The 72,089-nt window shown below is 44.5% G+C and overlaps 1 protein-coding gene across 1 annotated transcript; it reads left to right on the top strand.

Annotated features, from left to right (window-relative positions):
* Positions 1 to 44,982: 44,982 nt before the first annotated feature.
* On the top strand, positions 44,983 to 70,349 carry PXDC1 (PX domain containing 1). The gene is made up of 5 exons (XM_066376920.1): positions 44,983 to 45,748; positions 58,164 to 58,255; positions 59,036 to 59,153; positions 66,788 to 66,899; positions 69,151 to 70,349. The coding sequence occupies exons 1-5, from the start codon at positions 45,493 to 45,495 to the stop codon at positions 69,266 to 69,268; spliced, it is 696 nt and encodes a 231-aa protein (XP_066233017.1). The 5' UTR covers positions 44,983 to 45,492; the 3' UTR covers positions 69,269 to 70,349.
* Positions 70,350 to 72,089: the final 1,740 nt, after the last annotated feature.

The raw sequence follows: 72,089 nt of genomic DNA, 5'->3' as shown, positions 1-72,089 counted from the left end.
GCCTAAATTTCTTGCCCAGATTGTCTGGTCCTACTTTCAGGGCCTATATGGATTTATTGCCCAGGGTCTGTTCTATTGGGGTGATCTGTCCTAGGGGCAAAGGTGGGCAGCTGATGGGGTATGTATGGAGCTTGGAGGCCTCTCATGTGTTGTGGAGAAAAGAGAAAGAGGTAGGATGAGAGCCTAGAGCAAGCTTGTTAGCACGGCTATGTATACATGTTATTAACCTCCAAATGCTCAGAAATTTTTAATTGGAGCCTGTTCTTCAGGTCATCATGAAGGTATATTTGCAAAAGCAAGAGGATAAGAACATATTTTGTTTAACAGTTTGATGACTAACTTTGAAGTATTTAAACCTAAGGTATGTGGGCTTCTGTGCTTTTGCCTGAGGCCCCCTCAAGTGTCACAGGCAGAACTGACAACTACAGTTGTTTAAATTTTCATCACACCAACCACTCTGCCAAAGATTTTGGATTCCATCATGTTGGACACTAAAGTCCCTTATTTCCAGAGATGCACCAGTATATAGCTTCATTATGAGTATGAATGCTTTAAGGGAAGTTTGAACCAACCCTTAAAGGAACAACAGCCGGCAGCACAGCCAGGCCACTGGACACAGTGTGGCTCACGGCAAAAGCTTGTTCAGAGTCAGTGCAGCCCTGGGACATGGCTGTCTATCTTGACCCGGCAGAAGCAGGAGTTAGCAGATCCCTCTTCAGTGCTCCTCCCTTCATGAGGCTCAGCTACTCCCTTAGTCTCAGCTTCTCTCTTTGTGTCTTAGACATAAACAATTCCACTTCTAGGAACTCATGCTAAAAAAAAACAAAAACAAGCAAGGTGAAACTAACTGTGAGCCCAGGGTGGTGGCAGTGGTGACATTTGCTTTCTCACTGATGTCTTCCTAACTCAGGGGTCGGGAGCCTTTTTGGTTGAGAGAGCCATGAACGCCACATATTTTAAAATGTAATTCTATGAGAGCCATACGACGACCTGTGTACATTACACATTATCCAATAAAACTTTGGTGTTGTCCCAGAGGACAGCTGTGATTGGCTCCAGCCACCCACAACCATGAACATGAGCGGTAGGAAATGAATGGATTGTAATACATGAAAATGTTTTATATTTTTAATGTTATTATTTTTTTAATTAAAGATTTGTCTGCGAGCCAGATGCAGCCATCAAAAGAGCCACATCTGGCTCGTGAGGCATAGGTTCCCGACCCCTGTCCTAACTCTTTCATGGTGCCTGGCTCGGAGTGAGTGCTCAGTGCATAGTCACTGCATATGTGAAGAAATGGCCAAGAATTTGTAAAGAAAAATGCTCACCGAGACATTATGTGCAATAGTGAAAATATTAGAAACAATCTATAGTGTGTCCGTAAAGTCATGGTGCACTTTTGACCCGTCACAGGAAAGCAACAAAAGACAACAGAAATGTGAAACCTGCACCCAATAAAAGGAAAACTCTCCCAGTTACATACCTATTCAGTAGAGTTCGATGTGGGCTCACGCACAAATTTTTTAGGGCTTCTTAGGTAGTTATTCCATATAGCAGCGGTTCTCAACCTGTGGGTCGTGACCCCGGCAGGGGTCAAATGACCAAAACACAGGGGTCGCCTAAAGCCATTGGAAAATACATATTTCTGATGGCTTTAGCCGCTGAGAAGCCACGCTACCGTCTGCAGCAGCGCTATTCAGCTTGAACGCATGCTGTTATGGACGTGTGTTCCAAACTGAATGCCTGCGGTCATGCGCAGACGTGATTGCATCATCTGTCAGGGGCCTAAGGGGTGGGGGAAGCGGGGAACGCTCCACAGTCCATAGCAGCACGGCTGCTCATCCATAGCAGCGCATTACGTGTGTCCGGCGCTTGCTGACGTCATCAGTGGGCAGGTGCAGCAAGCGCCAGGGGACAGAAGCCTAGGAGGTGTAGAGGCAAGAGGTGGAGAGCCAAGAGAGCCTGTGAGACAGCCTGCTGGTGTAAAAAAGGTTAATAATGTAAAAACAGTACACACACAATACTGTGTAAGTGTAAGGTGCTTTGTGTGTAATCACTACACAGTACACAAAGCAGCTTACACTTACACAAAGCACCATACACTTACACAGTGTGAACTACTTCGGTCTTACACTATAAGAGACCACTATAAGATGTAGTTCACACTGTTCCCCAATGTATAATTAGCTCCCAAATCTCCCACTATTTTCCCATATTCTGAATGAGGAAACTGCTGAAATCAGCGGTTTCCGGCATTGAATCCGCCTCCTATTGATTTCATTGGAAGTGCGGTGGATTTTGTGGAAGAGAGCTCCCGAGAATCTCGGGTTACCACACAATCTGCCGCAGCCTCCTTTTGATTTCAATAAGGGGCAGAGAAATGACAGTTTCCGACACATTTCTTCCTCTCCTATTCAAGTCAATGGGAGGCCGCAGCAGATTCCGCTCAAATATAGAGCATGTTGCTTAATTTTTTTCATGCTAGAACTTTTCCTAGAGCAGAAAAATTCCAAAGGTGGAATCCACCACCCCCAATAGACTGAAATAGGCCTCACACTGAGGAATCTGCTGTGCGGATTCTGCAGTGTAAAAGATCTGCCTCCTATAGAAGTCTGGCTCAATGTCATGTTCCTCAAAGAAAGCAGATAATGTAGGAAACACATAAATTTTATTTTTATCCAATTTATTTTTCCAAAGCTGAAGTTTCATTTGGAATGATTAATTTTTTCGGACAAATCGAGGCACGTTGCATTTGGTTCTTGCAGTGATAAATTTAAGTCATTCAAGATGACAAAGATGTCCACTAAGTAAGCTATTTTCTGCAGCTCAGTTTTATCGCTAAAAAGTGCTTCGAATTGCGGTCTTGCTTTCTGATTAAAAAATGTTTTCAGTTCATCATGAAGCTCAAAGACATGTTTTAAAACTTTTCCTCTTGACAACCATCTGACTTCAGTGTGAAATAACAGAACATTGTTTGGCACATCTAGCTCGTTGCACAGTTGCCAAAACAGCCGACTGTTTAAGGTGCTCGACTTCTGTGAAAGAACATTTGCACATGCTTGCAGACGAAATTTCATCATACTTTCCTAATCTACCTGTCACCCCATTTGCACTTGCCAGAAGTCCATTCACAGTGAAAGTTGAAGATGTTCCGGAGAAAGCACAAGAAGAGTTCATTGACCTAATTAACAATGATGCAGCGAGAACAGATTTCTCTACGATGCCACTGACAAAATTCTGGATTAAGTGTTTACAGTTATATCCTATTCTGTCTGAGACTGTGCTGCGCCTTCTTCTTCCTTTTCCAACAACATATCTTTGCAAAAGAGGGTTTTCCAGCTTGCTGGTAATCAAGTCTAAATACCAAAGTAGACTTGTTATGGAAAATGATCTTTGCTGTGCCCTTGCAAAGACTGCCCCAAGAATTTCTGAATTGGTAAGCAAGAAGCAAGCACAACCATCTCACTGAATTTGGCAGCATACTGTTGCAAAATATTGCACTGTTGTTTACTGTTACATTACTGTTGTTATATTTAAACCCATGCTATGCCATGGTGAAATGTTATTTATTTGGAATTGTTATTATATTTAAACCCATGCTATGCCATGGTGAAATGTTATTTATTGGAATTAGTAATAAATATTTCTCAATATATAATTAAATATTGTTTTGTGATTAATCACTATGTTTAAGTTATGTTTGATTTGTAGCAATGAGAATACATAATGCATATCAGGTATTTACATTCCGAATCATAACTGTAGCAAAATTACAGTTATGAAGTAGCCACCAAAATTATTTTTTGGTTTGGGGTCACCGCAACATGAGGAACTGTATGGCGGGGTCACGGCATTAGAAATGTTGAGAACCACTGCCATATAGCCTCTACAGACTCGTCACTGACTGATGGCCTACCAGAACGGGGTTTCTCCACCAAACTGCTGGTTTCCTTCAACTGCTTATCTCACCGAGTAATGTTATTCCTATGTGGTGGTGCTTCGTTATAAACGTGCAAATATTCATGTTGCACTTTAGTCACAGATTCAAATTTAGCGAGCCACAGAACACACTGAACTTTCTTCTGTACTGTCCACATCTCGACTGGCATGGCCATGGGCTGCTCCGCTGTATACATGGTGTTACGTCATCATCCTACAGAAACTGGGAGGTTTTCCTTTTATTTGGTGCAGATTTCACATTTCTATCATCTTTTGTTGCTTTCCTGTGACCGGTCAAAAGTGCATCATGACTTTATGGACACACTGTATATGTCTAAAATTAGAAAAATGTTCAAATAAAATATTGAACATCAATACTATAGAATATTAAGCAGTCATTTTAAAATTATGTTATTAAATAAATTCTAGTGGCATGGTAAAATTCTCACAATAGAACCTTAAGTGAAAAAGCAGTATATAAAATTATATACAGAATATAAAATAGATACTTAATTGTGAAGAAACACCCACATATCGGTTACATCAAGGTGTTAACAGGTTGGTATAGTTGTGGAATTCTGAGCAATTTTTATTTTCAAATTCATCCTTTTGTTATTTTCCAAATTCTCTACAATATGTATATATGCATATATTACTAAAAGTAATGTTTAAGATGGAAAACTCATTAACAGAGTTAATCATGAGGCAAAGTGCCAAAGAAAAATCTTACATGAATCATAGGTTACTCTCACTAACTTATGAAGAACTCACACATGTGAAAAAGCAAAAGATGAACAGTCCCATAGAAAAATGAGTAAAATATATTGTGGTGGAGATTAGCTTTCCAGCATAATTCACTCTTCCCCGCCAACTCTGGCTTTATGCTGGGCAGGCTTCCCAGACTCATTGCATCTCCCAGCATTCCTTGCAGATAGTCATGGTCTTGTAAGGTCCCTTACTGCTGCTGCTCAGCATCATGAGAGTACCCTATGCATATCGCTAGCCCAGGAAAAGATCATAATTCAAAGTACGGTTTCTACTGAATTCATATTGTTTTCACATCATCTTAAAGTTGAAAAATCAAAAGTCAGAAAACATCTGTGTATTTATACACAGAACACTCCCACTTCTGATTGTGTGTGTGGGGTGGGGATTCCCCACACCAAACAGTGTCCTGTGACACCAGTTGAGTATCCTACAATTTGACTCAGGTCTGACATTATCTACTTGGATGTAGCATCAGATCCCACCGTTAAAGGTTCAGTCCTATGCGACAGCCCCTCACCCCACTTCAGATGCCATTCGCAAGCTTTTGACTGACATGCTAAATTTTGGAGGTCCCAATGACACCCTCCAGCTCAAGATGCCAATCACAAGTTCAGGTTGTTACCTGTACTTATGACCAACTGGCCATAAATCATAGCAGGGGTAGCTAACTTTTTTATACCTACCGCCCACTTTTGTATCTCTGTTAGTAGTAAAATTTTCTAACCACCCACCAGTTCCACAGTAATGGTGATTTATAAAGTAGGGAAGTAACTTTACTTTATAAAATTTATAAAGCAGAGTTACATCAAGTTAAAGCATATAATAATAATTACTTACCAAGTACTTTATGTCAGATTTTCTCTAAGTTTGGCAGAATAAGTCTTTATAAAACAACTTAATATAGTTAAATCTATCTTTTTATTTATACTTTGGATGCTCTGCTACCACCCACCATGAAAGCTGGAACACCCACTAGTGGGCAGTAGGGACCAGGTTGATCACCACTGAATCATAGGTTCTATGACTTCCTCCTTGGATTTAATTAATTTGTTAGAGCAGCTCACAGAACTCAGGGAAATACTTAAGCTTACCCATTTATTAAAGGATATGATCGAGGCTACAGGTGAACATCCAGAGGGAAGAGCTGCATAAGGCAAGGGGGGTGGGGAGGGGTGCGAAGCTTTCTTGACTTGTCCAGGTGCACCTCTCTCCCAACACCTCCACATCTCTCCAACTCAGAAGCTCTCTGAACCCTGTACATTTGGGCTTTCATGGAGGCTTCATCACATAGGCCTGCTCGATTATAAGCTCCATCTTTAGCCCTTGTCTCTTCTCAAGAGAATGGTTGGGAGCTGAAAATTTCAAGCTTCTAACCATGGCTTGATCTGTCCAGTAACCAGCCCTCATCTAGGAACCCATTAGAGTTTTCTCACTAAAACAATAGACACCACTATCACCCAGAAAACTACAAGGGTTTCAGGCGCCTTGTGTCAGGAACTGGGGTCAAAGACCAAATATCAGAACAAAAGCTGCTCCTGGTGCTCCTACCACCCTGGACCTTATGAGGATTTCAGCAGCAGGAGGCAGAAACCAATATATGTTTTCTATCATTTCACACAGTATATTATTCTCCCCACTTTAGAGGTGAGAAAACTGAAGCTAGAGCATTTACCCTGTGGTAGATATGTATGTATAGAAATGGCCTGAGAAGTTATACACTAAAATATTATAGAGGTTATTTCTGAATGTTTGGGTTATAAATACTATATGTATATATGTTTTTATAACAAACATATACTACTTTATAATTTTTAAATAAAAAAGAAAACTTTAAAATGACTAATTAATTAGAATTTTTTTCACATCTTAAGACACGAGACAAATAACTTTCAGAGGAGTATATAAATTATTTTTCCTTTTTCTCAGTACAGTCTGTTTACATACACACGTGTGCACATGCACACATACACAATAGTTTTCACTACCAATATTGTAAACCAAATCAGAAAGCTTTAGGAGTTCAGAAGCACTAGTAATTGCTGGAACTTCAGAATCCATCCAGACCCTCCTGTGAGGCCCTCTGATTCACCATCATCTTATAATGAGCATGGCCTACTGACCTGGGTCATCAAGTTTGGAATAGACATGCAAGTATTAGAATGTTATAAACTAGGGGTAGGCATGCTTTTTCTGTAAAGAGCCAGGTAGTAAGAATTTTAGGCTTTCAGGTCATACAGTCTATTATAACTACCCCACTGGAAGAGGCCTGTGCCCCAATAGTAAAACTCTATTTACTAAAATACGCACCTGGCCTGCAGGCCACGGCCGGCCAAGCCATGTGACAGCCCCTTGCCACTCCAAGTGTGGTCCCTGGTACAGCAGTATCGCATCACTTGAAAGTGTGTCAGAAATGCAGAATCTCAGGTCCCTTCCTAGACCTGCAGATTGGGGACATACACTGTAATAGGATGTCCTGGTGATTGCATCACATTCAAATGTGACAAGCTCTGGCGTAGAAGCTGATTCTCAAGCATGGCTGCTCACTATTATCACCTGGGGAGCTTTTTTTTTTTTTTTTTTTTTTTTTTTTAGTACTGATCCCAGAGGTTCTGGTTAATTTGGTATAGGACAGGGTCCAGGCATGGGGATACTTACTAGCTGTCAAGCAATTCTAATGTGAGGCCAGAATTGAGAATCTATACATGGTCTTCTGAGTATTCCTAATCATGGCTCAGTACAAAGATACAAAGAACACTACCCATCAGAAGACAAAACATTCAGCAGCCCAGGCTCAGACATTTCAAGAGAAATGCCTGTTTGTTTTCACCTTGGCAAGGAGGCGGCCTCCAACCCCAACCCTGGGGATGACACCTGTGTGGACCCCTACCAAAAAGGCAATCTGTCACCTGCTGATTCATGTCATCTCGGGTCAGTTCCCAGGTGGCTTTCTCAGATCTGACCACCGAGTATAGCAAGCCCTGGAAGTTGGGCCTAGCCACACACAGAGTGAGATTCCAAGCCATCCATGATTTTTCTTCAGAAAATGCGGACGTACTTACATATCATTAATCCAGAAGGCTTGGATGACTTTTGAAGTCCAGAAGAATCCCAGGATTAGAAAGTCTAACACTATTTACAAGAAGAACAAACATGAAGTTGTAGAATGGCAGAAGGAATCCTTTTGAAATTTCCTAGGGTTGGGGGTAGGGCAAGGGTGGGGAGGCATTGTAGTACATGCAGCTGCACTCAGATCTGTTGGGGGCAACCATCGTGAAAGTTTACAATATTAGAAAACAGAATGCTAATCCAATCTGAGGGCAGCAATGCTATGCAGTAGTGACATTCAGATCTGCTCCTATGAAACCTGAGAATGGATTCCTGGGAGGCTTAGGTAGGGTTGGAATCAGAAATCTCTGCTCCTTTCCTCAAACCCAATATCTGCATCCTGCTCCCCAAAAAGTACACTGAAAAGGTGAAAACTTAATGCATGTCCACCTCAGAGGGCAAGGGTTGCCAAGGAGGGTGGGAAGCAAGGTAGCTGGCAGGCACACGTCCTGGCATTTCTGATGGGGCAGCTGTACTCATGCTTTCTGCCCCAGAGACCTGCAGAGCCCGTGTGAGTGTGCAGGCAGCCAGTCCAGTGCAGGAGAACACTGCTCTTAGACAGGCAACAGAAGGAAAACATGAGGCTAGGAAACAGAAGACCTGGCCTGTCACCTATTTGTCTGATGATGGTGGGTAGCTCCCTTTATGGCCAGCTCCTCCCTCCCTCATTTGAAAATGGTCTGATGTCCAAGGCTTTCTGCAGCTTAGACTTGCCTTGGGACCCTGAAATCAGATAATTAAGTCTCTACTAGGCTTCCTCAATGACCCATATTTACTTTGGGAGCTGGCTTTGATCTTTTACATGTCCACAGAATGAATACTGTTAACCCTTGAAAACTGTGGGTTTGAACCACATGGGTCCATTTACATACAAATTTTAAAAAATAATTATATATGACTTATTTATTTATTGATTTTAGAGAGATAGATGAAGGGAATGAGGGGGAAAGAGAGAAAGCAAAAGAGAGAGAAAGAGAGCATTCACAGGTTGTTTCCTGTTTGTGACCAGGGATAGAACCCACAAACTTGGTGCATTGGGATGATGCTCCCACCAACTGTGCTACCTGGCCAGGGCTGTGTATAACTTTCTTAATAACATTTTCTTTTTTCTAGCTTACTTTATTGTAAGAATACAGAATGTAATACATATAACATACAAAATGTATATTTAATCAACAGTTTATGTTATCGGTAAAGCTTCTGGTCAACAGTAAGTTATTGGTAGTTAAGTTTTTGGGCAGTCAAATGTTATGCCTGGGAATTTCACTGCATAGGGGGTCAGTGTTCCTTAATCTCCACATCATTCAAGGGTCAATTGTACTTACAATTTGTTGTCAGTCTCACATTAGCCCACAATGAGGACTATGGGTGTTCTTATCTTGGGAGAATGATCTAGCCATTATTTTCCAAGTCTGGAAACAAGATGGGTTGGACAGGAAGTCTGTCCCTCCTCTGGAATCAATTAGCATGAGAAACCTAATCAGAGCAAAAAGAGTGAGAAAAATAGACTGTATTGTCCAAGTTGAGACAACAGGCATAAGCTGGAGCTATTCTGGACAAAGCAGATGCGTGGTCACTTCCTGCTACAGCGTTCCTCTCTGTCTTTTGGCAGGATAATGAGACTAGAGGCTGCCTTTGTCAGGTCAGGACAAAGTGTGCACAGCATCCGTAAGGTCTTCCGAATGTGTACATTTCTCGTACAGGCCACCATGGTCTGATGTTGACATGTCTGTTGTGTCATACAAAAATTACTCCACCTTGCTTCTGTATACTTGTTTATAAAGTTCACAGTGTCTTAGAGAGCGAGGCACCCAGGCACCCAGGATGTGGCTTACCACATGAGACACCCACCTCAGGCCTCTAGGGATGTACTGGCACCAATGTGGGTGTCCGCCAAGGCTGCTTAGATGTGTGGAAATGCCCTTTATTGGTGTGTACAAAATACAGTGGCCCAGGTTGCTTCACATCATGAAAAATGCTGAGTAAATGCCCTGAATGAATAATTTTTTATGGACTATGTGCTTTGCTGTAGGGAGACAACATATCTTTGCCTCAGGACAGGCTGGAAATGGGAACCCTTTGTCGGAAGGTAAATGCTTACTAGGTTGAAGAGCAGGGGGTACAACAAAATAATCATAGAAGACAGTTCATAAATAAAAATGGGGAGTTAAAGCATAAGTTTTATCTACTTATTTGCCTTATGACCTTGATTGCAATGTGAGATATCATTAGAACTCATTTTTTTATCTGTAAAGTTAGACAAATAATAGTATACGCATATGCATCTCCTTAAGAGAAAATAAGATAACACATATGGACTCGGTTAGCACACTGCAGGGACTTGATAGCTGTCAGCTATTATTACTCTATCATTTCATTACTTCCTCATGATAAATCCCTCCAAATGCATGTGACCTGCCTCATGCCTTCCAGGGATTGCAGTCTGTTCTCTAGGGACCCAGCTCTGGCATGCTGGGAGGACCAAGAACCACAGGAACCCTATCTGATGGGCTTCTTTGTCTGATCCTAGGTACTGAAGGCTGTAAGTACCTTCTAAGTTATGAAAAGATGTTCAGCTCCCTGTGTCTATCCTTCCCTTGAATGTCCTCAGATACCTCAAATCAATACATGCCAAGATGAAATCATCATTTTTTGTTCCCAACCTATTTCTCCATCAGAGAATGGCACCCCTGGCTTCCCATCACCCTGGCAGGAAACCTGAAGGGTGCGTCACCTCTTCCCTTGTCCTTGTCCTCACCAGAAGCCACCCAGTCATTAGGTGTCATCATGCAGCCCCTTTCTCTCTTCCTCCCACAGCCCCTGCCTATTTGGGGCCCTAGTAGCAAGTGATGTTGGTGCTTCAACACCAACTGTTAGTGCCAGAGTGGGAACGCCCAGCTGGCGTCCCTTGTCTGAAGTTGAGACTGAGTGTTGCCTATAACCCAGTTCCCCCTACAAAATGGGGCTGAAGCTCCTTCTATGGAACTTTTCCCATGATTATAACCTTGGGTGGCCTGGTTCCTTCCCTCACTCCCTCACCAGTGCCCCTGAGACCAGTTCCCTTGCTTATAAATCCTTGCCTCAGGGTTTGCTTCTGGGAACCCTGACATTAAGCAGTGCTCAGAACTGCTGATCTGGCCTACCTCAGCAGTCCCTCCACTGCTGTCCTGACTGCAAATATTTCTCTACTGCAATCCTTTTACTCACTGTCCACAGCAGTGAGATCAGATGCCTCCCTAACTCCACACAAGCCAAGATTCAAATCCTCTATAATGGCGCACGCTGAAGTATTCAGGGGTGAGGTCATAGCAGCTGTAATTTACACTCAATATACTAATAATTCTTGATCTAGGCATTCTTCATTTCACTCTTCTAACTCTCCTGTGTATTTGTAAATTAATAAAACGGAGTAGAGTTAAAAAGTCTCTACACCAACCATAAGGGAAACGCAAATCAAAACCACAATGATATCACCAAACTACCTCATACACGTTTGGATGGCCATAATAAAAAAGACAGAAAGTGATTAGTGCTGGCAAGGATTTGGAGAAATCAGAACACTGTGCACAGCTGGTGGGAATATAAAATGGTATAGCTGCTATAAACAATAGTCTGACGGTTCCTCAGAAAATTAAGCATAATAGAATTACCATATTACCATAGCAATTCCAGTTCTGGGTATATATCACAAAGAGTTGAAAGGAAAACCTTGAGTAGATAGTTGTACACCTGTGTTCATAGCAACATTATTCATAATAGCTAAAACATAGAAGCCACCCACATGTTCACTGAAGAATGAATAAACAAAATATGGTATAGACATACAATTGGATATGATTCAGCCTAAAAAGGAAGGGAGTTCTGACATGTGCTATAACTTGGATGACCCTTGAGGAGATTATTCTCAGTGAAATAAACCAGTCAAAAAAGAGCAAATAATGTATAATTCCACTGATATGTGGTACCTAGAGTAGTCATATTCATAAAGGCAGAAAGTAGGATGGTGGGTGCCAGGGACTGAGCAGAGGGACTGAGGAGTTAGTGTCTAACGGGGACAGAGTGTCAGTTTTACAAGATGGAAAGAGTTCTGGAGATGAATAGAGTGGTGGTTGCACAACAATGTGAATATATCTAATACTGCTGAACTCTGCATTTAAAATGGTTAAGATAATAAATTTTATCACAATAAAAATTTAGAAATATAGTTTATATTATGCTACACAAACCTTTCCTGAGTTGTCCCCAGTTCAACTCCTCAGTCTCATTCCCACTCTTTGCCACCCACCTCACATTTACAAGCCACTCCATAATGAGCCCCTTATCTTCCTTGATCCAGGATACCTCACCCTCTCTGAAGGACTCCCCATCTGCTGGTCTCACCCATTCTTCGAGGCCCATTAAAATATCTACTGAAGGAAACTTCTGATCCTGTCACCCACCCTTGGGCCTCCACTGTTGGGAACTGTGCAGTCTCTTTTCCTACCACACTGATGTCATTTCAGGGTGTGGCCTCAACCATGACTTTAGCCGATGATTGGCACTCATCACTTGTGCCTGCGGTATGAGTCAGAAGTGCCCCTTCCAGCTTTCTCATGTGTGCAGGTAAGGGCATGTTTACTTGTCCGTGCTTTTTCTATCCCTGTGCGGAGCTCCCAGATCATTTCACTTGCTCAGTAAACACCTTTTGAATGGAAGTGAGTTAGGGTAGCAAAGGGAATGGGAAGCCTGATTACAGTCAGGGCTGAAATTTCCCACCATGTTCCAGCAAGGCCATAAGGCCCCATAGCAATGTTTTCAGACTGGTAAGCAATTAGCCATGGGCCCTGCCCCTACTGCCCCTCCATGGCTTCCTTGTTTCTCTCCCATCACCCTTAGATCTGTTCTTGAGCTAAAAGCTAACCCCCTGCACAGCAGAAAGCCACCAGGACCCCATCAAACACTCAATCCCCATGACGCCCATGCTTTGCATGTTGTTATGTATTTTTGTGGTAAAAGTCCCACTGTGTTGAGAGTTTCAGGTAAGAGCTAACAGAAGCAGAGAAAACAATTACCCAGGAGATCCACAGGTCTAGAATGTGTGGGCTGGAGCTTCTCAGGGACCTCTTGCTGCCATTCAGCCCTGGGCTCCCAGCAGATGAGTTTCAGATGCTCAAGCACTGCTAGGTGAATGGTAAAACAGCTCTGGCAAGAAGCAAGAAGTGGACGGCAGCCTCCTGGGCACAAAAGTGCTCCTGGCTCTCTGAGAATGGGGAATGAATCACACATGGCTTTGAAAAGCTTTCTGCCTAATGCCCACCTAAGACAGCTCTGACAGGGGCCGTCTGGAGTCAGAGCAGCCAAGCCTGGGGAAGAGCTCACCAGCCTGGCCTCAGGGCAGACTGTTGTCCTATCTGAGCTGACCCAGTAGAGAGGCAGGCTTTATCAACCACGGCGTTTTCCACGTTACCAAAGCAGGCATCTTTTAACCAGCAGCACAGAAATAATGCATGCTTAGCATTTGACAGAGGAGATCATCATTGCAGATTACCCTCAGTTGCAGACACCTGAGTAACTTCAGGCTGGTTTGGACATGCAGGATTTGAAAGCAGAGAAAGATAAAGGTAGTTTACAGGATTAACAGGATTAGGACACGAATCAGTACAATTTGTCAGATATTGCCGTATTGTTTTTCATGTTGATTTTTTACAAACCAGAGGCAGTTGGGTGCTGGAACCATTGCTGGGGTGAAAGGAATGATGTCATAGCCAGTGATCAATGCTACAGCCCACAGGAGGCATTATGTTGATTACCCAAACTTCAACTCATTTAACAGGACAGAACTGCTGGTTTCAGAGCCATGAAATATTTGAGAGAGAAAGTATCCTTGGACGAATGGGAAATAAGACATGTGAACCGCCATGCACACGCACACACATGCATTTGCGCACACACACACAATGGGAGGTTCACGCCTTAATATTGCATTAAAATAACACATTAATGCAAAAGCGGTTTCAAAAATAGACATGGATTTTAGTTATGAGTAAGGGAATAAAAGTCAGAACAGCCTCAGTGAAGGCTGACCTGGATTAACTTAAACAAAAAACACTCTTCTGGTAAGCAAGGGGCTATATCCTCATCCCAATGCAGGCGGCCTCAGGTAAGATGAGCATACGTGTCAGCATGCATGTAGACCATCAGCCCTTGGTCATGCATGCAGTTACATATCCTTGCTGATTTCATTGCATTTCCTTTTCCTGGAAGGAATGGCAGGCTGCTGCATGAGAATCACATGTTAGTGCCAGGAGAGGCACAAACAGCAAACACAGCCTCCTTGATCAGCTTTCAGCAGTGCAGAGAGTCCATTGGGAGTCTGGAGAAACTTTCTCCCTGCTTTGCTGGCAACTGTCACTTATTGATCTATTTATTCGGAGGAGGAAAGAGCTGACAAACAGGCTCTCTCCTGAATTTTGTGCTGTTGAATAAAACAGCACATGGAGGGCCACTGAGAAGACAGGCCCAGAGCACTTGCTGCTATCACACTGACTTCCCTGCCAGCCCTTCAAGAGGCTTTAACCACCAGCTACTTCTGTGCCAGCAGCACCGCCCCAAGGAGGAGGGGCCCTGACAGCGCAAGTGTGATTCCCAGGTGGGGGGTGGTGTTGGGCTCAGGTTTTCAGGTGGCTGGCACAAATCCTGGAGAAACTCCTCCAAGGGGGTCCCGTAGTGAATGAGGCTGTTCCACGCTGAGCTCTACACTGTTTTCCAGGCACTTTGGCAACTCCATTTTCTCCTTAGAATTCCTTGGCCATTTCAGAGTCCTTCCTCACTGTAGTCCTTGTCTACATTCAAAAGACAGGAGGAGACAAAAGATGGCAGCGGAGTAGGTGGACGCACAGACGCCCAGCTCTCAACACCAAACTGGAATACAAATCAATTTAGGAAAAATCAACATGAAAAACCAACACTGAACTGCAAGAACAGCTCTCAAAAACCAAGAAGCAAAGAGGAAGACACAATAATCCTGGTAAGGAGTGCCTGAATCTCCTCTGCTTACAGGAACGGAAGGGGGGGGGGGTGAGGCTGAGAGCCCAGAGAGGATTTCACAGAGGAAAAAGAGCAGAAACTACTGCTCTCAGCCACTTACCTGGTGACCAGGGAGCAAGGTGGGTTGAAAAGACCAGCTTATCTCTCAAGTGGAAAGTGTTACATCCTAGCGAGAAAGACTACAGCAGACCCAAAGTGAATTTTATAAGTTTTATTGCAGACCTGCACAGGGACTGCAGGCAACCCATGCAAGGGAGCACTGCAGCCCCCCAAACCTGCGCAGGGATGCAGGTAACCCATGCCTCCAAAGAGACTGGAGCACTGCAGCCCCCCAAACCTGCGCAGGGACTGCAGGCAACCCACGCCTCCGAAGAGACTGGAGCACTGCAGCCCCCCAAACCTGCGCAGGGACTGCAGGCAACCCACGCCTCCGAAGAGACTGGAGCACTGCAGCCCCCCAAACCTGCACAGGGACTGCAGCCAACTAAACCTGCGCAGCCAACAAACTGCGCAGGGACTGCAGCCCCCCAAACCTGCACAGGGACTGCAGCCCCGAGCTTCTAAAATGGCTCCTTTTTATAGGGTGGCTATCTAGGATGAGCAAGCATCATACAGAAGCTGATGTGGCTGTTAGTCATTGGCTAGGGAGGTCGTGCGCAGTTACGGGGGGGGGGGTATTACTCAGTGGAGAATTTCAAACATAAACTTCTGATAAGGGTCTCTGACTCAATGCAGGATGTTGCTGAACTCTTTGTTCTCAGCATCACAGGGACCTTGTACACTCTTGGCAGCCCCAGCATGTCAGTACTCCTTGAATCTAACATTCCCCCATCTCTTTTGAACATAAATCAAATCCTTGATTCTTCATCAGTGGGGAGAATGGTATAAGGCTGGGGCTCATGAGAATTTTTTACTTTAGCTGTAGCTATAAGCTAATTAGGTCAGGGGTTCTCCCTAGTATGTGCTGGCACGCTGATAGTGTGCCCTTAGTACTACAAGCTTTACGGACTAATTTCTTTCTGCCTTGCATTTTTCTTCTCTGTACTAACTTCTTACAACTTGCACAAACCTTCTACAACTTACACAAACCTTCTGCAACTTACACAAACCTTCTGCAACTTACACAAACTTTCAACTTTTATGCACTTTCTTATCCAGGAATAACTGGCCTTCATAACAACTTACTTTTTCCTTTCCTTTTCAAAAGTACCTCTACACCTTATACCTTCTATTATCAAAAACATACAATTCCTTTCTAATTTATCAGAATTCTTAATTCCTAAAAACCTTAACCTTCAGCAAAGACTAAGTTAGTACTAAGTAATCCTCTTTTAAAGATTGCTTTTGGAGGTGTCCTTTTCATAAGCAGCCTATTGGACACATGACCAATATTCACAGATTATTCTATAGTGGTAGCTATGAGCACATATATAATTTTCATTTACCTTATAGCTTCTCTCTCAGCCAAGGGACTTACACCCCCTTTCTGTATGACTCATAGCAGTACATGCATCAAATCTTAAGATGACTTACTTGGCTTTCCTTTACCTTAGTTTCCCTCCCTCCCCAAAGTCTCCATGCATGGACCAGTTAACTTCTGGTTTGTGGCTGAAGCAGGGCATGCTGTCCTTCTCAAGGTCAGCTTACAAGGGTTGGCGAGGTCAGTCTTCGCTGTCCACAAAGGTGTCTCTGCTGGGACCACAACCTTCAGCCGGCTGTGGTGGACCCAGGCGGGTATGCCTTCTACCTTGGCAGTAGTGGGAGTTGTCAGAATCATGGTGTCTGGACCCGTCTACGTGGGAGTCAGTCCTTGGGTGATGTACTGCTAGAAGTGCCTCTTGGACAGTCTTTGAACATTTTTCTCAGTAACCTATAAAACCTTCAAGTACCTAGGGAAAGGGTGTTACATTTCCACACTTTGCAGTTAGAGTTTAAGTCCTAGTGACTACTGCTTCTAGCTGGAATTAGCAGCAGGTCCTAGCCTATAATAGGCATGGGGCATTGAGATAAAAGAAATAAAGGACGGGTTCGATTCCCGGCCAGGGCACACAGGAGAAGCGCCCATTTGCTTCTCCACCCCTCCGCCGCGCTTTCCTTTCTGTCTCTCTCTTCCCCTCCCGCAGCCGAGGCTCCATTGGAGCAAAGATGGCCCGGGCGCTGGGGATGGCTCCTTGGCCTCTGCCCCAGGCGCTAGAGTGGCTCTGGTCACAATATGGCGACGCCCAGGATGGGCAGAGCATCGCCCCCTGGTGGGCAGAGCGTCGCCCCCTGGTGGGCGTGCCGGGTGGATCCCGGTCGGGCGCATGCGGGAGTCTGTCTGACTGTCTCTCCCTGTTTCCAGCTTCAGAAAAATGAAAAAAAAAAAAGAAAAAAGAAATAAAGGAGACACTAAACATAAAGCAATAAAACCAGACTGTCAATACCCACAGTAGAGATCTTTGAGGGATAAATAAAACTTATATATCCAAGCAAGGCATAGTAGATGGCCCTTGTGTTATTAGCTTATCTGCTACTTGGAAGAAATACCTTAGGCTCCTGAACGATGTCCTTAGGCCTTCAGTGGCAATTCCCAGCATGCTGGGCAAGGTCAGGTCACAGGTAGCTGGAGCAGGGCTAGAAGAGACTGAACCCTCCCTCCATGGAGCAAGGGGGCAGCTTACCTTCTCATGTCCCTCTTTCCACAGCACAGACGTGTCCTTTGATGGGGCCAGGAAGCCTGGCAGGCTTCAGTTCAATGACCTTTCTTTCCACTCTGGAGCAAGGCCTTGATGAAAGCTATGAAGCAAGCCCCTTAGGGCGCTGGAGCCAAAAGTTGGTATTTCCTGACTTCTTTTGGCCCTTATTTGCCTTTTCTGTTACTTCCTTGGTCGTTATAGACCTTAAAAGCCATGCTCAGAAGATCTCACTGAGGGGCTTGACTAAGAGAGCAAAATTGGGAATACAACAACAGATAACCTCTAGCTTACTGCACTGTTATCTTTTGCCTGACTAAGCAGTGGCTCAGCCCTTGAGCTGGTGCCCAAGGGGGAGGGGCAAGTGCCTGAAACTGTGAGGGGAGCCTGCCACTTCTTCTGCAGCCAGCTGCAGCCTGGCTGCCTTTTCTTTCTCTACCTCTGCTGCTATACTGGGCTGCATACTCACCGTGCCACCTGCCTGCAGGTGGGTGCTGGTGATAGTACGCTAGACTCTCTATGTTTTCTATGGGTCTAGCAATCCTTGGTTTGGCCAGTCTGCTCTTAAGTTGGCCATTCCAGTAGCAGACAAACAAACCAAATATGCACACAAAACAAACAAAACTTCTAAACCAAAACCAAAGGGAGAAGGCAGCGTCCTGCGTTCCCCGACTGGGTGAGGAGAAATCAGGTGGCATCCCGCCTGCTCCACTACACCCTTTTCTAACCAGAGCTCTGTTTCCAAATTTTCAAAGAGGAAGCTTAACCAAAACCAAACAGTCTCAAGACTCCAAATGTTTCAAATCAACCAAATTCTGTTTCAAACAGCAACTGCCAGAGGCTGGCCAGCTACCAACGTCTGCTGCAGCCCACCCTGTGAGGAGGGGTCTTACACGGCCAATCTCGCTGGGGCCTCCATCTGTTATATCCCAGGAGACAGGCCACAGCAGACACAAAGTGACTTTTATAAGTTTTATTGCAGACCTGCACAGGGACTGCAGGCAACCCATGCAAGGGAGCACTGCAGCCCCCCAAACCTGCGCAGAGATGCAGGTAACCCACACAGGGGAACACTGCAGCCCCCCAAACCTGCTCAGGGACTGCAGGCAACCCACACCTCCGAAGAGACTGGAGCACTGCAGCCCCCCAAACCTGCGCAGGGACTGCAGGCAACCCACGCCTCCGAAGAGACTGGAGCACTGCAGCCAACTAAACCTGCGCAGCCAACAAACTGTGCAGGGACTGCAGCCCCCCAAACCTGCACAGGGACTGCAGCCCCGAGCTTCTAAAATGGCTCCTTTTTATAGGGTGGCTATCTAGGATGAGCAAGCATCATACAGAAGCTGATGTGGCTGTTAGTCATTGGCTAGGGAGGTCGTGCGCAGTTACGGGGGGGGGGGGGTATTACTCAGTGGAGAATTTCAAACATAAACTTCTGATAAGGGTCTCTGACTCAATGCAGGATGTTGCTGAACTCTTTGTTCTCAGCGTCACAGGGACCTTGTACACTCTTGGCAGCCCCAGCATGTCAGTACTCCTTGAATCTAACAGAAAGGACAGGGAGAGGGACAGACTGTGAGGGGCTAAGGTATGCAAGAAAAGAAATAAAAAAGCTGACTCATTCGTGCTGGAGGCAGCCATAGCTGGGGGAGGGACTGAACCCTTCACAAAACAGAGCTGAAGTGCTTCCGGATCAGAGATCTCCGGACATCTATCCAGCTCCAATCAGCACAACAAGCCACAGCTGAAAACAAGAAGTGGGGAGGAGGGGCAGTAACTCAGGTCTCCATGGAGATCTGAGATACACCTCCCCCTACTGAAGCTGTGAGAAAAAACTCTGCCCCCAGTGAGATTAGTTGGTGGAAGAGACCTTCAGCGTCTCAGGTTACACCCACAGCATTCCTGGTTACAGTTTCAAGGAAGCCCCCTGCTGAGATCAGTTAACAAGACTATCACCTGTTAAGAAAACAAACAAATCAAGACTTCAAAGCTGCCCAAATCCAAAAGTGGATTACAAATAATAGCTGATACCAACCCAATAAGACCTAGAAATAACACAACTGAAAATTGGAGGCAGACTAAAACACCATGATGAGAAGACAAAGGAGTGCAACCCAAATGAAACCACAAGAGACACCTTTGAGAGATGAGCTGAGTGATATGGAAATAATCAAACTTCTAGATGCGGAGTTCAAAATAATGATTGTAAGGATGCTTAGGGATCTTAGAACAACAATGGAGGGGCAGTTTGAAAACCTAAATAAAGAAATAGCAAGTATAAAAAAGAACCAGTCGGAGATGACAAATACAATATCAGAAATAAAGACCACAATGGAAGGAATTAAAAACAGGATAGATAGAGCAGAGGATCAAATCAGCGAGTTAGAGGACAACTGGAATGAAGGCATGAAAGCAGAGAAGAAAAGAGAAAAGAGACTCAAAAAGTCAGAGGAAACTCTTAGAGAGCTCTGTGAAAACATGAAGAGAAATAACATCCGTATCATAGGGGTTCCTGAAGAAGAAGAAAAGGAACAAAGAATAGAGATGTTGTTCAATCATATCATAGCTGAAAATTTCCCTAAATTAATGCAAGAAGTCTCACAAGTCCAAGAAGCACAGAGGACTCCATTAAAGAGAAACCCAAAGAAACCTACACCAAGACACATCATAATTAAAATACCAAAGCTAAGCGATAAAGAGAAAATATTAAAAGCTGCAAGAGAAAAAAAAGTTATCACCTATAAAGGAGCCCCCATAAGGATGATATCCGACTTCTCAACAGAAACACTTGAGGCCAGAAGGGAATGGCAAGAAATATTCAAAGTAATGCAGAACAAGAACCTACAACCAAGACTACTTTATCCAGCAAGGCTATCATTTAAAATCGAAGGAGAAATAAAAAGCTTCCCAGACAAAAAAACAACTCAAGGAATTCATTACAACCAAACCAATGCTGCAAGAAATGTTAAGGGGCCTGTTGTAAACAGATCAAAGTGGGAAAAGAATATAGCAAAAAAAGGAATACACCTCTAAAGAAGAAAATGGCAATAAACAACTACATATCAATAATAACCTTAAATGTAAATGGATTAAATGATCCAATCAAAAGACATAGGGTAGCTGCGTGGATAAGAAAACAGGACCCATACATATGTTGTCTACAAGAGACACACCTTAGAACAAAAGACACATATAGATTGAAGGTAAAAGGATGGAAAAAAACTTTTCATGCAAACGGAAATGAAAAAAAAGCTGGGGTAGCAATACTTATATCAGACAAATTGGACTTTAAAACAAAGGATATAGTAAGAGATAAAGAAGGCCACTACATAATGATAAAGGGAGTAATCCAACAGGAAGATATAACTATTATAAATATCTATGCACCTAATATAGGAGCACCCAAATATATAAAACAGACTTTGATGGATTTAAAGGGCGAGATCAACAGCAATACTATAATAGTAGGGGATTTCAATACTCCACTAACATCACTAGATAGATCCTCAAGAAAGAAAATTAACAAAGAAAGAGCAGACTTATTGGAAACACTAGATCAACTCAATTTAATAGATATCTTCAGAACCTTTCACCCTAAAGCAACAGAATATACATTCTTTTCAAGTGCTCATGGTACATTCTCTAGGATAGACCACATGTTAGGGCACAAAAGAGCTCTCAACAAATTTAAGAAGACTGAAATCATATCAAGCACTTTCTCCGATCACAACGGCATGAAACTAGAAATGAATCACAGCAGAAAAGCTCAAAAATTCTCAAACACATGGAAACTAAATAGCAGGGTGTTAAATAATGAATGGATTAAGAATGAGATCAAAGAAGAAATAAAAAAATTCCTAGAAACGAATGACAATGAGCATACAACAACTCAAAATTTATGGGACACAGCGAAAGCAGTGCTGAGAGGGAAGTTCATAGCACTACAGGCACACTTTCAGAAGCTAGAAAAAGTTCAAATAAACAACTTAACCCTGCATCTAAATGAATTAGAAAAAGAACAGCAAGTAAAGCCCAAATGTAGTAGAAGGAAGGAAATAATAAAGATCAGAGCAGAAATAAATGACATAGAGGCTAAAGAAACTATACAGAGGATCAATGAAACTAGGAGCTGGTTCTTTGAAAAGGTAAACAAGATTGATGAACCTTTAAGTAGACTCACCAAGAAAAAGAGGGAGAGGACTCAAATAAATAAAATTAGAAATGAGAAAGGAGAAATAACAACTGACACAACAGAAATACAAAATATTGTAAGAAAATACTATGAAGAACTGTATGCCAAAAAACTAGACAACCTAGAAGAAATGGACAAATTCCTTGAAACATACAATCTTCCAAAAATCAATCTGGAAGAATCAGAAAACCTAAACAGACCGATTACAACAAATGAGATCGAAACAGTTATCAAAAAACTCCCAACAAAGAAAAGTCCGGGGCCCGATGGCTTCACAACGGAATTCTACCAAATATTCAAAGAAGAACTAACTCCTATCCTTCTCAAACTATTTCAAAAAATTCAAGAGGAAGGAAGACTTCCAAGCTCCTTTTATGAGGCGAGCATAATTCTGATTCCAAAACCAGGCAAAGACAACACAAAGAAAGAAAATTATAGGCCAATATCTCTGATGAATATAGATGCTAAAATCCTCAACAAAATATTAGCAAACCAGATCCAACAATATATGGAAAAAATCATACACCATGATCAAGTGGGATTTATTCTGGGGAGGCAAGATTGGTACAATATTCGTAAATCAATCAATGTGATTCATCACATAAACAAAAAGAAGGAGAAAAACCACATGATAATTTCAATAGATGCAGAAAAAGCATTTGATAAAATCCAGCACCCATTCATGATCAAAACTCTCAGCAAAGTGGGAATACAGGGAACATACCTCAACATGATAAAAGCCATCTATGAGAAACCCACAGCCAACATCATACTCAATGGGAAAAAATTAAAAGCAATGCCCTTAAGATCAGGAACAAGGCAGGGGTGCCCCCTTTCACCACTCTTATTTAACATAGTCCTGGAAGTCCTAGCCACAGCAATTAGACAAGAAGAAGAAATAAAAGGCATTCAAGTTGGAAAAGAAGAAGTAAAACTATCATTATTTGCAGATGATATGATATTGTATATAGAAAACCCTAAAGTCTCAGTCAAAAAACTACTGGACCTGATAAATAAGTTCAGCAAAGTGGCAGGATATAAAATCCATACTCAGAAATCAGAAGCATTTTTATACACCAACAATGAACAGTCAGAAAGAGAAATTAAGGAAACAATCCCCTTCACAATTACAACCAAAAAAATAAAGTACCTAGGAGTAAACTTAACCAAGGAGACTAAAGACTTGTACTCGGAAAATTACAAAACATTGATAAAAGAAATCAAGGAAGATACAAACAAGTGGAAGCATATACCGTGCTCATGGTTAGGAAGAATAAACATCATTAAAATGTCTATATTACCCAAAGCAATCTATAAATTCAATGCAATACCAATTAAAATACCAATGACATACTTCAAAGATATAGAACACATATTCCAAAAATTTATATGGAACCAAAAGAGGACACGAATAGCCTCAGCAATCTTAAAAAAGAAGAATAAAGTGGGAGGTATCACACTTCCTGATATCAAGTTATACTACAAGGCTGTTGTACTCAAAACAGCCTGGTACTGGCATAAGAACAGGCATATAGATCAATGGAACAGAACAGAGAACCCAGAAATAAACCCACAGTTCTATGGACAACTGATATTTGACAAAGGAGGCAAGGAAATACAATGGAGTAAAGACAGCCTCTTTCACAAATGGTGTTGGGAAAATTGGACAGCTACCTGCAAAAAAAATGAAACTAGATCACCAGCTTACACCACTCACAAAAATAAACTCAAAATGGATAAAAGACTTAAATGTAGGCCGTGAAACCATAAGCATCTTAGAAGAAAACATAGGCAGTAAGCTCTCGGACATCTCTCGGAGCAATATATTTGCTGATTTATCTCCACGGGGAAGTGAAATAAAAGACAGGATAAACAAATGGGACTATATCAAACTAAAAAGCTTTTGCAGAGCTAAAGACAACAAGAACAGAATAAAAAGACAAACTACACAATGGGAGAACATATTTGACAATACGTCTGATAAGGGGTTAATAACCAAAATTTATAAAGAACTTGTAAAACTCAACACCAGAAAGACAAACAACCCAATTCAAAAATGGGAAAAAGAGATGAATAGACACTTCTCCAAAGAGGACATACAGATGGCCAATAGGCATATGAAAAAATGCTCAACATCACTAATCATTAGAGAAATGCAAATTAAAACCACAATGAGATATCACCTCACACCAGTCAGAATGGCGCTTATCAACAAAACAACACAGAATAAGTGCTGGCGAGGATGTGGAGAAAAGGGAACCCTCCTGCACTGCTGGTGGGAATGCAGACTGGTGCAGCCATTGTGGAAAACAGTATGGAGATTCCTCAAAAAACTGAAAATCGAACTGCCTTTGACCCAGCTATCCCACTTTTAGGAATATACCCCAAGGACACTATAGAACAGCTCCAAATGGAGAAATGCACCCCCATGTTTGTGGCAGCATTGTTCACAATAGCGAACATCTGGAAACAGCCCAAGTGTCCGTCAGAGGACGAGTGGATTAAAAAGCTTTAGTACATATATACTATGGAATACTACTCAGCCATAAGAAATGATGACATCAGATCATTTACAATAACATGGATGGACCTTGACAACATTATACGGAGTGAAATAAGTAAATCAGAAAAAAAACTAAGATGAAGCCATACATAGAAGGGACATAAAAATGAGACTCAGAGACATGAACAAGAATGTGATGGCAACAGGGGTGGGGGGTGGGGGGAGGGGGGATGGGGTGAAGAAGGAGAGAGGGGTTGGGGGAGAGGAGGGGCCCAAAGAAAACCAGATAGAAGGTGACAGAAGACAATTTAACTTTGGGGGAGGGGTATACAGCACAATCAAATGTCAAAATAATCTAGAGATGTTTTCTCTCAACATATGTACCCTGATTTATCAATGTCACTGCATTAAATTTAATAAAAAAAAAAAAAAAAAAAAGACAGTGTGCTCACCTGGGACACAAAACTAGCCAGGACAATAGGCCCAAGGGCTTGGGGACACACTGCTCTGGGCAGATGTGCTGTGTGTGTGTCTCTGTGTGTGTGTGTTGTATGTGCATATACATGCATATGTGTGTTGGGGACATATGTAAGGACACCATGCTTACCCCAAGGTCTGTCAGCTATCCTTGTAGTAAGGTATTTGAAGAACTTCCTTGCTCTTTCAATAGGAGATAGAATTTGTATATTGCTTTCTTTCTCCCCCTCTTTGAATCCTAGGAATAGTATGTCCCTAGGCAATGGAGGGAAGGGAGAGACATTGGAAGAATCTGTGAAATGTAGGTCTTGTGAATCCCCACCTGTATTAATTGTAAGCTTGTGTCATGATGTTATGCCTCCCCCACCTGTGTGTGGTCAAAGACTATATAAGCAGCCTCTGAGAGGTAATCAGGGCTGTAGGATTTGGGTAGGAGGATTGCCCCGTGTATGCCGCTGGCTTTTTCCATAATAAAACTCCTCAAAATTCATACTGGTCTTGGTGTCTCTACATGAACCCGCAGAAATGAGGTACAGTACTTTATAACATCTTAATGTCAGCTCTGCCCACACCCAAACGTTTCTCTCTCTCACTTCCCTCTCTTCGACATGGATTAACCAGTGTTTTGAGTTTCAATGTCCTGTGAGCAAGAGTTTAGCACCTCCAATTTAGCTGGCAAGCCCCTCCCCAGTCACCTCCTAGGCTCCTACCTCTGTCACAGGTCCCACCACACTGGGGAACAAAGCTCGCAGCCACTGTTAGTCTTTCCCAAGTTAATGCCAAATACAGACATCAGTCCCTTTTCCGGGTTCTCCCTCTGAGCCCCTTTCCTTCTGTTTCCACTGATACTGTCTGAGCAGCCTCCAGCCTGTCCTCCCTGCCCCTAGCCAAAGACTGTCCCCACAATGCCTCCTACACACACTAAAAACTGTCCCCCAATAACACCTCCTACACACTACTACCAGGTATCTGTCAGGACAGGTCTGTCACATGTACCCCGAACACACATGTTCATGCAAACATACACATCCAACACACACACACAACCCACCCTCACAATGTTTACACACTGCTGTCAGCTCTTCAGAATATTCAGAATAACGCTGCTCATCCTGGCATATGGAGTCTCCTGCAGTTAACTCCAACCCACTTAATTAGCTGCTCCTCCTACCAACCCCCTGCTCCAGAGAAGGCACATTTAGGAACTATTTGAAACAAGCTCATCATTTGTAGTAGAAAGAAGTTTTCAATCCAATATTTTGTGGTTATTTATCTGTCATGTAGACAACAACAAAAGACATACCACACATACATAGACACATGAGAAATATAATATTTTATATATATATATATGTATATAAAGAAGGAAAAATAGTTCAAATGCTGGCTTTTTACCCTTGTAACCTTCAGAGTGGAGTCAGGGGTGAGGTCCTGCAAGATTTGGAAGCTGACTCACCAGCTCACCTTTGGCATCCCTATCAGAGCTCTTAGTATAGCACATCAGGCTGTAATTTCTGATTTGTCCCCAACGGGATGGAAATTCCTCAAGGGCAGTGGGGCACGTCTCTTCTTCTGTTCTCAGTGGTCAACACAGAGATAGCTCTCAGAATAAGTGTGAGCAGAGCTTGGGTCCCCTGCAATCTCTTATACTGGAACAGGATCTGGGGAGCACTTCTATACTGGAGGGCACAGAGGCACAGCCACAGTCATGTTCAGTGATGTACTATGAGATTCCATAAACCAGCATTTATAACAAGCTCTTAAGAGCAACTTGCAAGTAAGTTTTTTTGGGGTATACATGGTTTCCTTAAGCCAACCCACACCACTGGGAACTCCTTGAAGACACATATCTCAAATATCTTCCCATACTGTGCTTGCCACAGTGACCGATTTACCCCTCTGGGTTATGGCTGTGGTTTTCAACCCTGGCTGCACGTTAGAATCCCCTGGGAAGCTCAGTCCTGGCAATCATATCAAGCAAGGATTCTGGTTTAACAGTCTGGGGTGGGCCCGAGCATCAGTGTTTGGAAAGCTGCCCAGATAACTCGATTGGGCAGTCGGAACTGAGAACCCTCACTAATACTCCAAGAGCCACAGAGCTTCCTTTCTCAATTCTCACCAGTGTTAGAGTGTTCCCAGAGGGTTCATGTTGTTGATAGTGCTAATGGCACTTGTTTCTAGTTCCATTTTCAAAGAATAAATATATAGAATAACTATCGTGAGCACTCCCCTTTTACAATCTAAATACTTATGGAGTAAGCCTGCATGGTGGTATGGGCAGGGGTTTACAGGGTTTGTCCCTGTCTGTTGATTATAGTTAGCGAGTCTGGTGCTTCCGACGGCCCCCAGATTTTACTTTATCCTTCATGTCAATTTTACATTGCTTAAATCATGTCCATAATTAGCCATTGGTTAAATAAACAAGGCCTTTGTAATACTGACATTTAAATTCAAGTTTACAAAGAAAGTAACATAATTATTTGTCAAATAAGCCTTAAAAATGTTACCAGTTACCTTCATTGACTTGAAATTCCTAAAGGACATCAGAGTTCAAAACCATTGTCCAAAGAGAAAATATAGTAAATAATTTAGCTAATAGCTTTTCCATTATTGAAAATAAAACTTAACAACAACAAAAAACCATATAAAAATACTAAGTCCACAGTCCTTTTTTGATGCCCTAAACATGACTAAATTTCAAGCTGCATTTTAATATTTCTTTTTGTCCAAACCAAACACAATATTGTAGGTCATTTTTTTCATTGGTTTTTCAACAGATTGTGCTTTTTCACATAAAATTAAAATATATTAAATGGCACAAACCACTCATTAAGTGAGAAAAAGTAAAATGCATCTTACAAATTATGATCAATTATGATTTTACACTAGAAATACTTTATCATAACTTTTTAGATCATGTTGATCTGAAATAAAATACTAAAAATAACTTTTGGGATCCTCATGTAAAAATAATAAATTGTTTTTAATTTTGAAGGAGTTTTTCAGAGTATGAAAGAGTTGCATGTGTCAAAAACTTTGGAGAAATGGCATCTTTTCCCGCATTTCATTATCAAAATCCCAGAGGGAGTTTATTAATCAAAAAGACTTCTGGTTCCCCCCAGACCCGTGAATCAGAGTGTCCAAGACATAATGGATCACTTCTATTTTTAATAAGCACTCCAGATGATTCTGAGGAAGAGCCTGGTGGGAAACACCCATCTTGTCAGAAAGCAGTTCCCGGAGGCAAAAAGAAGCCAGGAGCCTGACCAGGCAGTGGCACAGTGGATAGTGTCGGACTGGGATGCGAAAGACCCAGGTTCGAGACCCCAAGGTCGCCAGCTTGAGCGCAGGCTCATCTGGTTTGAGCGAAGCTCACCAGCTTGGACCCAAGGTCGCTGGCTCGAGCAAAGGGTTACTTGGTCTGCTGAAGGCCCACAGTCAAGGCACATATGAGAAAGCAATCAATGAACAACTAAGGTGTCACAACAAAAAACCGATGATTGATGCTTCTCATCTCTCTCCGTTTCTGTCTGTCTGTTCCTATCTATCCCTCTCTCTGAATCTCTTTGTCTCTGAAGAAAAAAAAAAAGAGAAGAAGAAGACGAAGCCAGGAAAGCAAGTTTATCAGCTGACTAAAGGACTTGCTAGGCAGAAAAAGGCCAGGTCTAAGCATGCTCCTATGGTGGAAGATCTTACCCGGAGGGAAGGCAGTGAAACACTTAAGCAAGGGATGGGTTGAGGGCAGGCAAGGATTAAAGATACAGGTTACTGCAAGTCAGGGACCCAGTCACTTCTCTCAAATCTACCTCTTACCATGTGACCTAGGGAAAGTCACTTGACTCAGGTTTCTCATCTGTACAATGATAATTTTTAAACACCAACCATGTCGGATTGTGGTCAGAGTTTAAAGAAATCATCTAGGCAAAGCACTTGGTCTCAAAGCAACTAAATATAAGTAGAGAACTCAAAGACAGGCTGGGAATGACTGTGAAGAGGAATTTTGACTTTGCCTGTGACCTGTCTCAGTGAAATTATGATTATATTTTTTGAAACTATAATTTGTCTGTTGTCCTAGTTTGAGGGATAAACAGTCTGTTCATAAACACCATCCATCTGGCCTTTTCTCTCCCTGGAACTTCAATAAGCAAGCACTCCCTCCAAGATCAGACATTGTTATTCTTCGGGGGAATCAAGTGAGAGTGCCCTGGTAAAAGGGATTAAACATTGCTGTGTTTTGAACAAAATTCTGCAAGGTAATCTGGATGAAGATGAGTGCCATGGAGACAGAGAGTTTTATAACGCCCATCACTACCGAGCAAGCGATGAAGACAGGTGCTGTTGGTGGGGGTACATGTGCTGAGACCTTTGATTTAATTCTCAGCACAAAGCATTCTTCTACTTAACATCTTTCAGTGATGAAATGTAATTGTTAGCTAGGTTTATAAATTGGAGGTACACTTCTAAAGACCTTAGAATATCTCCCTGGCGGCATAAAGGCTGGTAACAAGATTAGAGGCTCAACTCTCAGACATCACACACAGAAAAAAAAAAAATACATATTCAGGAAGCCAGAGAAGGGCTCCCAGTGCAGACCAAAAATATGTTATACAAATTCAATGTGTCTGTATTATTCAGGGAAGTGATGAAAAATAGAAAGAAAGTAATCTTGAGACCTTCCTTTTCAGGAAAGAAATGATGGAGTCGGTTCAGAAGTGTCCCCTGAAAGGAGGTTTCCCTAATAGGCCCATGGCTGGCTCTGCAGAATGTGGATGGGTGGCTCTGGGAAGGCACATGCAGATGAACTCCTGCCTGGCTGCCTGAGATACTATCAGAACCGCAATGAAGAGGAGGGAGGAGGATGAAATGATAATTTTCATCTCTATCCCTTGTGGTTAGGCATGGTTACTCTCAATCTATTGTTAGAGCTGATTGTGTTTTCATATCTCTGCTTTCCTTTCAGACACAGCGTTCTTACTGCTGGAAATTATTAGCATATTTCAGCAAAAATTCCAACAGCAGAACTATGCTACAGGGTGATAATTCTTTCCATCTGAAGAATGAAATTGGAAGTTTGGGCCATTGCTGTTCATAAAGTTACATATCCATAGCTTCTATACTTAAGGATTTTCCCTCTTACTTCATAGACTAACTAAATCCAGGACAAGAAATTTGTACATGAATTTTATAAAGAGAATAGAGGACATTTGCTATGACAAACCTAATGTGCTGTTTTAAAATTTACTAGAAAGGTCCAAAACAGGGGCCTCTCAAGATGTAACTTCAATCTTTGGAGTTAATTCCCATGGAGAAAGTGTCTCTTAAAGTGGGTGAGAAAATTGGTGCAGAAATAAGTGGTCTGATTTCTGGGTATGTAGCTGGAAAAAAACCCAAACCTTATTTTTCATTTGGCATTCTGTGGAAGGAATCAATAGCATGGCACCTAGTAACCATGAAACACTGTGGTAAAGAGCTCACATTGGTTATGTGGCAGCTAGTGCTTACATTATGCTGCAAAATTTTTTTCTACTTGAAATTGAACCTTGGTGGGATTAAAAATTGATATTCAAGCTTATCAGAGGTACCAGATGATCAGCTTCTTGAATATCATCTTTCATTTATCACAGTCCCAAAGAGCCTGTATTCACGATCTCCCTGGCTAACAAACCTAAATTTGAAAGATAAATAAAAACCTTTATCACCTGGTTACTTCTCAAGGCCCAGAGGGATTGTTTATCTTTTATAAAGAAACAGCCAAGGGAACGGAAGAATTTTCTTGTATTGGTACTGTTCTCACTTGATTTACTACCTGGCAATAAACACCTGTTGAATTAAAAAGCGGTGAAAGGGTGGACATGTGGAGAAAGAGGGAGTTTTACAGGGAGAGAAAGATAGTGTTGGATAAAAAATAAATTGGAGAGGTGGAAAAAATTTACACATGTAAAAAAAACTGGTTAATTGAGTCATAGGTTTTTGTAACCTATGTTACAAAAATACAGTTTCGTTGTATCAACGAACGGAAAAAAACAAACAAAAAAAACAACTCTTCAAGATCACCAATAATGTTACAGAAGCATTTTAAGAGTTTTATTTTCTTAGGAAGTGTGCTCATTCATACCACGTTGTCATAGAGACTTTTTTAAAAAGTGGGTTTTGGCCATTTTTTTGTTCCACCAAAGAACCTGGGAGACCACCACATACTGGATTAAGTGGAGATAAAAACGTCCTGACCCACGTTTACCGTCCTCTAGCCACCACCCTCAACTCAAAAAATTCTGTTAGTCCTTTCTCTGAGATGACTCCTGGAAATGTCTTTTGCTGGAAAACAATAACTACTCTCCCAGCTAGAAGCCAATTGAGAGATGTCCTAGCACTAAGGAATTAACCTTGCAGGCAGAGGTGGGCAAGGAGTGAGAAGACAGTGCAAGTCTACTGTAAAAATAAGTCTGATTTGCAATGCAGTCATCCCCCTTATTCACGGTTTCTCTTTCTGTAGTTTTAGTTACTTGAGGTCAGCCTAGTCCGAAAATATTAAATGGAAATTCCAGAACTGAACCATTTATAAGTTTTAAATAGCACACCACTCTGTGTAGTGTGATGAAATCCCGCATTATCCTGCCCCATCCTGTCCAGGACCTGAACCATCCCTCTGTCCAGGAACTCTGTGCTCTATATGCTCCCTGATTGCTAGTCACTTAGTAGCTGGCTGGGTTACAATTGAGAACAATTTTTTTTTCATTTTCTGTTGCATGAGATTTTAGAACTGTTTCTATATATTTCTGCATCACTGATTCCAAATCTGAAACCTGTTTTTTGGTGCATGCTCTGGTTTTTACGCAATTATAATTTCTTTTTGTTACACTTAAAGGCATGCATTGGTTTTTAAATTGGAGTTAAAGGGCAACAACTCTTGCATTGAACATAACCACCAGGCAATTAATGTTTTACAAACATCACTTTTACATAATTTTTAGTTGTTTTTAAATGTAAAAAAATTATCTGATAAAAATACTCTCTTATTTTAAGATTGAATCATGGCTTCTTTGAGTAGGCATAAATGTAAGAATAGTCCTGACACCTTCTGTTATATATGTGACTGTTACACACTTCAACGTCAAAGGCACAGTATTTCATCATTTGTGACATGTGCATATATTGCCTATTTTCAAGTTCCCCTTGGTGATCAAGACAAGAATTGGGCTCCTCATATTGTGTGTCATAATTGTGAGGAAATGCTTTGTGACTGGTCAAAAGGAAAATGCAAAGGAATGCCTTTTGGTATTCCCATGGTTTGGCGTGAACCTAAGGACCACAGCAGTGACTGTTATTTCTGTCTGATCCATACAAAGGGCATCGGCAAGAAAAAACGGCATGTAATCACATATCCTAATATTCCTTCAGCAATACAACCTATCCCACACTCTGAGACACTTCCACTTCCAGTTTTCAATGGTTTTATTTCTTCTAAGGATGAAGAAAGTAAACATGATGATCAAGTGTATTTTGATAAGATGTATGAGGAAATGGTTGTAGAATCTGAAGGGTCTTCTTCTGATGCCAAGCACTCATTAACCCCTCAGCAGTTTAGCCAACCCGAATTAAATGACTTAGTAAGAGATTTGGGCCTATCAAAAAAAAAAAAAAAAAAAACCAGCTGAGTTATTAGCCTCCAGGCTTCAAGAAAAGAATGTACTTCAACGGTCGGCTAAAGTATCCCATTTCAGGAAGCATGAACAAATTTTTGTGGACTTTTTTTCCAAAGACAAACACTTTGTTTACTGTCATGATATCAATATTCTCAGCCAGCTAGATGTTACCACTTACAGTCCAACAGAATGGTGGCTATTTCTTGACAGCTCTAAACAGAGTCTGAAATGTGTTCTTCTACACAATGGTAATGTTTATGCAGCAGTTGCAATTGGTTATTCAACTCATCTGTGAGAAGAGTATAATCCCATAAAAATTGTCCTCGACTTTCTGAAGTATGAGGAGCATAACTGGATCATTTGTGTGCATCTTAAAATGGTAAATTTCCTGCTAGGACAACAGAGAGGTTTCATGAAGTACCTTTGCTTTCTGTGTTTGTGGGACAGCCAAGCTCGGGAGAAACACTGGACACAGAAGGAGTGGCCGAAACATGAAGCTCTGGAAGTAGGGATGCAAAATATTGTGAATGAACCTGTAGTTAATCGAAACAGGATCATTTTTGCCCCACTTCACATCAAACTTGGCTTAGTGAAGCAGTTTGTTCAGGCTTTGAATAGAGAAAGTGAATGCTTTCAACATATTATTTCTGCTTTTCATGCCTTGTCTTTCAAGAAGATAAAAGCAGGTGTATTCGATGGACCTCAAATTCAAACCCTCATATGTGATGAAGAATTTGCAGGAAGATGAATAAGGAGGAGAAAGCAGCATGACAGTCTTTTGTGGCAGTTACAAAGAACTTCCTTGGTAACCAAAAAGCAGAAAACTATGAACTTCTGGTTCAAAGGATGCTGTTGGCTTTTCGCAACATTGGATGTAACATGAGCATTAAGATTCACTTCCTGAACAGTCACCTTGATAAGTTTCCCAAAAATCTTGGAGCTGTTAGTGATGAGCAGACTACTGCTGGAGCATCAAACGAGATTGTCCTCAACAAGTACACAAACGAAGAGCTACAAACGCAAATTTTTGCCCAAATAGAATTTAAATAAGTTTTGCGCAAATTTTATGATTAAGATAAGTGTTTTAATATGTTCTATTTTGAAATTGTAGACAAATTCTGATGCAATCATATCTTTTTGTGTATTAGTGTATTTACTGAATTATATAAATTATATTTTCACAAAGATGATGCCCAAGAACACATTCTACTTCATTATGTTAAACTAAATGTTGAAAATTACAATAAGATGAAAACCTACAATCTTGAATTGAAAAAAAACTGTAGCTTACAGAAAAAAACTAATGTCAGATTTGAGATCAGCATACTCGGATTAGGTAAGAACAAATGTTTTTGTGGATGCAACAACAATTTTGTTCCCCAATGATATCAAATCTACTGTCTCTGTATTGCAGTACTGCAGTGGTTCTCAAACTTTTTGAAGTTGGGGTGCATTTAAAGTCCTACAAATAATTGTAGGCACACTATATACAAATTTCTGAGAAATATGTTATAATTAAGTCAAATATTAAAGAAAAAAAAAAGTCCAAGTGTGCTTTTATGGTAATTAAAAGAAATAAATACGACAAAATTAAATTTATTCTGACATTAAAAAACATTTTTATGTTACATTTTTTTGAGTTATGCTTTTTAGAATTCATAAAAAAGAGGGGTTAAAAATTTTAAAAATGACAAAAATTTATTTTTTATATATATAGATACATTCTTAGTAAGATTTAATAAATTCGGCGGGTCCTGGTGTGAATGTGTTTTTTTCATTCTTGTGTTTATGAGAAATATGAGCCTGATGTTTCCTAGAGATTTCTTCAATGTTTGGACATATATCTGAAAGGCAAACTTTCATTTCCTCATCAAAACATTGAAGAATTCCTCTCTTTTCACTCTTAATTGTGTTGAGTGCAGAAAACCCCCACCATACATATCATTTTAGCTTTACACCAAAGAATGAAAGAAACTTGCCTCCAGTCTTTCTGGGGAACATGGGGGTTAGAGTTAACAATCCAGCACCACAGCTTAACAGCCTTTTGCAGCCTAATCAGGCAAGTGAGGTGGAGGGTTGGGCAGACTGTCAGCTTACAGCCAATTCCCCACACCTCTGTCCCCCAAAAATCTAAACTCCAAAAACCCTGTTGGTTTTTTCATCCCAACAGGTACATATTTCTCTGGAATACCATAGGGCACACCTGGAATCTTCTAGGATGCACCAGTGTGCCCTGGCGTACACTTTGAGAACCACTGCAGTACTATGTTCAAAAAAACTTTATTTTACTTCATAATGGTCTGAAAGTGCAAGAGTAGTGGTGCTGGCAATTCAAGTATGCCAAAGAAAAGCGATATAGTGCTTCCTTTAAGTGAAAAGGTGACTACAGTACAATAAGCTATTTTGAGAGAGAGAGAGAGCAAGACCACATTTACATAACTTTTATTATAGTATATTGTTCTAATTGCTCTATTTTACCATGTTATTGTTGTCAACCTCTTACTGTGCTTAATTTATAAATTAAACTTCATTGTAGATATGTACAGTGTGTTCATAAAGTCATGGTGCACTTTTGACCGGTCACAGGAAAGCAACAAAAGACAATAGAAATGTGAAATCTGCACCAAATAAGAGGAAAACCCTCCCAGTTTCTGTAGGATGATGTGGCAGCATGTGCGCATGTGCACATGATGACGTAACACCGTGTATACAGCGGAGCAGCCCATGGCCATGCCAGTCGAGATGTGGAAGGTACAGAGAAAAGTTCAGTGTGTTCTGTGGCTCGCTAAATTCGAATCTGTGACCAAAGTGCAATGTGAATATTGGTGCACTTATAACGAAGCGCCACCACCTAGGAATAACATTACTCGGTGGGATAAGCAGTTGAAGGAAACCGGCAGTTTGGTGGAGAAACCCCATTCTGGTAGGCCATCAGTCAGTGACGAGTCTGTAGAGGCTATATGGGATAGCTACCTAAGGAGCCCTAAAAAATCTGTGTGTGAGCCCACATTGAACTGCACTGTATGAACTGGGGGAGTTTTCCTTTTATTTGGTGCAGATTTCACATTTCTATCATCTTTTGTTGCTCTCCTGTGACCGGTCAAAAGTGCACCATGACTTTACGGACACACTGTATATGTATAGGGAAGCAAACATGTTACGGCAGGTCCTTGAACAGGATTGCTTTGGTTCAGTGTTGTTTTGTTGTAACCTTGATGATAAAAAGAAAAACTCGATTCTGGGTCAGGGCCACTCTCTGTGGAATGTGCATGTTCACCATGTCTGCATGAGTGTTCTCTGGGAACTGCAGCTTCCTCCCACATGCCAGAATTGTGCATGTGGGTGAATTTACATGTTACATTGTCCCAGTCTGAGTGAGTGTGGGTATGAGATGTGCCCTGCCTGACATAGAAGGACATCCTGGTCAGGGTGGGTCCTGCCTGTACCGTGAGCTGCTACAGTGGGCTCTTGCTACCCAGGATCATGACTTGGGGTAGAAAATAATGGTCTTACCTGTTTTTATTCATCTTTCCTGAGTGTATGTCTAGCTCACATGTATTCCAGTGTTTAATATTAAGAGTGTTTTGAGTCTTTATTTAAAAGTTTGGTGGCCCTGGCTGGGTGGTTTAGTGACAAAGCCTTGACCCTGCATGCCAGAAGTTGTGGGTTAATTCCCGGTCAGGGCACGCAGAAGAAGCAATCAATGAGTATACAACTAAATGAAACAAGTAAGTGAAACAACAAGTTGATGCTTCTCTTTCTTTCTCTTTCTCCCTCCTCCCACCCAAATCAATGGAAAAATTTTTTTTTTAAAGTTTGGTGATCTTTTTGTGACCAGAAATATGCTGTAAAAATTTAACTCTTATTGATATCAATTAACTTATGGTAAGACTGATTTCATTCTACATCATTTTTCTTAAAGTTTCCATTTCCAAGAATCTCTAGACATAAGGGGAGGACTTATGATACATATAAGGTTCAGTACTATCTACAGTTTCAGGCATCCACTAAGTGTCTTGGTCATATTCCCCTTGGATAATGGGGCAAACTGTAATTTGAGATGTGTGTAAATATTTTTACCCACCTTATTGAAATGCTTTTTAATTCTGCATTTGTATGTAATAGTTAAATGGTGTGAAAAACAGCCTAAATAATATGCTCGGACGTATTTGTTTTCTTGGGAGCCTATGGTTTGAACAGAGTATTCCCAGATTCAGGGTCATGTTCCCCTAGCCAATTACCCTTCCTTGTTTCTTACAGCTCATGAGGTGATTGAGCAGCCAGAGCAGTAGGGACGTGCCATCATTCAGCTATGCCCAATATCCTTAGCTATTAATTTCCTTTTTTATTCATTGTTTTGGAAGATACTTCAAACCCTTTTTGGAATGAAGTAGTTATAATAAATAATTAAGCAGTATGTGTGTTGCATTCTAGAAGAAATTACATTTCTCTTAACATGAAGCTTAAAATCATTGGAATTGGGCCCTGACCAGTTGGCTCAGTTAACAGAGCTTTGGCCTGGTATGCGGATGTCCCTGGTTCCATCAGTCAGGGTATATATGAGAAACGACCATCTGCTTCTTTTCCCTTCCCCCTCCCTCTTTTCTCCTACCCTTCTCACAGCCAGTGGCTTGACTGGTTCAAGCATTGGTCCCGGCCCTGATGATAGCTCAGTTGGTCCCAGCATTGGCCCCAGATGGGGGTTGCTAGGTGGATACTGGTCGGGACTCATGCAGAAGTCTGTCTCTCTATCTCCCCTCATCTCACTTAAAAAAAAATCATTAGAATTAATCTGAAAACACTCGCCTCCATTTTCTCTCAATTTGAAAAATATTGATGAAGTGTCAAAACCTGTTTCCCCGAAAGTGACCAAAAGCATCAAAATTAATCACCAACAGCTATTATCATTGAATGTAAAATTACATAAAGGTCTCTGAAGATTAGTCAACGCTTAACTACAAGAGTGTGTGGTAATGTGTGTGAAAAAGGTGGATAGCATTCACGCCTTGGCTGTTTGTACAAAGCATGCCCACACAGCCACACCAGCTATTTGAGGCAGATTGCCTTTAAGTAAAACCATCTAACAATGTGGTCTGAAAAGGGGCTGTGTGAGCTCCATCATGGCAGCTACTTTTATGTTAAGTATGTCTTTCAAATGCCCTGCTCCAGCAAACCTAAGAAACAAATCTGTCAGACTGGGATATGCTGACATTAAACTTTGAATGGAGTTTTAGGCGTATAATCAGAATCACAGGAGAGAAGTCTGCTGAACTTGAAAATGGGTTATTAACAAAAAGCAAAACCTGCCGGTGTAGTCTGCAATTCCCCACTTCTAAACTGTAACTATAGCCCAAAGTCAGTCATCAGAGCTAACATTAGTTTTCTAGAATAGACTCATGCACACACAGTAGCAGTGGAAAGCAAGTCCCTCAAGCATTAAGCTTCCCATCCATGTCCACTCTCCTCACTCAGAGGTTCAGTATAAACATTATAAGCAATTTTTAAAAATGTAAGTAAGGAGGAAGCAAACATCCCAGTTATTATTAGCTCCTCTTCAATCAGTGGCCCAAATTGGATGTTGTTGGAAAGCAGTGCTTTCTCCATCTCTTAAAAATGTATTTACTTACTAAAAGTCTTATGATTTCTGCTCCGGGCTAACTTGAGGCCAGGTCATTTTGAATGTTTGAATTAAAGAGCCCTTAGGAAATGAAAATTCAATTATTTTTCTGTCTAAGTAAGTGACAGAACAATCCATCATAACAACTAACACAAATGTACTTCTATAAACATCAAGCAAGACACTGGCATTTGTGCTGTTGCCTTGAGCTTTTTTCTGGTTACAGTTCACTGAACCCTTTATAACTGGGCAGAATTTAAGCTCTGTCGATGAGGGAGTCACAGTCATGCAACAACATATAGCAGAAATTTGACAATTAACTGAAATACTTGGGATGTGGAGACAAGTTAAGTCATTTGGGTGGCTGCTTGAAAATAAATATTCAAGCCAACTAGAGAGAAAGAAAGATGGTAAAATCAGAGCCTTCATTGATTAACATGGCCATACATGCATTGAACAAATCTGGAGAAAAACTATAAATATGTGCAAAAGCCAGAAAGGATATTAGGATGTGACTATTTGCTTAGAAGGAAGAGTCATCTGGAACTCTTTGAAGTTAACTTTGTAGTAAGGTATCTTCAAACATTATCTTGCTGTAAAATTTTCCCTGCTTCCTTCTTCCCTCAAGAATTACTAGAATAGGATGTGAGGGTGATCTGGCCATGACATCTGTCACCCCATTGATCGCCAGGGTTGATTCAGCTGATCTGGCTGGCTAGTCAGGTGTCCCCTTCCTCCCTCACCGTTCCATGTGTGTCCCTCCCGAAGCTGCGCACTCAGTCGAAGAGGACGACCTTCCCTGCTAGAGGAGAGGACTGTTCTTCGGTCAAGGGTATACGAGTAGCTGCACTCCCCTGCTAGAACCTCCAAACAAGTCTCAAGAATTACTAGAATAGTATCGGAAAGGTAAAGAGAAATAAATGGTTTCCCACCCAAAATGGTGTTCTTAAGATTTCCAAAAAGAAGGCCACACTGGAGGGAGGAAACAAGAGTTTATGCCTCGGAAGAAGAGGCAAGGAGGAACCTAAGTCACCTGGGGTATATGGCAAGGAACACAGTGGCAAGGGTGCTCTTGGAGGTGATTGGGAAGGAAACTAGGAATGGAGAGGACCAGCTGGTAGCCAGCACACACTCCTGCATGGAAGCCCACTGCAGGTGGTGGGGGACTACTCTTTCTGTTCTCATTGGGCCAGCACCTCACTGATACCCACCTGACACTGCCTATGGACAAGATGCCCATCTCTCCAAAACTCTGCTGAACTCTAGAAATATCTCCTTCCTATTTCCTCCTTGAGTGGCACAAACTATGTAATTCTTCCCAACAGAGCAGCTTTTTGCTATTCAGCAATGCTGTTGGGAAAAAATTCAAGCCCTAGTACGTGGGTGAGATTTAGTGACAAAATACATTCCTCATTTCAAATTCCTGTTCATTTTAATCAAGTTTATGTAAAGTTAGTCAATCCACATCTTTTCAGAAGCAAAACTACCCCATAAAATGAAGGGCAATAGAGTTTATAACTAAGAGTTCTCACTCAACTTATGATGATGTGATTAGACTGAGACTACACTAAATGGACAAGATATGATATGAACAGATATGAAATAAAGTAAACATTGACCCAAATCTCCCTTCACAATTTCTTGTATGATCCTGAAGTAACTCAATCATTCACTCATAGAATAAAACGCTTACTGGATACCAATCTAGAGACTTTATGTTATGTGGTGCAACTAATGTATGTTCAGAACAATATCTCTATTCTCAGGAGCATTAATAATGTTGTGACCAACATTCAGTAGAGTTCAATGATCATTAAAGGCCTTTTTAGCTAGCTGTGAATTGATTCTATTAAAGCCTAATTGAATATCTAACTTGGGCAATTGGGCATTAAATGCAATATTCTGGACTTGCTGGGGCTCATTTCCTGTAGTAAAAGTGGTGTCAGGACTAAGGAGCACTTAAAAATGGCCATTGTCCCATTCTTTATCACCTCGTACCTAACTCTACCCACAAGATGCAGTACTTATTGATTTTGCTTTTTCCTTAGCCTTTAATTCAGTGAATGGTAACCAGTTTGTGACTAATTTTAATGTACTTGATAAAAGTCCTTAGCCACTGATGCTTACATAGAATGTAACGATATCAGCAGAAATAATGGTTTCTTAAAGGCAGAGAAGAGTACTTTTTCCTCTTTCTTCTTGTTAAGTAATTGGTTATTGATTTGAAATCATATTTAGATTATCTGAATACTGTAAAGGAATAAAAGTAAAATATTATAAAACTACTATAAAGGAGTAGAAATAAAATATTAACATTTTGCTATACTCACTTATCTATTTACATATTTATTATGGAGACAATTGAAAGACAGTTTTCAACATTATGACACATCATTACTCAGGACTTTGGCATGCAAAGATGAAAAACAAGGACATTTCCATTACAAAATACCATTATTACATTTAAGAAAATTAGAAAAAAAAAGATTTAAAATACTAGTTACTATCCTGTTTGCAATTTTCCCCAGTTGTCTAAGAATTATTCTTTATGCTTATTATATGGTTTTATTTTTATGTACCTGGGATATCCTTATCCATACTCTTTTGTCAGAAAGCACAGCTTAAGAAACTGTTCTATTACCAAAATTCTCATTTCTGGTAAATGTACTTCCAAACTCAGTTACTTGAAAGCAATGTTTTATTTGATAACAAAGCCAGCCTACTGGTATCGATAAGAAACTCTGTCGGTTGCTTGTCTGTATCTATAGACATGAAGCAGACAATAAATGAATATTTGAAAATTTTCCCAGATCCAAATCACCAAGGACCGACTTTGGGTGGGCCACACTGGGGGTCGTAACTGTCTTCTGCTTATGAAGTAGGACTGCCCTTGGTCTCTGGATACTTGAGTGGCAGATTCTCCTTCCCCATCACCACATAGAGTTGAGTACCCCTCAGACATCTCTGTGGTGAGAATGATTCAGATTCAGACAATTCGGTTTTATTGACTGAGGGCATATTCACATGCTTTGTAAAAAAACCCAGCTGAGCACTCAGACTGCATGATGAATAAATATCCTTTCCTGTAAGAAATACCTTCACTCTACCCCGGGCTAGAGTCTTGAACTTAGCCATTTGCTGTTCTCACAGGGTTTTCCTGCTAGTGTGCAGGGGACAGATCACTCAGGAGTAATACAATGATTTTTAAAATTTTTTTTAAAATTTGATTTTAGTAAGAAAGGAAGGGTGGAAAGAGAGAGAGACAGGAACATCAACCTGTCCCTGTATGTGCCCTGACCAGGAATCATATAAGAAAGCAATCAATGAACAACTAGGGTGTTGCAATGTGCAACAAAAAACTAATGATTGATGCTTCTCATCTCTCTTCGTTCCTGTCTGTCTGTCCCTGTCTATCCCTCTCTCTGACTCTCTCTCTGTCTCTGTTAAAAAAAAAAAGTAAATAAATAAATAAATAACTGCATATTAGGGAAGGTAGAGTTGGAGGGCAAGGCTACACATTGTGGGACCTGGCGGTTTGAGCCACCCTGGGTCCAGGTTCACTGTCCACCCATACTCCACTCTCACTTCCAGTTTCACAGTTTTTGGCTGAGCATTCAGTCTTATTTTTCAGACTGTTCCAGCCCCTCCTCCCTTGTACTGTCAGGTCCAGAATGAGTAGGACAGAAAAGGTGACCTGGAGAACTGACTACCAACCTTTGCACTGTCTTTCTCTTAACTTAAAAGAAATCTAAGCCAAAACCAAACAACTCCAGAAGAATATAAACAGAAAAATAGACATCCCCTTAAAATTAAGTCCTGGAGTTTCAGGAAGTCTTTTATTCCCATTATTTACTCTTATTAATCAGATTGAAGTATCCGATTTCCATAGCTCTTACCTATAGCCAGGGCTCCCCCTCTGATTTACAGGCGTAATTCTACACCAGGCTTGGAAGATGGACAGGGACCCAGAGAGCTCCTCTTTGTTCTCCATTTTCACATTCTATTATGTAGTTTGAGGCACTGAACTAGCTAATCAGCTTGATTTACAATCTGAAACCATTCCAGCTCCTCATATTTATATAACACAGGTCCTCAAAGGTGTTTGCAGCACGCTTTCTGCCATCTACCAGTTTACTTGTTGTCCTCATAAGTACAGGCTTTTAAAATTTTTGTTTTAAATTCCCAATTCACAGAAAAGCAAATCAGCACAGCCTTGCAAGTTCAGGTGAACAGTTTGAGGTTCCACACCCAGAGTTAGGCAGAGGCTGGGCAGGACCAGGAGTCAGAAGTTCCAGTACTTATTTCAGACATTCTTTCATCATTATCATAAAAAAATTTGTTAAAAGTTACACAAGTAATATGTGCCTTCATTTAGTTGTGCAATGTATATAGAAACACTATGTATAAAGCAAAAGACTTTCCTGATACCTCTCCATCTTGATTTGTTCACCACCCCAAGGCACCTTATGGGTTTGGCAAGTATCTTTCCAAATTGAGTATTATTTGGTTATACATATCTACATTATCATGCTATACCCATCAGTCATGTCCACTGACAATTTTTCCATTGACATTTTGTTTCTGAGATCTATCTATACTTTCATAAGGGATTCATGTTTGTGGCTATATAGTATTCCATCATAATCATATGTCACTAATTATTCATTCCTTTTTTTATGAACATTTAAGTCATTTCCAATTTATCACTTTGGCAAACACTGAAACAATGTCTTTGTACATTTCTCTTAGCACCTATGTGGAAATGTTTCTCTAAGATTGCACCCTAGAAGAGGAACTGTTGAGTCACAAGTTAAGCATATTTTCAGTTGTAACAATTATTGCTAAATTACCTTGCAAATATCCTATCCTATTGATACACTCACAATCAATGGATGATTGTGTCTCTCTGTAACCTTACAAAAATCGTTGTTCTTGGTAGACTTGCCCATTTATAATTTTCAGAAGTTAAATATGCCTCTCAAATGTTTATATAAATATGGAGTGCACATGTACCACAAATTTATTTATTTATTATTTTTCTTTACTTTTTTTTTTTTTAACAGAGACAGGGAGAGAGAGTCAGAGAGAGGGATAGACAGGGACAGACAGACAGGAACAAAGAGAGATGAGAAGCATCAATCATTAGTTTTTTGTTGCACATTGCAACACCCTAGTTGTATCTTTTCTTTGGGACAAAAATTATTTGCATCTCTACCAGGTACAACTCTGTAAGTTATACTTAACTTTACAGAGTCTTAAATATTTACTAATAAATAGCACCATCCAACAATGGCACAGTCCCTTAGAAAATTAAGTAATCTTTGCACCTTTAAATGATGCTCCAATATGACATGGGAAGGATGAGTACACTCTTGGCCTATATCCAGGTTTTGGATAATTTTTTCTTAACATTAAAAAAAAAAATCTGTATCAATGCAATGGATTTTAAAATGGCAGTTCATTGTGTTTTAATTTAAATTTCTGTAATTCTTAGTGACTTTGGGGCATTGGTTACTTTTACTTAGCCATTGAGTGTTCCCTAGTTCCAGGTCTCAATAAACAAACACCAGTGATGTGAAAATACTTTTTTATTGACCAGGAATGCCTGGCGAAAGCTGCAGGGCAGCCTCAGGGAGTGAGGCCTCCTATGCAACAGAAGAATGAAGAGCTGATTTTTCCTAGAGAAGATTTTACACAGCAAAGTGCACCCCCAAAACTGGATGCATAAAACACCAGTTTTGGCCTTCAAAGTTTTAGAGATGCTGCCCATGCCAGTGATAGTGAAAGAAAAGGGGTATGTGTGTCCAAGGTGGATGAGTGGGGGGGGGGGGGGGGGGGGAGTTCAGAGTTCAGCGGGGCTTTGTTGCAGGAGGTGGAACTCAACTTCCCGAACCTCTCTTGGGTCCCTTCTGTGGCCTACTCCCTTGGTCAGTCTACCAATCACTAAACACTTACTGGTTCCCAGTCAAGGGCGGGCGATTGGCAGATTTTTCACGGGTCAATTAGTAGTATGACTAACATGGGGAAGTAAAGATACATCTAGAGGGTGTAATTTTAAGACACAATACCCGCAACTCGGGATAAAACCTGGTGGTGCTGTGCGCGGGGGAGGGGAGGCATCGCGGTCTGGATTGATTTAAGTGGCTGGCAACTAGGCCTCAGCCCTAGTTGGACTTTTGAGACTTTCTAGATCTCTGCTAAGCGCTCTAGGGCCTCGCCCTGGCTCTCCCACCTCAGAGCGAGCAATGTGACACTTCCGGACCAACTTCTAATTCTTAAACTATCGCTTGAAATCATCTTTCATTTAGGAGCAGCCTAAGGAACAAGAGGTATGAATCCCGGTTGTTGTGAACCCGAATTTTCTTTCGATGTGGGCGGTTTCCCAGGTGGACTCTCCAAATCCCTGTCTCACAAAAGGCTCCCGGCTCACTCGGGGACGCACCTCCCCACCACCAGTTAGTCTCACATCTTAGCAGGGTGGGGGGCCGCCTTCCTCCTTCCTTTTAGGGGATGACCGCTTGGCTGTGGGCCCAGATCCCAGGGGACGCCCCCTCCCTGGTGGAGTTCCCCCCCCCCCCCTTGTCCGTCTTTCCGGCCGCATCCCCGTCCTCCTGCAGCCAGCATCCCGGCCTGGGCCGAGCTGTGGCACGTCTGGAATGCGCGGGAGGACGCGGGGACGGGAAGGGACGCTGGCGCGGGGTGGACGCGGGGCTGGAGGCGCCGGCTGCATGAATGGGTGGGCGACAGCGCGGCGACCAGGAGGAGGCAAACAGTCCCAACACCCAGCGAGTCGGTCTGGGGTTCGGAGTGTACCCCGCAGCCTTCCCCGCGCTCCGCCCAGCCACCCCTGTCCGACACGCGTGAAGTTCCAGCCCCGTCGCGAGCCCGCTGGAGGCGCGCAGCCGCCGACCCTAAGCGTGGCCGAAGATCGAGAAGAGGAAAGGGGAAAAGTCTTCCGGAGAATCCCCGAGCGTAGGCGCGCCACGCCCTCCCTTCCCAGCTTCTCGTCCAGTCACCGGCCGGCGGCTCCCGGGCAGCAGGGAAGGAAGCGGGAGGGCGGTTCGGGCCAGGCGCGGGGCGCAGGGAGGGGCCAAGCGCTCGGGTTTCGCTCCGATTCCGCCAACAGGGGTCCACGCAGCCTCAGCAGCCCGGGCGCCGAGAGGCGGCGCGGGGCTGTGGGCGGCGAGCCAGGCCACCCCTCCGCGTGCGTCCTCTCACCCGGAGGCGGAGAAGCGGACCTGCCGCGGCTTCGACGTCAACGACCGCGCCGCCCGCGATGGGAAGTGCCTTATAAAGTCGCCTTTCCGCCGGCGCCGTCGACTGTCGCTTCCCCGTCTCGGGAGTGACCGTGGAGGCTCAGGCGGACCTCCGATCGACTTCCGACGGACCCCTACCCCGGGCAGTCCCCAGACCGACCCCGGCTTCAGAAAGACCTCGGCCAGACCCCAGGCGACGCCAGGCACGACCCCGGCTGGGCCCGGACGCGCCCCCTGCAGGCGGGCGGTGGGGCGGAGGGCGCCCCGGAGGCGGGGGCATGCGTAGCCCGCGGTATGGCTTCCGCTGTGTTTGAGGGCACCTCGCTCGTGAACATGTTTGTACGCGGCTGCTGGGTGAACGGCATCCGTAGACTCATCGTCAGCAGGCGCGGCGACGAGGAGGAGTTCTTCGAGATCCGCACAGAGTGGTCGGACCGCAGCGTGCTCTACCTGCACCGCAGCTTCGCAGACCTGGGCCGCCTGTGGCAGCGCCTCCGGGACGCCTTCCCCGAGGACCAGCCGGAGCTAGCGCGCGTGCCGCTGCGCCAAGGTGCGGGGCTGGGAGCGCTCGGGATAGGGTCCTAGAGGGAGACGTGCTTGCGAAGTCTTTTAAAAGTGCATTAAAGGAGTAGGGGGAGGCAAGGGGAAATTTCTAAAGCCAAGATTGCGGCTTTCCCCTCCGTCCCCGGCACGGGACAGGGGACCCTTTGATCCTCTGTCCCTAGATGAAGCGTCTAGGACTCTGATAGTGAGAGAGCAGGGAGTCGGCCCAGGGTGCCTCGAGGCCTTTCCGGCACAGATCACCAGATGGGTGCCCTGACCGTCACCTAGGACGAGACACTGACCAGTAGCTATTGCGGCGGCCAGTGTAGGAGTGGCCCCAGGCCTTAGTCTCAGCCCCTGGCCCGGACTAGCGTCGCCTCCAACCCACTGTCGGGAGGGGCGGCTCGGATCCCTGTCCTGCCCAAAAGGAGGCTGTAGGGATTGGGGCAATGTATGGGAAGAGTTGAGGACAGTGTCCATTTGGGGTCACGTAGTCCACCTGGGGGCAGCCGCCCCTCAGAGCCCTCCCCTGGGAGGGGCCGCGCCTCTTGACTTCACTGACAGAGGAGCTTGAGGAAGAATTGCCACGCAGCCTTCTGTCACTGCTCGGGAGGGGCAGCCCCAGGGCAGTTGCAGAGGAAGGCTTGGGTTTCCACCCAGGGGTGGGTCCACATTCGGACTGGATTAACTGCGGCGGCCTCCTCCCTCTCCTTGTGACTGACTGGTCCTGGCTCCCAGGGACTTGAGTTGTCAGGGAACTGCTGCGGCTTCCCCTTTCCTACTGCCTGACTGACGCCCATCCCCTGGGCTGCCTTTTGGAGGCCAGACCCGGAGAAGTTTGAAAAAGGGGAGGAAGGGCCAGAAAGGCTACACTTGAGATGGGAAGGCTTTCAGAAGGCGTAGAAGGGGCCAAGGAAGTCTAGGGCTTCTGAGTAGCCCCACTACCCTTACCCTCACTGGGTGACTGCTGCAGCTGCGTGACACCCAGAGCCTTCCTTTCTTCAGTCCTCTAGGCAGACACCTGGTGGCACTTTGGGGGCATTTACTGAAGCCGAGGGTGGTGGGGTCTGCTAGAGGCCTTAGGATAACCTCTGCTTACCTCGGTGATGTCTCTCCACCCTGCAACCCAGAGTGTGAATTCCCATGACACATCAGCTGGCAGACACATCATTTTGGAAAGGTGCCCAAAGCCAGCAAGTTCAGAGGCCCTGAGTAAGACAGCTTGCCTTCCAGTGTTCTCTTTGCTCCCCAGACTCACATTTACAGCCATTCTGTAGATAGGGTAGCATTTTTTTTAAGCATGGCAGCAGTTTTCCTTGGGTTTGCTCTTTGGGTGTGTATGTTATTATGTTTTTTTTACTTTAACAAATGAATGCCAAAATCAGGAAAGCTCGGCTGAAGGAACAGGAGTTTATTCAATTACTTTCATCCTTTCTGGAACAAGGCAAACCATAAACAAATTGGAGTCCCTAAGAGCTTCCAGAGTGCCTGCCCTGGGTGTCACTGGGGTCAGGTGGCCCAGCTCAGCAGTGCCCCCGGGTGTGCTATTTGGCTCCTCCTCTGTAGCATGGCACCTATTGCTTACTTTGTATGTGTGTATTAAAATGCAGAATGGAGTGCCTAGTTATAGTAAGCCCTGTATTAATGCTAGTTCTTCCCCTAGTGTCAGCTGGTTCTGGTGAGACTTGTAGATGGTAGGTGGGGAGCAGGGTATGGCTTTGCCTGCCCTGGGACAGGGTAGTCACGCAGGGGTCCCCAAACTTTTTACACAGGGGGCCAGTTCACTGTCCCTCAGACCGTTGAGGGGCCACCACATACAGTGCTCCTCTCACTGACCACCAGTGAAAGAGGTGCCCCTTTCCGGAAGTGCGGCGGGAGCTGTATAAATGGTTTCAGGGGGCCACATGCGGCCCGCGGGCGTAGTTTGGGGATGCCTGGAAGCCTTACCTGGAACAGAAGGGAGTGAGTGCGAGGCACTTGGCCTGCCCTGCACATGCCCCTGGCTCTGTGGCTTCTCTTCTCATTTGAGTTGTGCTGGGTCATTTCTGAGATCCTGAGGTGTCGGCACACAGAGAGTACCTCCAAAGGCTGGACCACCTACAAGTGAAGAAAGGTTTAGGCAGAGGGTGATTACCAGGGAGAAAAGAAAACTCAGAAAGGATATGATAGATGCTTTCAATTATCTGAAAGGGGGTGGGGGATTCAAACAATATATTAGACATGGTGGTGGTAGTGGTGGTAGGGCCAGTGCGGGTGATGAGGACCAGAGTCTGGGCATAAAGGACTTTGTAACAGCTCCCAGTGGAACTGTTGGAAATTTAGGCTGGATTTTTGCAAGAGCTGGTTTAGCATGCCCTGGGGCCAAAGGAGGCAGCCGCAGTTCTCCAAGTGGTTCTTGATTCTCTTCTCGGAGGCAAGCTGGTCCCTCCCCAAGTACCAACTCAGTTCTGTTGTTCAGTCCCAAGGAAAACCATTTTCCTTTTTCAGGTCTTTCTAAGTGCAGGGGACGAATTTTCTAAGTGAAATACATCACAATAATGTGAAAGAAGAGTCAGTCTTGTTTCCATGTGCCAGGTATCATCCCAGGTCCTAGGGACACAGCAGTGAACAAAGCAGACCAAAAGAAAAGAAAACTCCTGCCCTCGTGATTCTTATATTCTGGTTGTGAAAAATCTAGTAATAAACAAGAAAAGATGTTAGCGATATATGTTCAGAAGAAAAATAGTGAGCAAGGAAAGGAGCTATCACTTGTGGGGGGCATAAAAGGTAGGGTGGTCCAGAAGGTCTCACGGAAATGACTTCTGAGTAGATAGATAGTTGAAGGGAGGTAGGGAGCTGCATTACTACCTAGGGAAGAAAGAGCATTCCAGGTGGAGACAAGAGCAAGTGCAAAGGATTGTAGGCCTGCAGGTGCCTGGTGACTTTGAGTAGTGAGGAGGCCATTGTGCCTGCAATGCAGTAGGGGACGATCAGGGAGGTAAGGAGTGGACAGGTCACATTCAGATTTGGGCTCTTATTCAGAGATAGAGAGCTTTGAGACTTGATCTGACAGGCAATCTGACTTGATTCCAGCAGCTGCGCTGAGAAAGACTCAGGAAAGAAGGGAGACCAGCAGGAGCTGCTGGGACATGGTGCCAAGTGCAGCAGCGCAGGTGTGAGGAGTGGCCAAGCACTGATATATCTGGAAGGGAGAGGCACAGTATTTATTGAGAGACCACATGAGTGTAAGCTTTGCCCACAGCAAAACTTTCAGCCTGAGAGGTGGAATTCCCATTCACTGAGATGAGAAGCCCACAGGAGGCCCTGGTGTAGGGCTCCAGCTTTGAGTGCAGTGTTTTGGCATTTTCTTCAAACAAGGGCCCTTTTGGAGAGCCTGTGTGGTGTGTGAATGCAGTATCTGAGCCCGCCTTTCTCACTGAAGATACTAATCTGCCTGTGCACTCGCAGACTGTTCCTAGATTTGAGATCCGGGGAGAGGAGTTAGTGTCTGGGGTATTATCCGGAGGGTGTGGACACAGATACAGCCACCAGCCTCCCGCAGCCCTGCAGCTCTAGGATGTGTGCTCAGCTCCCAGGCCCTGGGCTGGCCACTTATTCTCATATGGGTAGAGAGGGAAGATACTCTGTGCTACCACAGAACCACCTGGGAGAACGCTACCTGATGGAGGAGATGAACTCAGAGCGACTGAGTTTGCTTTTTAAGTGATTAATAAAGTACCAGAGGCCACACTGGTCCTGGGCAGATTAAGGGCATAAAGTCCATCTCTGCCCAGATGGGCCTGCCCCTTGCCAGTGACACAAACCCCACCCCATGCATAGCTTCACCTTTGGGTATCCTGCCTCTCCTAATGGGCAGTTTTCACTTCTCAGGGGATTTGGGGTATCCTTTCTGATTCACAGACCAATTCTGAATCTCTGCTGTGTGTAGCGCTTGTGGAGTAGGTGCTTTCCCAGGCCCCGGGGCAACATGGGCAGTGTGCTTTGCCATGCCAGTCCAGCGGTGTTTTAACTTTCTTTCCCAAATCCGCACCCTGCTGATGCCCAGACTTCATTCTGATGCCCTTGTCCCAGTGCTCCTGAAGTGCACGCCTTTCTCTGTAAGTGGCCACGTGGCTGAGTTTGGTTCATGATCCTGTGATCTCAGCCCATCAGATCTCACTGTGTGTGGGTCCCAGGTGACCTGAGTTAACCTCTCAGCTAGAGAAGGAGCTGGGCAGAAACATGCGGAGGTGGTTCGGGAGCTGATGCCCGGGTCACAGTACTTTCCACCAGATTTCAAGGGAGTAACTTGATTCTGTTCCTTGATCAGACTGCACCGTGAACGCACGGTAGCATCCTGCCTGCCCTTTCATGGTGGCCCCCAGGGACAAGGACCCCTTCTCTTTTAAAACAAGTCTAGGCCTCACATTTCTCTGCTGTCTTTTTTCATAAACACTTTTCCAGAAGGCAAAAGATACTTTGACATTGTGTACAGTCACGATAGGGGCAGATTCAGAGTTCCAGGGCAAGGTGATTGTGCCAGGCAAAGCTAATACAACTTTAGGCGTTTGATTAGTTTGCCACTTCTGGTTGAAGGTCAGCTTGGAGTTGTGTAACGCTCAGGGGATTTGGAAGACTGAGGAGAGGCTGGTAGTAAGTTATGAACCCAATATGCATTTTGCCCATGTGGCACTAATAACAGATCCCCCCCTAGGCCATGACCTACCCTAGGTGGGGTGTCCTATGGGAGCACCCAGGCTCTGGGCAGCAGAGATAGTAAATAGGAGAATATGTTATCAGCAGTTGGCATTGCCTGTCCACTGAAATCCATTTTTTTTGGTATTTTTGTTCATTTCTTTATTAGGTGACAGTCAGTATCCACTGGTCACTTTGGTTGTCACCACCAAAAAAGATGGTTTCCTTGTCCTGGTACCTGAGAAGACCCCCCAGGACCCCTTGATCAGAATCCTCTCCATGATGGAAGGGGCAGGGAGGAAGCAGAGGCAAAGTTCTGCTCCTCGTTCTCTTCTGGCCCGGCTGCGGCTGTGGCTTCCTTGACGTGATGCAGCAGAGGTTGTCACATTGGAGCTCACACCGACATGCTGAGATGTCACTCTCCAAGCAGACACCTCCAGTCCCTCTTACTTCTTACCCGACAGCCTAAATTGAGTCATGATGGTGGACATAACCATGTAGCGCTTTTGCTAACTTACACTGGCAAGTTTTACTTCATTTTCAGAACCAAACAGCTTAATCATTCTTTGTCAACTGGAAGCAATGAGCATGTAATTACATCCAGTGCCTTTAATCCCACCAGAAATCTGTCCTGTATCTCCAGTGAGAAAATGGAGGTTCCTGAGAGATTGGGGACACAGGTCATGGTGGGAGGGGTTTAGGCGAAGTGGCCAAGAGCACTGGCTTTGGAACCAGACAGGCGAGGATTCAGATTCTGGCTCTATCTTACCCAGTGACTTCAGGAAGTTACTTGGTTCCCAAAGCCCCAGATACATGGCTGATAAAATGGCAATAATGATACTTGCGTGTATGTGCGTGGAAGCTGTGATATCCCAGAGTACCCAGCACTATACTGGACACATGAGAACAGTTGGCTTTGGGTTCAGGGCCATGTGCCATGTGACTGGAGCTTCTGCCATTTGCATCTCTTTTTATAAACACTTCTCCAAAAGGTGAAAGCTATTTCTGCATGGTGGACAGTCATGATAAGGGAGGTCATGCAGATGGTGAGCATGGGCGCCAGAGCCTGGCCCACTGCTCCTGACAGCGCCCCCTCCAGGTGTAGCCCTTGGCTGGGCAAAAGTGCCCACATCATCTCAATGGGGGCCTGGTGGACCAGGCCTGTGGCTTTGGTGGGGCAGAGATTAGAATTTGGTGCTTGGTGTGGGACAGGCCCAGGGACTGTGCTCCAGGGGATAGTTTCACGAGGGGCAGCTTACTATGGACTACCAGGGCTGATGTGTGTATCACCAGAAGAAATAGAATTGCCAGGAGGGCAGAGTTCTCATGGTAGAACCTGCAGGAAGGCCATGGCTGCCCTTGGCTCCCATGAGTAGATCCCTCCCTGCAGTGTGTAAGGTCCTGCTGGTCTCAGCCCTCCTGACCTCTGCCCCAGCCACCCAGGCCTCCTAAGCGCCTCCACACACCAGATCCCATGCCCTGTTCTCCTTCTCTGAACCTTCATCTCCCCCTTCCTTCTGCCCTCCTAATCCGAGAGTATGGGTCCCTTGCTTGAGTCTTCCTAGCCTCCCAAACGACACCCCACTCACTGTGGCCAGTGCTTACCTCACATCTGTCCTCCTGGCTAGCACAAAAGCCCTGGGGAGGCCAGTGTCCTGCCCGGCCGTTGCCTCCCACATGCGGCGGGTTGCCTGGCGGGGAGCAGGAGGGCAGGCAGTACCTTGGGATGAGTGGATGATCAGGGCTTCCTGATGTGAGAGCCTAGAATGGGTTGATATTCCCTGAATACCTTTGATGACTGGCTAAGCGAATGGCTTCTTAAACATGTTGAGTAAGGAATTCTGCTTTTAGTGGGAGAATAATGAAGAGGCCTAGAGGAGGAGGAAGTCAGATGCTTTTTTCCTCTCATGACAAAGAGTCATTCATTCAAGGAAGCCCCTCACAGTTGTAGGAAGAAGCAGAGGAAGGAAGAATGTTCCTCTCATCCCCTTCTTGGGTCCTGAGAAACTAATTTTGTTTCTACCTCTTGTGTCTCCTCCCACTCCTGTCTCTGTCTGGTTTCTCATTCCTGGAAAGATGCAGAGAACTGAGCGTTGAGCGTCCAGCGGCATTCCCAACGCCTATAGTTGGCAGTTTGCATCACTGAGCAAGGGTAGTGGCCGGGGCAGGGGACCAGCAGGGCACCACCACCTGTGTGTAGCAGGTGGAAGCAAGGGGCAGACAGGTTTTCTGTCCTTTCATGAACACTGCATGACATCTCGCAGATGGGAGCACAGGAGACAGAGATCGCATAGGGTAGAGTGACCATGGGTCCCACGGAGTTAGGACTTCATTGGGGTGCTTAAGTGTGCAAGGAATACAACCACTCAATTATATTCTCAAGCTCATCATTTCTTAATTTACATTTCTTGAATGTTGGCTACCTGCTTAGAAAACAGGCACTTAGGAAGTAAGCCTAGAAAGTTTTCCTAGAAAATTTAAAATATTTTGTTTCCAAATTTGTATTACACTCAAGCTCTAAAGAATATGTATCTCTTATGCATGCAAGATGCCCCTGCACCCTCCTCTCGTCCACACGACCTGCATGTTGGACGCATTTGTGAAATGGAAAAGGAGCTCTGTAATTTATTATTTGACTTGATTTGCAAGTTCTCTTTACAGAAAGTAGTTTTTGGGCTCTACTGTGGGTCTCCTCTTCAGAGACTTATGTTCCTTGGTTTCACATTTTTAATCCTTCAGGGCTAAATTGGTATAAAATTTTGACAGTACAAATTGTGTAGAATGAAATCTTAAAAGTTGAGTTATATTTGTGATTATATTCTTAGCAGAAGTTAGAAAAATTTCCAGGGGCTGTGAAGTACAAAGAGTCAACTTCCTGATAGGAGAATCTAAATGTGTCTGGTAATGGATTATCCCTTCCTGTCCTCACTGTGGCCTGAGAGTGCTATCCTGGGGCATCCACAGAGTGCTAGCGCTCTCTGCTGGCCAGTCCTGGAACCACAGTCTCATAACCAAGAGGTGTTTTGGGTTTAGCTGTTCAACTGCAAACTTAGAACCATTTCCCTAGCTGTGGTGTTTACTATTGCAGTCGCAGAAGTTAAAACTAAGTCAAACAAGATCCCTATAAAATTCTCATTTTATCAATAATATTTGGAATATAAAACCCAAAGTTTTAGATAATCCTAAATTACAGTACTGTGTTTAAGAACATTTTTCAAAATAAGGTTTACAACTGTTAAAATTTATTATAAATAAATAGTTGATACTTGAAAAAGCTGTACCAGTCATTAAAAGCCAAAGCTCTTAGGTCACAAAGAAATAGTACAATAGATAGTCTAAAAAATACAACAGATAGGCTAGAAAGCATCCCATTCAAATGCCTGTAATTAGTTTGTCTGGGATAGCAGTACTTTGAGAACTTAGTTTCTGTCATGTGTCCCTGAAAAATAATGCAGAGTCCCAAATGTGTGTGCTGCTGTCAGCTCGGCCTCCAGTGCTGTGTCCTGTTAGAGTTAATAATAATTTGGGTATCGCTGCAGGACTTCAGGGTCTCCCCAGTTGTGATGCTGAGAAACCTGAAGCAAGGAACCCCAGGGAGCAGGGAACAATGAGAAATTTACAAATGAAGCTGTATTTTCTTTCTGAACTGTGGCCTGAGAGAACAGTTTAAGGTTTCTTTGTCTCTTTTCCTAACCCATCTACTGTACCCATCATTTGATGAGAAGCACTAGGGGCCCAGGAGAGGAGGGAAATGTTGATGTTAGAGTTCTAAGAGGGCCAGGCTATCAGAAGCCCTCACCTGGGGTCTGCTGTAGTGCAGCAGCCTGCGGTGAGCCAGCCCTGCCCTCTGTGCCCCCAGCGCAGGCGGCAGTGCAGGGCAGGTTGGCCTGGTCTCCTGCTGTTAGAAGGGTTTCTGTAAGTCAAGCTGAGTGCATCACTTCATGAGCCCGCCTTTGATCAGCTGGGGCCCTCCAGGGGGAGAAGCCATTGCTCCTTGTCATCACATGGCTGGGTTTCATTGGAGAAAGGAGGACAGCACCTTAAGAAAGCTGTTCCAAATGGCCAGTTTGACTGTCACCAGGAAGCCATGATGGAGGAGTAAAAGTGCCCTGACCCCAAAGCCCAGAGCTTAAAAAATAATCATCTGTCATTCGTGTTCTTGCTGGGAGGGGTTCCAGCAGCTTCCTTTCCCCATTTATGTTTCCTAAGCTTCCTGTTGTTTGGGAGCATGTCTCCATCCCAAGGAGTACTATTTGCTTCCATTAGACACAGAAAGGTGAAGGAAGTAATACGGTTTTGCACGCTTCCACAAATAAAGTCAAAGCAGGATGGCCGGTGACTGTGTACAATTACTGCCACTTGCCCTCCTTGGGCAGCTCTCTGGTGAGGCCAGTAACCTAGAGCCAGCTGGCTGGTGGGGTCTGGCCGAGTGTGATGCAGAGATGCGTGGGCTAGGTTGCCACCTCACAAGCAGGATGGGGCACGCACACGGGAGATAATGAGCTCTTAGGCTACTGTATTCAGTCAGCAAACAGCCTGCAAACGTTGCATCCTCTCATGTGTCAGGCCCTGTGCTGATTGCTGATCTTTGATCAAAGTGAGAGAGCTGAAGGTACCTCCTACCCTCAGCTGCATAAGGTGGGCTTGGGGGATCCCCAGGTGAAGGCACAGTACAATGCAGAGGATGAATTCTGCAGAGGTCAGGAGAGTTCGTGGAGAGCAGAGGCAGACAAAGTCTCCCATCCTCTGATGTGAGGACTGTCACAGAGCAAAGGGCATGTGCCTGCCTCTTTGGGGAGGGGGGAAATTTTCTCATACATGAGCCTGCAGGTAGGGGGAGGTCTCTCAGCAACAGGCAGTGCTGCCAGGAGGGTGAGGCTGTGTTTGGGTGGTGGGGTCTGTTCCTCTGGGGTTGGTGTGAGGGTGAGGAGGACTCACAGGGCACAGGACCAGTGAGTGGGTGGGGGCAGGTTGGGAAGGGTCTGTGCACTGAGTTAAAACACTGATACTATTTCCAGAAGCCTGACCAGTGCTTCTTGCCTATCTCTAGTTCAGTCTGGAAAATGGGTCACCAAGAAGATGAGGCTGCCAGATAAAACTGCAGTTAAGGTTGAATGTCAGATTAACAATGAATATGTTTTTAGAGGTCTTTCTATATTATTGCATTATTCATTGTTTATCTCTAATTCAAATTTGAACAAACATGCTGTGTCTTATTTGCTAAATCTGGCCACTGTAAAAGAGACCAATACAGAGCAGAATGTGCTTAGCTCATGAAATCTTACCCTTGGAGGTTATTGACCCAGCCATAGGTTGAACATTAATTAAATCAAAGATTTAACCAAAATTATGTTTTTAAATCAGAGATACAAGACTCAGAAACCTCTTGCCCTGTTTGGTTGGCTCAGTGGTAGAGCATTGCCCTGGTATGTGGATGTCCTGGGTTGAATTCCCAGTCAGAGCACAGGAGAAGCAGCCACCTGCTTCTCCACCTCTCCCCCACTCCTTCCCTCTCTCTTTCTCTCACTCTCTCTTTTACGTTCCCATAATCATGGCTGGATTAGTTGGAGTGCATCAGCCCCAGGCGCTGAGGATGGCTCTGTGGAACCTCTGTCTCAGGTGCTAAAATTAGCTTGGTTGCAAGCATGGCCCCAGATGAACAGAGCATCAGCCTCAGATGGGGGTTGCCAGGTGGATCTCAGTCAGGGTATATGCAGGAGTCTGTCTCTCTATCTCCCCTCCTCTCACTTGGAAAAGAAGAAAAAAAAAAGAATCAAAAGCTTCTTAAAGATTTAAGATTGTTAAATTATGCTCCTTTATGTCTTTTATGCTCTCACTGTACAAGAGACTAACTTTCCTACAAACGTACCTGTAGAACATAAGATACTACTACTGTGTCATAAACGGGACTGGTTGAAAGACCGGTAGTCTAATTGTAATAAGAGTTGAAGTATGGTCATAGTTTTGCTCATCTCAGGTTAGTGAAACACTTTGTGGGGATGATATACATAATTGTTCTCTCTTTTTATAAACAACTTTTCAGAGGGTTTTGCATTGGCCCTTTTCCCCTCTGTAGACTTCCCTATAGCAAGCAGAAGATCAAAGCCTTTTGGTGCAAAGCTTGTGTGTGTGAGTTTGAAATTCTTTTCCAAGGAATTCAGGGCCTAGAGAACAGGCATTCTGAGAATCTGACCCTGGTATTTTCTTCCTTCTCCTCCCTGCTTCCCCCCATGTGTAGGGTGGTATGGTATGTAGGGTTGGCCTACCTGGCAAAGAGGGGGAAGAGAGGCCTGGGCCCTTGCTCTGGTGATAGCTGGGGCTTTGTGCTGTGGTGTGCGCACAGGCTGTGTGGGTAGAGGCCCAGGCTTTCCCTGTGGGTGAGCCAGAACCCACCTTCCTGTCTCTGGGACTCCTGCTCCCTGGATAGCAGTGAGCTGGCCACCTGGGCCTGTGGGACTGAGCAGGGTGGGCTGGGTGGAGCAGGAAAACCTGTATCCAGTGTGGCCCATGCTGTAGGAAGTTGATAGACTGATGCCTGGCCTTGATTTGAGCTGACACTGTGGGGGATCCCCCTACCGTAGCCCAGGCTTCCTGAAACACCCTTGCCCTCTGTCGGGGGGGTGCTCCTGGTTTCTGGGCACTGTATTTTGTAGGCCTCTTAATTTCATTCATGTAGCTTATGGGATTAATTTTATCACTTAGGTAGATCTGGCCAATGAGTCACCTAAAAAATGAACACCCCTTTCTCCTGTAAAACAAAAGGAAACCAGAACTTCTAAAGGACTCAGGTTCAGTAACTGATCGCAGTTCTGGGATTTCAGCCTGTATGGTTTGGCCAGAGCTCACAGAGGCAGTCAGCCTAGGTCAGAGGGAGTGTGGCAGATAGGCAGGTTTCCTTGGGAATCTAGTTTTCCCCATCCCCCGGAAGCCCTTGGACAGAAAATGGGAAGATTTGTGTTCTCACTGCTCATGGGGAGACAGAAACATACCTGAATAAGCATGTAGTGAGCATGTTTTAGAAACAAGACGCTGCACTTTCTAACAACTACTGTGGACTGCTGGTAACTGTAACAGGATAGATGCTCAGATTCCTGAAAAGTGCTGTGAGTCATGCCACGTTGGTTTTCTCTGGGTAGAAATTTAATTTTTCTCCCCCTTCCAAACCCAGCATTTAAATGACTTGTCTGAATATGGGCTCTGTGTAGATGGGCCCTGTGGTCAGGTCAGCTGTGGCCAGCAGAGTGAACCCTTCCTTCCACTGTGGCAAGAGAGTGGGTGTGTCCTGCCCAACCTCCACAGGGAGTGGGCGTGTCCAGCACAACTTCCACAGGGAGTGGGTGTGTCCTGGCTGCAGCTGAGTGATCCCCAGCTAAGCTCTGACACAGTCCAGGGTGCTGATGGAGTTGGCCCAGACTACCCTGCCCAGGGGGTTCTGGATGGTCTGTCTGTGGCTTGTAGGCGCCTCCCTGGCCTATTCATTGGCTGTTCCCAGCCTGCGCAACTTCTTCCTGTGCATGGCAGTCACTCTAGCACACATGGATCTTTGAAACTTAACATGAGGTTTAGACCAAGGCTCCCAGGGTAGGGCTGTACCTACATGTATCCGGCTGAGTAGATGTACCCAGACACCTTTCATACATGATGACATTGGGGGTGGCACCTTCATCATGGGATATCTGTCCTTACTAAATTCAGTAGCACATTAACTAGACTGTTTTTCTGACTTCAGGCATGTCTGTCCATTGTAGGACTGGTGGCCATAAAGGATGCCCACGATATAGAGACCAGGCTCAATGAGGTGGAGAAGTTGCTGAAGATGGTCATCAGCATGCCATGTAAAGTGAGTGTGGTCGGGTCTGGGCTGGGTGGAAGGTGGGCGTGTCTATAACTGACCTGTTTGCTCCCTTGGCCACTTGCCCCTCCTTGGCAGCAGTGGGTCTTAAGGAGGTGGGGGACATAACCAGGGGAAAGAAAAACCTCTGTGAGCTCCAGTGGCTGTTTTTTTCTCCCAGGAATTGGAAGTGAGGGGCCAAAGAGGTGTTGAGGAGGAAGGATGCAGCCCCCCCTCTACCGTGGTGTTTTTTGCTTTCCTGACTCCGTGCAGACTCTGACTGGCCTTGCTGGAGGGGGGTTGAGAAGAAGGCATGTGGGAGCCCAAGGGAGTGTTAGCATCAGCATGGGCAGGTGATCCTGAAATGAAGTCTGTAAGTTTTGTGTGCAGCAGTGATCAAGGACCTGGACTTGACTTGACTGGGGTGGTGAACACACAATAAATACAAAAGAAAGAACCTGGACTTGAGTCAGGCAGACCACCTAGCTCCTGTGAGCTTTCATTTCCACCTCTGTGGATGGGGAGAGTCAGCTGCTTGTAGTTTATCTTAAAGCGAAGGGAGACATGGTGAGAGGCCAGCATATGCCAGGCACTCACAAAAACTGGCATTATTTCCATTACCCCATCCTGCCTATTCTTGGGGCTATAAATAAACGAGAAGTTCTGTGACGGCAGCCTGGAAAGTGTGGTCAGTCCTGTGGGCTATCTGAATGCCTCATGGACTGAATGTTTCAGATGGGGCCACCTTGCAGAGGATTAATTTTTAGTAATTGACCTATTCCTTCCTAGTATTCTAGGTCAGAAGTTGTGCTCACCTTCTTTGAAAGATCTCCCCTGGATCAGGTGTTGAAAAATGACAATATACATAAAATTCAACCCAGCTTTCAAAGTCCGATAAAAATATCAGGTAAGAGCTACAAGGAAGGGTGGAGGAAGTGCCGCGTGGTTTTCTAGATGCCTTTTCCATGCGTGGCCTGTGTGGTTAGACACGCTGTTCACCCTTGAGCTCCAGAAAGACAGCCCAACAGAAGGCTGACAGTAGTGGGTCAGGGGCTGTTACCAGATTTCTATGAAATAGTGTGTTTTCTGACCTGCAGTTTACTCTTCCTACTTCCTGATGGAGTTATTTGGCCTGTAAATAGGAACTTACTTAAGAAATAGTGTAATGATGTATACATGAATGAGGCATTTTTGAAGCAAACTTCTGGAATCAGTAGTCTAGCCTGCTAAAGTAAGATAGTTCACATAGCATGGCATTGAATTTGTTTTTAGTCTTAGGGCAGCAATGGCCAAACGTGGAACACACAATGTAGGTATTGTTAGCATTGTTAAATTAACTAAAAAAATTAACTAAACTGGTGAATTGTCAAACTGAGTGGATCAGCTTGCCAGCTGCCCTCTGGGTGTCAGGTAGAAAGGAAGAAGAAGCCTGCACTTCACCCTTTTTGGTAGCTTTCTAAGAGCTGGTTGCACATGTCATTAGAACACTATTGTTTTTGCAGTACTGTTTTGGGGAAGGCTGCCGGGAGCGTTCTGTAGGGAAAAGAGCTCTGTCCTGGACGGGGAGGCATCTCAGGTCCTGGACTTCCTCATGTAACAGATGCTCAACTTGTTTTGCCTAAGAGGTAGCATGTGAGTGAAGTGTTGCAGGGAGGTGTGGGAGAAAGGGAGGGAAGGCAGACATGGTAGGAGGAGATGCGGCTCGGCTACACGTGAGAGTCCACAGGACATCCCCATGGTTCGGAGGAAGGAGAGAAGATGGGGTTCTGTGCTCAGCACTCTATTGCTGCATGGAGGTGGAAGGACGGGGAGGATGGAGGAGCAGGACTCAGAGGGAAGTTGACCATGAAAGAGGCAGTAAATGAGAGGGGAGAGGAGCCCAGAGCTGGCTCCTGAGAAGAAATTGGTGGTCATGATGGTGGGGAGACAGGAGGACAAATTGGGATGATGTCATTGGTAGAGACGTGTCCTTACTGAGTTCTGTGCCACAGCAGGGATGAGAGTCCTAATTGTGTGCTGGATGAGGTGGGAGGGGAAGGCATGTTCTGGGAACCCGGAATGGAAAAGTACTTCTAGATATGACTGTGTGTGATCAGGATGGGTATTAAGCCTGGATTGTCTGTCTGCTACTTTGGATATTTTCCCTTGGTAGCTTCCTGTGTCTTTTTAGAAAGAAGAGCAGGGAGGTTCAGGAGTGCTCCTTGCTGGCACCTAGTATCCAGAACCTTCTTTATAGTGGAGTAAAAATGGCTATTGTTTATCCTAGTGGATGTCTGTGGACTCTAGTCTTACAGGCTCAGAGAACGCTCTGGGAGCCTAGTTGTCAGTCACATCGGATTCTGCATGCTGTCACCTGGAGCGGGGACATGCTTCTGTCCTTCAGTACACAGCAGGAGAATCCCAGCACTGGTGTCTCTGTTTTGCTTTATTTCTTCTTCTTCTTCTTCTTCTTTTTTTTTTTTTTTACAGAGACAGAGAGAGAGTCAGAGAGAGGGATACACAGGGACAGACAGACAGGAATGGAGAGATGAGAAGCATCAATCATTAGTTTTCGTTGCGAATTGCGACACCTTAGTTGTTTATTGATTGCTTTCTCAAATGTGCCTTGACCGTGGGCCTTCAGCAGACCGAGTAACCCGTCACTTGAGCCAGCGACCTTGGGTCCAAGCTGGTGAGCTTTTGCTCAAACCAGATGAACCCGCGCTCAAGCTGGCACCTCGAACCTGGGTCCTTGGCATCCCAGTCCGACACTCTATCCACTGTGCCACCACCTGGTCAGGTGCTTTATTTCTTCTTGTTTTAAGCAAATGGGAGAGCAAAGAGCAGCACAGTCCTTTCAGGGCCACATTGGTGGCCAGAGCTGGCTTCAGGCAGGCCCCAGACTGTGAGAAGGACAGAATCAGCTGTGTGGAGTTGCCTGTGCTTCCCCGCCCTCTGTCTTAGTGTCCTGTCTTATCAGTGGCTTGGATGAAAGCATGGCCATGTTTACCCTAAATATCTGAGAGTACTGAGATGGAGTTTAAGAGGGACAGCTGTAGAGTCCCCTCTGAGGTTTTAAATATGCTCTTCGTGTCTGTTTGCGAAGATTGTACAGTACATGACCCTCAGCGAGGCCTTGCGTGCATGACTAGGAACGCAGTGTCCAGGTCTGGGAAGGCAGGGGTGTTGACCTCCTTGTGCCAGCCTAGAGCCCAGGTCATCTGGGGCAGTGTGTTCTGCCCTGGGGACATCGCAGTGGCAGAAGTAGCTATGGCCAATTTTGGTTCTGCACAGAACACTTTGTAATAAATAGGGCAGCCTAACCATGGAGTGTGTAAAACATCTATTGCAAGTTGGTCCTCCAAAGCCTCAAGTAGGGGGCCGTCCAAGGAATCCCTGCACAAGGTGACAGGCTGGGGGAGCACCTCTCAATCCCTTCCCGAGTTAAGAGTCTCTGACTACAAGGGATTTCCTCCTCTGCCTCTACCCTAATCGACTGGGCACCAAGTCTGGGGATTCTCCCTTTGAAGCTTCCCAACTTTCCCTTCTTTGCCTCTGGACTAGTTGGGTTAGGGTTAGTGTGTAGGTGTACAAGCATGAGGGGGTGTTCCCACAGTTGTAATATGTACTCTCATTATTCATTGTGTGAGGAAATAAATATATGAAGACCACAAACTATAGTAAAATCAAAAATACTTTTCAGTGAGACTTGTCTTTACAGTAGCACTGACATCCCCTTGAAGAACTGGTGCCTACATGGGCGAGCCATGCCATTCAGTCTTGGTCCCATATTTTGGGGGTTGTTGGATTTGGGGATCGCCAGACCCTGGGCCTCAGACCTGGAGAGCACTGGTATCCCCTGAGAACATCAGCCTCACACTTTCCCTAGTACAGTGGTTCTCAAAGTGTGCACCAGGGTGCACTGGTGCGCCCTAGAAGATTTCCAGGTGTGCCCTATGGTATTCCAAAGAAATATGTGCCTGTTGGGGATCAAAAAACCAAAAGGGTTTTTGGAGTTTAGATTTTTGGGGGACAGAGGTGTGGGGAATTGGCTGTAAGCTGGCAGTCTGCCCAACCCCCCACCTCACTTGCCTGATTATGTTGCAAAAGGCTGTTAAGCTGTGGTGCTGGATTGTTTACACTACCCCCATGTTCCTAGGAAAGACTGGAGGCAAGTTTCTTCTATCCTTTGTTTGGTGTCAAGTAAAGATGATATGTATGGTGGGGGTTTTCTGCACTCAACATAATTAAGAGTAAAAGAGAGGAATTCTTCAATGTATTGACAAGGAAATGAGAGTTTGCCTTTCAGATATATGCCCAAACATTGAAGAAATCGCTAGGACACATCAGGCTCATGTTTCTCATAAACATAAGAATGAAAAAACTTAACACATTCGCACCAGGACCTCTTGAATTTACTAAAAAAGCATAACTCAAAAAATGTAACATAAAAATGTTTGTTAATGTCAGGATAAATTTGTATTTGTTTCTTTTAATTACCATAAAAGCACACTTGGACTTTATATTTTTTTCTTTAATATTTGACTTACTTATTATAACGTATTTTTCAGAAATTTGTATATAGTGTGCCTACAATTATTTGTAGGATTTTAAATGCGCCCCAACTTCAAAAAGTTTGAGAACCACTGCCCTAGTGTATATCCTGGGTACTGACATGGTCATCCCAGCGTTCTGGTTTCCTGGGCTCATTAATTTTCTCAAAACATTAGGCTCACAATAAAACCCAAGTCCCCTAGTCATTCAGAGTCTTCCTGACTCTAGCTTTTTGATCTTGTCACCATAGAACCCTCTGCTGCAGACCCTCAACCTCTTTCCGGCTGGGCTTTGCTTGTGCTGTGGCTGCCTGTCCACATCCATTCCTGTCCTGAGAAATTCCATCCATTTGTGAAAACTCCCTGGCTTGCTGCAACTCACCCAATCCCTCCTCCTCCTTTCCCCACTGATTTCTTAATGTCTTCTCATGCAGTTGACATGGCATTTAGAAAGGAGGTGCCAGGGGGATAGGCACTGGCCTACCTGTCAGAGGCTGCTCCTCACACTGGTGACTTAATGGCATCTGGCCTCTGCACGCCCAGCCTCCAATCTGATGTCATCTGGTGCAATGGCCAGGTGCTTGTGGTATGAGAACCAAGCTGCATCCTGGGCCCTCAGCAGGGGTGGTTCAGAAATATTGTGGACTCTGGTGATACTTTGGGTCAATACAAACCTAAACATTCTTCATCCCATGTTAATCTAAATGCTTATAAACTCTAAGAAGAAAAAAAAGGAATATATGAAAATATATGAATTGAACTGAAGAACTGATGGCATATGGGGCTTATAAAAACATGGCTGCAGTTTTAAAAAGGAGAAAAATCACTACCAGGCGCACACCACAATGGTAATTGTTGTAGCAAAGGTCCATTGGTAGATGCTAACTAAGGTCAGTGGGTGAAAGTTTCCGGAGAAATAGGATTGCAGAGTCTCAATGCATCTCTACAAAAGATTTTTCTTAACTACCAACAGAATGATAGTGACCCTACTTTGGAGAAACTTGCTTACCCAGGTGGTCCAGACCAACATCAAGGAGTAAGGCCAGTTGACATCACACGACCTCTGATGTGGTGCACCAGGATTCCCGCCCAGCCCAATCGAGGGGACAGTCAGTGAGATACCTCACCGACCCTCTTCCAAAGTGTCACTGTCATGAGAGATGAAACAGACTGAGGAACTGTCGGAGGTCATAGGAGACTAAGACACAATAACTTAATTGCAACAAAGGGTCCTGGAACCAAACCAGCTGGGTTTGGAACCCCTCCTGAAAGGGACATTAGTAAAACAGCTGGTGAAACTCAAGCGAGGGAGATGTTTAGTTATAGTATTGTGCAGTGTTCACTTGCTGTGTTTGATGGTTGTACCACAGTGCCTAAAATGTTAACCTTGGGAGAAGCTGGGGAGGGATATGTGAGAACTCTATACTGTTTTTACAACATTTTTGTAATTCTAAAATTAGCTCAGAATGTTAAGATAAATAATAAATGGCAAAGCAGGACTCTAATTAATGTGGAAATTCTGAATGCAAAAATGTAGCTTGAAAGTGAACTACTTCCTCCATTAAAATTAATAAAAAAAAGTCCTTCTATATACTATAATCAAAAAAAATGAACAACTTCATGGGATCAATCATGTATGTCATTAAAGTAATTAAATTGGCCAGTGATTTTTTTTTTTTTTTTGCTATGGGTACTTCTAAGAAATTCACATTTTAAGTATGTATGTTTGAAGATAGGCTCAAATACTATAATTTTTCTATAATCATCACACTGCTTTTGGTTCTTTATATTTGCATTATACAACAGACCTGAAGATATCAGCAACAATTGTAGTAATAAGTACTATTTCTTAAGCTCCGGGAACTTATTAGGTTCTTTACAAATACCATCTCATTTAATACCACCTGTGCCCTTTGGGATGGATGCTGTTGTTCCCATTTTATAGATTAATAAACTGAGCAAGAGGTAACCTGCTCCCCAGGCATTTAAGTAGCAGAACTGGCATTTCATCAACGGCCCAGATGGTCGTGCTGGCATTAAACCGCATTTCTGTGCACAGAGGGTTAGCATAGGCAATTAAGGAATAATTTGCTATACATCTGTTTTGGGCTTGGTTAAGATTCCATTTTCTAGAGCCCAAATTCCACATTTAAGAGAGATTAGGAAGTTCCTGTACAAGGCATGTCATCATAACGTTCAGAAATGTTTTGAGGCACAGATGTTCGTTGTCACGTGTAAGGTTCTCCCCTTAAAATCCCCCTGGCAAGGGAGTGGGAGGAGGGTGTGGGGGCTGTCTGCCGGCTATGCGGACATCACTGAGGTTTCCTGTGCTTCCTTAGACAGATTTGAGTCAGACTGAATGAAAGCAGTTAAAGAAAGTGGGTTTCTTTTTCATTAGCATTTCCATACGTTTAAAATTGAGAGGTGAGGGAATCTTCGTCTTTCTTGTTAAGATTTAGTCATTTTCAGAGTCACTTGGGCTTTGGTAAACACCCTGTCGGTGCGTACCTTCTTGCACGCAGGTACGCAGGTACGTAGTTGACCCAGGAAGTTCCAATCACCGACATCCGTTGGTCTCCGGTGCTTCTTCTCATGATTTGCAGGCTGTGCTAATTCTCATGCAGGGAAGGTGGGTGGGCTCTTGTGGGGTCTGACGCAGAAGGCAGGCAGGGAAGAGTGTTGTGCTGATGTTGCTCGGAGCGTGACTAACTGAGCTGGTGTTGCAGATAACCGATGCAGCATGCTGTCACTTCTCCAGAAAGCCAGGTGGAAATTTTAGCAACTAATTACTTGGCAAAGCTGATCAATGAATAGTCATTTTAATACTGTGGGGCTGAAGAGGAAATCTTCTATTCTTCATTTTTTGTGTTTTTGTATAGTTTCTCTAATTCTCTTCACATGGAGGGAAATTTAAAGAGATGAGAACCAAATAAATACTGAGAAAGAAAAATAAATATGGAGTTACAATTTCACTTATAAAAAAGCAAATCCATACATGGGAATACAATAATCTAAATTAATGGTCAGATGTAAGGAAGAAAAATAAAACTGTCTCCCGGCCAACCGTAGCCTTATGAATGAATGAGAATCGGTGCCGGTGCCATGCGGGAGAGAGGGAGGGTGCTTTTGAGCCCTGTGTTACTGTGTGTTAGGCCCTTAGTGAGAACATGATAATCCTTTGCATAATACTCTGAATTTGATACTGCACTAGAATTTTCTAATTGAGGGTACTGAGCCCCAAGGTCACAGAACTCCTTGTTGGGCTGAGCTGCAGCGTCCGTGCTCCCAGACTTTGCTGAAACCCCATTCCCACCCTTCCAGCGCTGGTCAGCCACCAGACCACAGGCTCAGAAGCTAACACCGTACAGCCAACGTGGACATGAAGACATTTTCTTTGTTGGCCTTTTTTTTTTTTTTAATCAGAGTTTGTGCTTGTTGGTAAAAAAATCAACCTGTATACAGAATTAGATAAAGTAAAAAGTGAAGGTGCCCATTTGGTTTAAAATGCACACCAATCACATTCGAGCCTCATGGCAGCCCGGGGCAGCAACAGTGTTCTGCCCTCAGACTCAGGTAAGAGCTAATTAGGAACCTGTGCAGAGCCGGCAAGGGCCCAGGTTCCTGGACTCAGACCCAGACTCAGAGATGTGAGCTCAGTGCCCTTTCTTCTCCAGCTTTAAAGGCACAGGGAAGGGTGTGTGTGTGTAGGGGGGAGGCTCAGACAACCAGAGGCTCTTCCTGGCAGAGAGAGGCACCTCTCAGCTTGCAGAGGGTCGGCAGGGGTGGCTCCTGTGAAGGTTGGCGTCAGCCCCTGAAATCTGTGTGCCAGAACTCCAGAACAGGCTCCAGGATGTGGCCCTGAGTACAGAGAGTTCTCTTGAAGGGGAGGGGAGGGGCAGGATACAGGGGCAGGGGCGGTAGGCGGAGGGGAAGTCTGGATATTGGCGTAAACCCCAAACTTCAAAACCTGATCCCTCCTCAATGTTGACCTTCCCACTTTCATTTTCAGAAATCATGAGGTCCAATGGATTTTGTTTAGCCAATACAGAAACTATCGTTATTGACCACAGTATACCCAATGGAACAGAGCAGCACCCAGGCATGGACCCAGCAGAGCATTTGTAAGTATGATGCTTTGAAGGGGGTGTTTCAGAAGGGATCCTGGAATCAGCCAGTGTGTGTGTGTGTGTGTGTGGGGGGGGGGGGGTTCACTGTCCTGAGAAGCATGGACATGGATGACTCAGCCTTAATAGATGGCCACCGGCCCAGGACACCTGGCTGGCAGGGAGAGAAAGCAAAGGAAAACCTCTGTGACCCCAGGAAAGCTTAACAAAGACAAAACTGCCTCCAAGCAGCTGGGGCAGCAGTTACAAGGGCTTCCCCTCTGGCTGGCCAGGTGTATCTCGAGGTGCCTAATGTAGGGCAGCGAGGCTGAGCTAATGGGTGGCTGCTGCCTGCCTCTTGAGAGCAGTCTGTTTTCACACTGCATGGACTGTTGGGCAGGTGTTGTGTGGTGACTCCAAGGTCAGGAGGTCCTGGAGAGATGGCATTTGGGTAGCTGGAGGCTTCACCTCCTGGCCACAACCGTCCTCAGTGGCACGCCAGGGGGACTGTTTGGCCCTGAGGCTATGAATTCAGTGCTCTCGGACCTGCTTGTTAGGATTTGTGCCATGGAGTCAAGCGGGCTGCCCCTGCCTGTCCCTGGAGAGGGCAAGTACCAGTGCCCAGGACCCCACTGCACTCATGGAATGGGTGGGTGTGCCTGATGGGGTGTGAGCTGGGCCTCTGTCTGGTTGGCTGGAGGCATTGCCAGGCTCCCAGGAGGTTCACCACTGAGGCAGCCCTTACTCTGTCTTCGTAGATTAGGAGCAGAGGCATTGGCCAGGCCTGCTGAGGACCGAGGTGACTCACTTTCCTAAGCACCTCAGCTTCCGCTTCTCCTCAATCCTCAGGGTCCTCTGATCTGAGGGCAGGAGATGCAGAGTTTCTTGGTGGGGCTGCACCTTGGTCATCACTGGGCATTCGCCCCGACGCTGGTTTGAGGGAGGACAGGTCGCACCCTCTAAGAAAGCCAGGAGGTAGCCTTGCATCCCCGAGATGCTGCCCAGCAGGCTGCTCGCATTTTCCTGTCAGGTACATCTCTTAGGTCACAAAGGAACTTCCACACACTGCTCCCTGTGCAGTTAAAGGAAAACCCTGTTCTGTAGCCTGTCCCTTCCTTTATCAGCTTAGACCTCGAGGAAGATGCCTCTCTCGGAGCCTATGTTTGAAACCAGGGGGGTTCTGCACTGCCTGCCCTTGATGCAAAGGGGGGGCATGTCTCCGTGTTCAGCCAGAGTAGCCAAGTCAGACGCTCATCACGGTGTCGCTTGGTCAGTTCGTGTCCCTCCTGGTCTCTCCAAAACTTTCCAGGTGTAGTTGAGTTCATACAAGTATCTACTAGTTAGTGCGGCCTTCAAGCCGCAGGAAGCATCTCTTGGCACAATGAGCAGCAGTGGGGAGCCCCTCCCCACACTGGGGCGAGGGCGACTGGCAGGAGCTGCCACCACCCCTGCGGCCTTGGCTCGGGTGGCTTTTAACTGGCATAGAGGAAGATGGGACAGCACAGGCGGTGTCTGGTCTTCCTTCCCGGAAGAATGTGCTTCCTGTGCTTCTTTCTCTGTGACTCCCATCTTTCAAGTTTAGAATCTGTTTCTTTCTGGCTTCGGAGGCCCTGCCTGGGTTAGACAGGCAGCCAAAATGGTTTCAGTCAAAGGCTGTGCTCTGCGGGAACCCTCCCTCCACAGCTTCCCCCTCCCCCAGCGCCTCCCGGGGGGCCTCCTGCCTCCCAGAGTGCTTGCTTCCTCGCGTGTGCCCCTGAACCAAGGGCATCGTTACTGGTAGGTTGTGAGCCTGTGGCCACAGTTTTTCTCACTCAGGTTTGCTGTAGTCCACAGGGCCCGACCTATGGTAAGCTTCTGTTCCCCAAGACAGGCCCCGCCTTCCCTGCTCACCTCTGTGTCCCCAGAATTTGACACAGAACAGCCCTTCACCCTGTGAGTGAGTGAGTGAGTGAGTGAGTGAGTGAGTGAGTGAGTGAGTGAATGAAGGCCTCAATGGATTGATGACTACAGAGAGCAGTCTCTAAGTCAGTAAAAGCCAGAGCTGTGACTGTCTTTAGAAATGTGTCCATTTCACCTGATTTGTAATCTGGTTCTTCTCACCTTGCTCGATGGCCTGTGCACTGGGAAGAGCACTGTGCACAGCCCTCCATTCTGTTTGACGTCAATCCCTAAGTGCCCCCCTGCCAGTGACCTTCTGTCCTTTCTCCGTTCCAGCGAAGGCAGGTCAGTGAGCCTGTCCCAGTCCTCACCTCTGTCCTTCCTATTTCAGGTTTGAGAACGGCAGTGAGTTTACCTCAGAGCTGGAGGATGGCGATGACCCAGCATCTTATGACACCAACCTGTCCTATTACCACCTGGTCCCCTTTGAGACGGACATTTTGGACTGAACCTCAGTGGGGCCCCCTCCTCCCCAGCCCTCAGCTGCTGGTTCTGCTGCTATCCACTGCATCCATGCCATCCAGGTCTCAGCAGCGCCTGCATTGACAGAACAGGGCTCTGCTGCCGGGCCCCACTTAGCAGCCTGCACCCATGAAGCCGAGGCCTGGTGTTTTGCCAGTGGAACAGTGGGGTTTCCGGGGTCAGGGCTGACCCCGAGGTCACCAACAACCAGGAGTCAGGTCCCGGAGTGCACAAAGCCTGCTGCTGCAGAAGGGTTTCCTCTACGCTACATGCTACCATCCTGTCCCTCATTTCTGGGACGAATTCCCCACGATGTGTGGAGGAGCTACAAGTGCCTGCAGGACCTCGCAGTGCAAGGGACCACCCAGGGCCTTGCTAGGCTCCTCCTTTCCTGCAACTGCTTCCTCAAGAGGAGCCTTCCTCCTGGTGCAGCGGCCTCTCCCTCCCTGCCATCCCCGATGTGACAAGCGCACAAAATAATCCATGTGAGGTTTTGTTGAGTGGCCAAGGTCTGGATGTCACAGGCAGCATATGTTAAGTAATCAGCGTTTTTCTGGGAACCAGAATGTGTGGCTTTTATTTCTGTCTTTCATCTTTTATCTGGAAACTGTGGGCTGGCTTTATGTCAGCCAAAGGGAAGGTGAATTGTGAAAGGGGACAGGGAAAGAATAATCATTGGCTGTAGGAAGCTTATATGACTGGGACTGAGTTATTGATTCTCCTCAAGAGGAAAAGGGCTCCTGCCTGGCCAGCCAGCATCTCTTCATGGTGGCCGTGTGGTAACTGCCCTAGACACCTGAGGTTCGCTCTCCTGCAGGTCACTGGTGCTCGGTGCTGTCACTGCCACATTAACATGGAAGGATGGGAAGGAGAGGAAGCTGTCACCTGTCTCCCTCGGCCCAGGGAGGGCTAGGTTCTGCGCCCGTATCTCCCCCATCCGCTCAGTGTCCACCAAGGACCAACATTTGCTAATGTAAATAGTAGTAAATTATTGAGAATCCTAATTCTTTTATACAGTCTGGTTTTTAAATCTATTTTAATTAAATAAAATATATTACTCTCCTTTTAGGGATGTGTAAGGTATTTGTGTATAAAAAAATGTGGCTCTTTTCAGTCCCCTGCCAGGGAAGGGGTGGAAACCAAACCGTGGCCCTCAGGGCCGGCCCAGAGCACATGCTGCATTGTTATTAAGGGGTGTGTTTTGTTCTTACCAGAGGGAATACTCTGAGTGAATGAAAAGTGAACAAATAGCCTTTTTTAAGGGTTTTCCCCTTCTTGTAGCTCTTTGGCAGTCACAGGAAACTTCTGCGACCCAGCTGCACAAAGGGATTCCCGTGGGTTTGCATTTCCCCTCTGCCTTCCAGCTGTGTTCAGCTTAATGCATCCTGCTTTCAAGCAGGCTGTTGGGGGAGGGCTATTGAGGATTGACCAGTTGCTTTTCTTCTTTCAAGGGGTAATGTTCAGTCTGTACAAGGATCTGGCTGCTTGCTTTGCAGCTAAGGATTCAGTTAATTACCATCTACATTTCAATACTAATTCATGGGCTTTCTCATTACCCACGTTCAGCAGGGGATCTTCTCCCCAGCTGTTCAGCCTAGGGGAAAGCAACTTCCTGAGCGCCTAGGCCCCCTTGGACTGTCCCCATCAGCACCCACAGCTGGCTCACCAGACTCAGCTTTCATTCGAGAGGCTTCACTGTTTCCAATCAGTGCATAGTGGGGTCTCCTCTAAAGCAGGAGTCAGATGTTTGGATATTTTTCTTCTAAAGCACATCAGAGCATTATCTGGCTTCCACTTTTCTCTGGGAAAATTGTGATCTTCTAGGCCCATTCTTCACATTCTTACATTTGAAAGAACCAGAAGCACAGATAAATGTTTCTTTCAGTGCAGTAGTCTTGAATTGGAACAGCAAGAAACACGTTTTGCCAACACAATTAAGTAGCCAAATGAAAGAGTCTTTATTTTAAAGCCGTTGACCTAAGTCAGTCAAATCATGTGGCCCCAAACATGGTTTGGGGCTAGCTTTGTTTTAAAGACAAAATTATATACCATTTGGGGTATGGGAAGTAGGAGGAGCTCAGCGAACCATGGTACAAAAGCAATAAAACATTCATTAATCTCGTTAATAAGCTCATTAAATCTTACTGTCTTGTTGCAATATTTATTGATAGGATCAATTTAAAGAGAAAATATTTCTATACACTAAGACTATAAACTTTGAAGATGATAACACAGTAGTGAAAAATGTTTCACATGCCTAACAAAAACATCTCTAAACATTCTAGATTCATGACCCACCCCCTGACACCTCTGCAGTTTGGCGAAGCTAACTTCAAGGCTGGGGGTAGGGAGCTTTAGACCTAAGTAAGTTCTGGGGTTACTTAGAGTTTAAGATAAAAGAGAAGCTAAATGAAGTTACTTATGCTAAGAGCCTTTTTTAAAGTTACCTATTGCTAAAGCCTTTTTTTCTATATTTCCTAGTAAGTGACTACTTGCACTCAGCCTCACTGTGTTCAGGTAGACGTGGAGTGGCAGGTACTCAGGCGCAGAGTTCACACGCTGTGGGGACGCAGCAGTGACTGCGACACTGGTACTGTGGGTGTGGGTCCAGGGTGGCCAATTCTCCCAGTTTTTCAATAAAAGCTGGAAATCTGATTTTTTTAAAATGTGAAATATCCCAATTTAGTAGTGCTATATAAAAACAACAGGAACAAAAATTTAACCAAGTAAAAGAATCAGGAATTTTCAACCTTTAAAAACTCATTTCAGAGTACCAATACCCGAGCAGTTCAGGTTCGTGTATGAAGC

This window comes from Saccopteryx leptura, chromosome 3 (genome assembly GCF_036850995.1).
Source record: "Saccopteryx leptura isolate mSacLep1 chromosome 3, mSacLep1_pri_phased_curated, whole genome shotgun sequence".
Taxonomy (NCBI): Eukaryota; Metazoa; Chordata; class Mammalia; order Chiroptera; family Emballonuridae; genus Saccopteryx; species Saccopteryx leptura.
This window is presented reverse-complemented; position numbering and strand designations above follow the sequence as displayed.

Coding starts and splice junctions, on each gene's coding strand:
- PXDC1 (XM_066376920.1), top strand. CDS start 45,493: ATGGCTTCCGCTGTGTTTGAGGGCACCTCGCTCGTGAACATGTTTGTA. Junction 45,749..58,163: donor GCGCGTGCCGCTGCGCCAAG/GTGCGGGGCTGG, acceptor TGTCCATTGTAG/GACTGGTGGCCATAAAGGAT. Junction 59,154..66,787: donor AAGTCCGATAAAAATATCAG/GTAAGAGCTACA, acceptor TTTCATTTTCAG/AAATCATGAGGTCCAATGGA.